The 72,089-nt window shown below is 40.0% G+C and overlaps 4 protein-coding genes across 12 annotated transcripts; 1 reads left to right on the top strand and 3 right to left on the bottom strand.

The window, feature by feature from the left end:
* Positions 1 to 17,039: 17,039 nt before the first annotated feature.
* CNX5 (co-factor for nitrate, reductase and xanthine dehydrogenase 5) lies at positions 17,040 to 34,243 on the bottom strand. Of its 2 annotated transcripts, XM_078577397.1 has the most exons (11): positions 33,917 to 34,242; positions 32,980 to 33,072; positions 30,712 to 30,767; positions 25,046 to 25,110; positions 24,801 to 24,875; positions 24,624 to 24,702; positions 20,676 to 20,714; positions 20,043 to 20,151; positions 18,790 to 18,908; positions 18,139 to 18,258; positions 17,040 to 17,551 (listed from the first exon to the last, which is right to left on the bottom strand). In XM_078577397.1, exons 1-11 carry the CDS (start codon positions 34,212 to 34,214, stop codon positions 17,171 to 17,173), a joined length of 1,434 nt encoding a protein of 477 aa, XP_078433523.1. In that variant the 5' UTR covers positions 34,215 to 34,242; the 3' UTR covers positions 17,040 to 17,170. The 2 variants fall into 2 exon arrangements, with proteins under 2 accessions (XP_078433523.1, XP_078433524.1); XM_078577398.1 differs by lacking the exon at positions 32,980 to 33,072 and having other exon boundaries at positions 33,917 to 34,243.
* Positions 34,244 to 37,416: 3,173 nt separating this feature from the next.
* On the bottom strand, positions 37,417 to 43,684 carry LOC144704840 (Pentatricopeptide repeat (PPR) superfamily protein). Of its 8 annotated transcripts, none has more exons than XM_078577394.1 (5): positions 39,737 to 43,684; positions 38,750 to 38,812; positions 38,541 to 38,654; positions 38,412 to 38,458; positions 37,417 to 38,299 (listed from the first exon to the last, which is right to left on the bottom strand). In XM_078577394.1, exon 1 carries the CDS (start codon positions 43,537 to 43,539, stop codon positions 39,874 to 39,876), a length of 3,666 nt encoding a protein of 1,221 aa, XP_078433520.1. In that variant the 5' UTR covers positions 43,540 to 43,684; the 3' UTR covers positions 37,417 to 38,299; positions 38,412 to 38,458; positions 38,541 to 38,654; positions 38,750 to 38,812; positions 39,737 to 39,873. The 8 variants fall into 8 exon arrangements, with proteins under 8 accessions (XP_078433520.1, XP_078433518.1, XP_078433522.1 ...); XM_078577392.1 differs by having other exon boundaries at positions 38,541 to 38,649; XM_078577396.1 differs by having other exon boundaries at positions 38,541 to 38,633.
* Positions 43,685 to 45,844: 2,160 nt separating this feature from the next.
* Positions 45,845 to 51,249, bottom strand: LOC144704146 (RNA-binding KH domain-containing protein). Its single transcript, XM_078576421.1, has 8 exons — positions 51,095 to 51,249; positions 48,948 to 49,564; positions 48,119 to 48,529; positions 47,580 to 47,837; positions 47,251 to 47,499; positions 47,111 to 47,172; positions 46,939 to 46,987; positions 45,845 to 46,775 (listed from the first exon to the last, which is right to left on the bottom strand). Exons 2-7 carry the CDS (start codon positions 49,524 to 49,526, stop codon positions 46,948 to 46,950), a joined length of 1,599 nt encoding a protein of 532 aa, XP_078432547.1. The 5' UTR covers positions 49,527 to 49,564; positions 51,095 to 51,249; the 3' UTR covers positions 45,845 to 46,775; positions 46,939 to 46,947.
* A 12,453-nt stretch (positions 51,250 to 63,702) lies between these two features.
* Positions 63,703 to 64,905, top strand: LOC144704503 (uncharacterized). The gene is made up of 4 exons (XM_078576947.1): positions 63,703 to 63,889; positions 63,935 to 64,013; positions 64,285 to 64,457; positions 64,598 to 64,905. The coding sequence occupies exons 1-4, from the start codon at positions 63,703 to 63,705 to the stop codon at positions 64,903 to 64,905; spliced, it is 747 nt and encodes a 248-aa protein (XP_078433073.1).
* The last annotated feature ends 7,184 nt before the right edge of the window (positions 64,906 to 72,089 follow it).

The raw sequence follows: 72,089 nt of genomic DNA, 5'->3' as shown, positions 1-72,089 counted from the left end.
GTAATCTGCATCAATCAAATATATTTTTAATCATAGAAAAATCATTGAAACATTTAAAGTAGATGTGAGGTCGTCTCCATAGGGAACTGTGCTTTAGAAGTGAATCAGATACTTGAGTTAGGGTTAGTTAGAATAAGATGATAATAAAAAATTAGTTATAAGTTGAGTAAGAAAAGTGATAATAATAATAATAATGAAGATAGTGAATGTGTGGAAGATAAGTAATTGGTAAGCAGGAATAAGTTGGAGGAGTTAGAAATGATGAACATAAAGTATTAATTATACTCTTTTATAGAATAAATATTTTTATGCATATTAGAATAAGTAGGATAATGAAATGGATTTATAGTTTTTTAATAACGGAGTATATTAAAATAGGAAATTGAAGATATATTTTTTTAGATTTTCAGTATAAGGTAGTGCTAATAAGATAAAGAGATTAATATTGATACTATTATTAATAGAAGATGATTTAGTGAGGGATAGATTTATTAATGAGGGACATTAAGATTTATGTAGAGTAGTGAATAAGGAGCTTTATTTTAGTGAGATATAATATTCAGGAGGACAAGAATTAGGATAACGAGAGAACTGTTATTTACTTATATGTAGATTAACGAGGTAGAGAGAGAGGTACATATGATAAAAGTTTAAGATTCTGAGAGATAGATGAGATAGTATGTGTCATATATTTTAAAAGAGTTTGAGTAGTTAGATAGACAATGATCATACGAGAAAAAATGAGAGAAAGACAGTTATTCAAATATATGTATTTAGAGTATTAGACAAATGGGGATAGCTTATAATAATATAATCTGACATATATAATTTCACGTATTTAATAAGTATTGTTTTGGAATATGAAATTGGGATCAAAGAGTGAATTCAGTGTGCCTAGAAGTTGTTTTTAAAATGTCCCAAGGAGGTCGATGTATTAAGATGAGATTATAACTTCCATTTCAGCATGAATTTAGCTAATATCTTGGATGCAAACTATAATCGGATGTAAAGAATCTACCCAAGAGTGTCAGAATGTAACCAGAGGTACCCTGATTTGGGCAGCAGAGGTTGGGGGCATCATCACCCTGCTCGTGTGCTCCTAGCACAATCGGCAGCTCCATAGGTGCCTTCCTTAGCTTTCCAAACCTCACTTGAGCTGAAACCTTCTCCACTTTGACTGGACAAGCTCATAAAGGGTGTCTTGCTATTGCACTAGTTCTCAATTCCAAGATATGAGATTAGAGGTCATAGACCCCTTTTTCAAGCTCCGTGATGAGATCCAATGGTTGTGGAAGGCATGCACCGTCCAAGTATATCCTCCCAGGTTGTTGGATTGCGTGTGGCAGCCCCCCTCTGCCAGAAATCACGGCCCTATTGAAGGGAAACAGCCAAGGGCAGAGATGGATGGATCTGGCATTGGCCGTCAAAGTTTGTTCATAGAGGATCCAAAAACTACATTTAAATTGCACATGTGTACCTCCATAAGTGAATGGTACACCCATGGCCACGTTAGCAGCCATTTCAGCAGCTCCATGAGCCCATTTCCCCTTTTTATTTGTCAATTGTGTGCCCCACTTTTTTGTTTAGCAGCCACTGTGATGTAACACAATGAATACTGGGATCGGACGGCTAGTATTACAACACAAGAGTGAACGGGTGCGCACAATGATGCAAGAATAATGTGATGCAATCTTTTAAATTCAATGACAAGTACGAGAAAAAACTGTTCAATTCTTACAATCAATTAAGTTGACAAAGTTTGATTGGATCACAATCGGACTTCTCAACGTCCCTTTTGACCAATTAGTTGCCTCGGAAATGAGGAGTAAAGTTACTTACCCAATGGCATCCAATCCTTCGCAGTAATTGACTAGCGACTTACCAAGAAGAAAATCCTATCTCTCACAAATGATAGCTATCTTCTAATCAACAACAATACTCTCAGAGGCAACGATAAAGCACTTCAACAATACTATAGAAAGTAAACGAACTGCGAACGTAGGGGAAGAGGTAGAACCTGAGGGTGAAGCCCATCGTTCGGAGAGTCGACAATTGTGGCAGCAATGGCGGCGGCGGCAATGAGGGAACTCACAAGATCAGGCCAAGAAGTTGCTTTCTTGGCACGTTATTGGACTCAAACAACCCAAGAATGGGTTTCTTGAAGAACGGCTTCAAGAATGTCTAAGGGGGGGTCAGCGACGGTTCCTCCACGGAGATTCGATGTGGCTTGGACATGCAGCGGACGTACTCCACGATCTAGTCTAGGAAAGTGATAAAATCTCCCAAGGGAAGGAAAGGTGGGAGCCAAAAATGAAGAAACCTTTCAAATTCAAATTCAACTCTAAAGTGTCCTCTTGGGCATGCCGGCCTTTATATAGGGTCGAAGGCATGCCCAATCGACCATAACGGGAAGGAACCGTCTCTTGATGAGCGGCCTTCCCAAAACAATGAAATGATAAATTGTTCAAAAGGACGAGGCCCAGAACACAGATAGGCCTGTCCATATTCAAAAATAAATTACATTCAAAATAAACGAAAAAATAGAAGATGCTTGTTGATGTGTCATTAAGCAGAATACTTAAACGACGGGTCGCGGGCATCGTCTCGAGCTGCTCGATGAGGTTGCTGACATATTTCCGTGTCGGTGGCGAGATGGTCCCCCATCACACAGCCAATCAAATATCTGGAAAAAATAAAGAAAATAATAAAGATATTAGGTAGAAGTTTGACCTCTCAATCTTCCCGTAGAAGATCGAATGGTCTAATGCACATAAATTGGCCAAAAATGATACAGGCTTCAAGCTGGGTTGGCTTTAAGCCCGATCATGATTTATCTCTAGTTTAACAGGTCGTGATCCATCTTGCCTCATGTCGGCCTGGCCTGGCCCAGCCCGGCCCGACGCATAAAAAATAACTTTTGGCTATCAGTTATCCCATATCAGAAGCTTTCAAAATTAGAGCTTCTATATAAATATCGAGTGGGTATCGATATAGAATGAATAACAACTTCCCCTTCCGCTTGCATTTGCGAGAAAATATGTCCTGACATTTGGGCCTAATGTGGGTCTTATGTGGGCCATGTTGATGATTAGGCATGTTTCAGTACTGCTTGCACTCAGTGCTCGCCAATAGATAGTGGGCTAGAGCACTCTATGCTCATCAGCCTGCAGTTGTGGGCACCACTGTACCTAGTAACTCGTTCAGCCCCTGGCCGACAGAGCCCTCCTTTTTTACTATTATATATATATATATATTATTCTCTTTCATTCTTTATTAGTTCTTTAAATTTGACTTCTGCCTTGCAAAATACAAAATAACATACTACATATAAGAATTAAACTCATTCAACTTAATAATTAAAAAAACACACTTTTGTATGACAATAATTAGCTTGTAAAACTATAGTAAAAATGTGCTCTTTTAACCAAATTCTCCATTTAATGCATGGAATGAGAATCCATATAAAATTAAGATAATATCAATAAATGGTGCAAAAAAGGCCTTAAGATGTGTATGTTTTCGTAATCAGTTTGGGTTCATCAAATACCCCCCTACTTAGACACTACTAGTTCCCTAGAAATGATGCATAAACAAGCCATAATGTTTTCTCATGATGTAAGTTGACTTTGAAATCAAGTTTTCTTTAAGTGGGTTAGATCCCCTTGAGGGTGACGGATATGCTGGAGGATTTTCTGACAACAGATGAGTCTGCCTGCTCACTTGGGTTACTCAAGACTCGAGTCCTCTACGGACTTCTCTCTGAACTAATAAAAATCCCAATCCTGCACTTTCTTTTGGTACTATCAAACACCTATTGATCTGACCATCTGTCTGCTCTTACATTTTATTTTATATGTATAAATATGAAAGGGCCCTATAACCAAGTGGTTTGGGCTTAGGCAGGCTAACAGAAACTCACAATAAGGGCTTCCAAACACTGGGATTAAAACTTAAAGACACTATTAAGAGAAAGCCTAATATGTATCCAAATAAGTGATTCCACCCTATCCTCTATTCAAATGTACATAAAGTAAAATCATAGATACCTTCACAGCTTACCTTACATTTAAGTAGATATTCTAAATGCACCAAATTCATTCTCCATTTTAGTCTTATTCAAAGATATGCAAACTAATATCAAGTTTTTATCTATAAAAGATAATGTAACATAATTAATAATTAATTTCAGATATAAACCAAAAATATATAATTTCACACAGCTCTATAAAGTTTATCAAAAAAATAATTTATGTACCTTCTTAACCCCACTAATTTACCAAACATAAACTCGATAATCTATTATTATCTAAATAATAATAACAAAATATTTATTCAAATGGTTCACAAAAAATATTTTCATGATCAAATATACATTAAAATAATTGTTTTAGTATTAAAAATATACTTTTGCATAACTTTTATTTATGGTAGAAAAAATATAAAAATTAAGGATAACATGTACTATTCAGAACATTTATGGCATGACAGAAGTTGAGTTTAAAAACATATTCATTCATCTCATAGAAAGGACTGAAACTGTGTTGGGCCAGATATTATGTATGATAGAAAATTATGGCATGCAAGCCAATAACACATACTCATTAGTATCACATGTGTATTTTGTAATGAAGCTCATGTATATGTGCATGGATGACTAAACTATGGTGAAGATCATACTATTGTGATCATATATCCTTAAGCATATATCCCAAACAGTCATATCATGGAACTACATATGGCTGGAAAGTCAATCACATATTTGATATATCATTCAATATTCACTATTGATATAATCCATGAATATGACTTATGATGAGATCATACAATAGTGTTCACTGATAAAACATATAATAATGAAGTCCACAAATGCATTATCTATGACTTATGATGAGATCACAAAATGCACATCACTAGTCTTTAAACATGTCTTCTAAATATTCATATTCAATAAGCATATTGAAGTATCCATCTTTGATGTTAAGAGCAGATAACTCAAGGAAGATGATGTGATCAAGAAGTATTGTCTGATGATTTCATGATGCATCAGTATAAGCTAGGATGAGGAATTATGGTTTCAAAGTTAACCATATCCCTTATCATCCTTAGAGAATTAAGTGGAGGAAGAATTCTATGTACACAGTAACTCACGATGATAATGTTCCATGCGAGAGCCAATATATTCTTTTTTATCTTCTCAAGCACAAGGTGTAGCTTAGCATTCCAAGTGCTGAAAACTAAATTTTCTCATTAGGTTTCAATCACTAATTGAATATTTAAAATATATGTTGACTAAAATAATTAAATGTTTGGCCAATAAATGTTAGCAGACCATTGGAATCATTAACTAGGTTGACTTGTTCGCCTATACGGTTACACACAATTCGTCTTCGAGACATAGGAAAATAAATGTTAGGGGTTTTATGAAAAACATACAGTAAGTATAAATAGTTGAAAAACCCTAATAACATTACCCAGGACCGAATTTCTCTAGTTCCCATCCTTCTCTTTTCTCTTCTTCAGTGTCCTCCCCTTGCAATGTGATCAGAATCACAAAATATTGATGGTCAAATCAATAACAAGGCACATTGAGATGGAGGATATTTAATAAGGGATACATCTGGAGGTTGGCAAATTGAACAACTCAACATAACTCACTTAAGGAACCCACAAATCATAGATTAAATCAGTGCAAAGGTGATTTGATCATCAAATTTAAAAGATCTTTAACGATTTCATTTTATCTTTTTTGTGTGAATCATTACTGCTTTATGTCAATCACAGCCTTAGAATCCAAAATCTTACTTATAGGATATTCAAAAATGAGATCAAAATGGCCAGATATAATAGAATTATCTACTCATTCTCTACTGGTAATGATTGTTGGTCCCAAAACCCTTTTTTGTACAGGTATTGAAAGATAATTTCAATCATGGTTTTATACCCCACTTTCAAACATACTTATTCAAGTAAAACTTATGTTAAGTTTTTCTATATCTAATACCCCAAAGATATCTTATCTCAGTGAAGTTGCGTTTCAAATATGACCTAGGAGTCTCTATTCATCGAATTCCCAATGATTTCAACTTAAATACTACAACAACTAACCAAATGTAATTGTATGTTCAAAGCGGAATTTTCTACTATGGGTATAAGAGGAAAAATACTCAAGGAACAAAATCTAACAAAGTCTTTCGACAAAGTAGTAGAATACCATAAATGATTTTTAATGATATTCCCATGCATCAGGACTAATTAGGACAGCATTCTAGGGGTTGATAGTCCACCATGCCTTCACTCATTGAAGGAATTCTACGCAATGGTTGATTAATACCTTTATACCTTAAGAACACATGATGTAAATTTTCACCTTAAATATTGGTGTGTTTCTTGTTTTTACTTATCCTCAAGAAACCTCTCCTCTAGTGTGACTCAAATGGTGAGAAGCTCCTCATAGATCTCTGGCCAAACAGATACAGAAAACAACGAGTAGATCCAACATTTTGAGGACCTTGCAGATATGTATATACCCTAGTCATCTGATATCTGATATAACTCATTTGAGCAACCAAATGGTAACAGAATCAGCTCTACAAAAAGTGATTCAATAATCAATGTATTTTGTTTTCAGTTCAAAAGATGTTATTTGATTAATATTTCTTCATTTGTCTGAATACAGTTGATGCACTTGTGCCTCATTGGATTAAAATGAAGTCTACAAACCATCTCTATATGGATTAAATGCTCTTATTAGTCTCCATAACTTTTGTTTGCTTCGTGTTGACCCCTCTTTGCGGTGATGTTCCATTAAACCAAAATTGTAAGGTCTGGGAATCAATTAGAGGATTGAAATGAGGTATTCCATCCAAGAATCAATGACCCAAGATATTTTGGGTCATATTGTCTGACCAAGAACCTCCATCCCAACTTTATAACATGGAACAAAGAGTCTTACTTGAAATATTTGGGTTCTTGGGCCTCCATCTGGCTAAGACACAACCATTCCTTGCATCATAAGAGTTATAATGGAATCATAATGGCATCAATATAACATGAAATGAATCACATGTGCACAGATGACATCCATGATTTCATGGATCCTCGATTGAGACGAGTTGAGTTTCTCATATGTGCAGCCTCTATAAATATCCATGCGGTCTGTAAGGCATGTCAAATATCCTCTTTCACTTTGATGAGCTCTGTTCACAATCCGTCGTCATCATTGTGGAGTCCCCTAAGAATTCTAGCCTAGGTAAATTTCCTTCACGACCTTTCCCTAGTTATACTTAGTGGGTATTTTTCATAAAACCCCAAACTTTAAGTATAGCATTAGACGTCCAAAAGATCATTTGTATGTGACCCTCCAGGTCCATGTATCAGTCCAAAAGATCATTCAATGTCCAAAAGGTTATTGGACTCCATCAGCCCAATAACCTTTATTAGCCTTACAAATTAATTATTTATATCATCATGTAGATTAATTAATTTGGATTAATTTAACCCAATAGATAAGTTGAGTTTCCAACCATGGGGGCAAAGCTTCACCTTGTGCTCTAGAAGATACAAAAGAGTGTGTATCAATTCATTCATGGAACATGTTTGTCATTGGTTATTGTGCATGTATAGCCTCATCCTGTTGACACTCCTAAGATGACTTAGGGTGTGTTCAATTGTCAAACCTGAATATGTCATCCAAGTTAATAGTGATGTGTTTGGAAATCTTCGGAGAACTATCCTCTGATATTTCATTACCCTAGTCAAGGAATTTGTCGCAACATCTTCTTTGAGCTGTCTCCCGTTATACCAAGAGTGGACGACCCCATCTTGACAAATTAATTATCTTTATAAACTTTTTAATGCACCAGAACTAAGAGTATTTTTAGAATCCCATGATTAGAGACACTTAGGTCATATTCAAAGTACAATTTTCTATCCACAATATGTCTTTGGTGAATTAGGTCTGAGGACCACTCAAAAAACCATGATCTGAATCAACATGATTGATATTTTAATATAATGCCATTCAGGGATTTATATAAATGAATTCAGTCAACTTTTTCCACTAAAGAGCACCTACTGTCTATCCTTAGTGTCTCCACACTAATGGCTACATGACCGGCCATACTCATCATATGAGTGAGGTTAGATAGCATCATTTTATCCAAATACTTTTATGTCCTTCTCAAGTATCCTTCGAATAGAAATATTTGGAACACATGCTTAAAGAATAGTGATCTCTGTCTTATGATCTCATCATAGTTCACTAAATCCGATCATATGTTCATAGATTTCATTATAAGGATCACATGTGCACTATAATGAATATGCTCTATTAATGATTGTGGTATGAGATATGAAATGTGTTATTGGCTTGCTGGCCAAATATATTTCCATCACTAATCACTCCAAAAACCCCAGTAAACCCATTAAACCCCATATATTTCCATTTCAACCCATTAAACCCTTATTTATTACAATGTTCTTGAGTTTACTATAAAAAACTTTCAATGGTGGCCATTGATAAGTTCAAAAATTACATGTTTATATGTCGTTAGTTTAAAAATTTTCTGAACTTAATCAATAAAATTTATTTATCCCTTAGTGTTTAAGTAAGGGGTCGAACCCTAGGGAGGTGATAGGGAAAATTCACTTTTTATCAGCGTAGGGTAGATTCTAATTTTCGTGAAGATGCTATCCTTTTTACCCAAATGAAGATTATGCTTGTAAGATATATTCAACCTTATACTTTTTTAGCTCAAAACATATCAATTAACGAAATTAAGTTTCTAAATTCATCTATCATCAAGCTTTGGATGTATGAATAGTTAACAGTTTTTGGTAAGAATTACTATGTAATCTCAGAATTTCTAACTAATTAGATTTAGTGAAATTGATATGTTTTAGTAAATTCCAATTGAAATTGATAGTGAAATTGATATGATTCAGTCGAAGAAATTTTAGAAAACTCCAATCAATTTAATGGAAACATTTTACAGAATCTGATCATTGTTCTCACGGATTAAGAAGCCTATAAATTGATTTATAGAGTTTTGCAGTTCTATCCAATTCGATGTCGAATTTGCAAAGATGCCCCCCTAGCTCACAGATCGTGACTACAATTTGTTGACTCGGGATGAATTAAGCTGATACAGTGATGAAAATTTTAGCTTAACTCCTTTGTAGAATGCCACGCTAAGGATTTCCTAACAGGGTTAGTCCTAATTCAACAAATTGAACTCAGAGTCTTGGTTTTTTTCGTTTGAAATTTAAAGCTATCATAGATTGGCAAATCGTGAACACGATTTTCCAATTAAGGTAATTGAAGTCAAATTTAGTTGAATTAAAGTTTGAATTCAATTCAGAACTATGTAACTAACTCAATTGATGCTTAATCGATTCGAAAACAACCTAAATTTTGGAATTAATAGAATTCAAGTCGGAAATAAAAAAAATGGGAAACATGAATGAACAACAAAATTGGGAAAATTGAACATGTAATTAATTGTAAAATGCATTCGGAATAAACCTAGAAGTACTAGGAAATGTCAGAGAGTCAATTTGAGCGAACCCCAAGCAACGAACACCCAAAACTTTCCACGAATTTGGCTTGAATTTACTGAAAATTACGGCGACAGATCTGCAAAATTCTTCCCCAAATTGAGCTCCAAATCCTTCCTGGTTAAATCTTGAGTCTTCAAGAGAGCTAGGTGTTCTCTCCTTGAGCTTAAAAATCAAGAGTAGCCTTTCAATTTTCGTTTTCCCCCATTTTATTGCAGCGAATCGGAAGAACTTGTTCTTCCAATTCCATTACTAATTTTGTCTTTTGCGCGTCATACGCAAAGGGTACAATGCGTCACGCATGGTTAATTGCGCCTTTGCATGTCTCCATTTGGTGCCTGACACGTACGGTATTTCATACGTGTGTGTCGCGCACTGAAGACGCGAACACGCCTTTTGATAGGTCATTGCAGTGCAGCATGCGGCGCGTTCTGCACGGACAAGAATTTGCAGTTCGTTTGAATTTTTTAAATGAATTGGCGCACGTACAACTGTGCACACGCTTAACTCACTGCGTCGCATGCAGCGAGTTAAGCTGCATGCAATTGGTCCGCGCAAATTCCACATGTGGTGCGTGACATGCACGATGATGTGTACGTGCATGTCGTGCACCGAAGGCACCATTGCGGCCTCTGATTGGCCTGCAGCTTCCTTGTGCGCGTACTGCGCAAATCACCAAACAATTAGCGCTTAAACTGGCCCAATAGGGGGCCAGTTTCAATAAAAAAACAATTTTAATTCAAAATTAGCTGGAATAAATTGTAAAGAATGGTTATTAATGCAGAAAAAAATGTTTATTACTTCTAAAATAAGTTTTGTTGCTAATTTCATTATATTTATAGAAATAGATCAATTAAAAGCATTTAAATTCTTATAAAAATCATATTAACACCGTTTAAGATGTATAAATTGACCTAATTCTTTGTCCAAAGTATTATTTCACTTGACATTTAAGAAAATTCTTCTTTTAACCTAAAATCATGATAACATGCATTAAACATCAATGTTTTTAAGCATTACAAGCCCAAAAATATGATGAAATTAACAACTTATCAGCTCTTATTTGCATGTTATCAGCCACATTGCCCCTCTCAAGTTGAAATAGGGCTTGAGAACTGGCTTAAGAGGCCTATACAAAGTTGGGTGGGGATCGTAAGCAAATTATTCCTCGATTGTTCCCTTCAATCCATTTCTGCTATGTCTTAGAAAGCACATACCATCCCTTGACTTAAAATAATATTTTATGTTGTTATATTTCTAGATTCATAGTGAATTTTCCCCTCTTCCACTTCTGTTATTTTCTCTACACCTCATATCATTGTACTACCTAATGGAAGATTCTTACCAGGACCCTTGCAAATATATTGGCAATAACTCCAAGTATGAAGGCTACTCCCCTCTGCATGTAGGTGATAGATATTGTATCTGGAGCTTATGCTGATCAATATGTAAGCCTTCATAAATAGGACAATAGCCCGGAGATAGAAAACAAGCTTCCTACTATTTATCAACCGCAATTGGGAGGACCCATGACATTGACAAAGTCCAAGAAAGCCAGTCCTTGTATATTAAGGGAGAGTTTTTGTTATCTCTCAACTCTCCCCAATATGACCCTAAAACCTCCTCTAATTTATCTGATTTTATTTTCGATAAACGTTAAGGTGTCTATCTTTCCAGCAGCGCCATGGTCACAATTAGTAGGTTTTTTTACTGCTGAAAATTACAGTGAAAACAAACCCAATCGTTGATCAATGTCCTCTAACTTATTCACTTCAAAGCCTAATTAGGGACGATTATGACCCAATTCCAATTACATTTTGAACTCAATTTTAAAATTAAGTCAGAAAAGAAGGTCCCAATTGACTGAACTGGAAAACTGTTATGAGTATGACTAAACCTGACCAATGAGTTCTTATGCAAGTGAGCGTTAATTGTATTAAAAGAGGCCCCATTTTTCCTTCCTCATTAAAAGAGGCCACCGTGACAAGGCAAGATGCAGAAAATTGATGTAACAAGATGGACGCCGGGATCGAACGGTTCGTGTTACACCATAGGGAGGGTGAGGGCAGTCATGTCATGCAGTGAAGATGATAATGCGGGCTAAAAGGCAAATGATGATGCGACAATGAAAATGATGAGAAGTATAAACCTGGCGTTAACGCACGCCAAGGACCACTAAGTTACGGCAAGTGTGACTTGGGAATGACACTAGGCTTATGATGACCCGGACGACGGGCTGAGGGCCGACAGTACAAATACGGCTATTGCTGCTAGTGCCTGCACCTTCGGCGCACCAACCAAGGTCGTACTGATAGAAACCTATCTCACTAACGTATTCCTATTTATCACTAACCTAAACTCGACGATGGAGACACGCTCCACAGGTACTGAAATAAATAATTGAACGCGTACAAGGGAATAAGTGCGAGCGTGCCAGTTTCTTTACAGATCTAACATCTGTGTTAGTGATAACGGGGCCGGCATGTGACCGGGCATGAGGCTGGGTGATGATGACTACCGATAGTGGGCTCTAATGAGCGGAAGCGACAGGTGCTGACGAGCGACGGTGGTGGGCACGACGACAGGACCTGGCAATGGGATGCGATAATGGCGGGCGTGGCAGCAGGACCTTGCGGCATGTGCGGCGGTGAAGGCGGCAGGCCAACAGCAGCGGGCGCTGCGGTGGGAGCTACAGTGGGAACGAAAGTGAGGCGCAGCGTCAAAAATGACTAGAAAGTGTTGCGGGGGGCATAGAGGGAGATGCAGCCATGGGCACGGTGGCGAGCGCAGGGATGAGGCGCAGTGGCAGACTCAACGGTTTGTGGCGTGGTGACGCAGTGGCAAGGTCGGTCCTGGCTGGCACCAGCGGTCAACGCTGGCACCAGCTGCCACAGCTGAAGCTACTTCCAAGGCTGTGACTTCGACCGCACTAGAGGTTGTGGCTGTGGCTGGCGACTACGGCCACGGCCGCAGCTGCAGCTAACGACCGCGAGACGTAGTGGTCGCGGGCCAGAGGGTCGGCAACATCGGCGACTGTAGCTCCAGCGAAGGCGGCAGCTATTTTCGGCAAAGGCTTGGGTTTCTGGTTTTCAAATTCACTATGACATTTTTGTAATTATGCGGCAAATCTAAAAAACACTAAATAAACACCTAAGCTTAAAGGAAAAATCTATCAAGTTCACATTTTTTCAAAATTCTTCTTCTCCCTCTTCAATTGGGTGTCCCCCCTCGGGGGTAAATATGGGCCTTCCCCCTTAGAAATAATGGAATTACACATGGGCTCACACACGCACAAACATGTAGGTCTGTACAACGGCCCAAACAAGTGTGAACAAACAAACACAAACACATATGCCGCCAACATACAAGGCCCACTAAGCAAGTAAAAATAAGTGAAAGATAACATCAAACCTCTGGGGCTCGTTGACAAGGCCGAGTACTTTGAATGCCATATCTCATGCATCAGCCCTCTCTCGACAAAGTGGTTGAGACTGGGTCTTCGAACCTAGATGGTCCCCCATCACAAATATATGATATTGGTATGATTTTGGCTACAAATTCAGGGACTGTGTATCTATAATTCACTAAGAAAATGCCTACGTTATTTTTTGTGACATGTCTTGAAACTGATTGTCTAGATTGGTTTTAAGAATGTCAAGGTCCACCAACAGCCACCTAGTGAAAATGTTTGGATAGTCACATGGTAAGATCTATTTCTTATAAATAGATATCAACCTCTCTCAAAGATGTTGTGGGCCGAGAAAGCATTAAAATGTACTCACAATATATTGATTTATGAAGGCATGACATACATGACACAAATAAGATACTATTGGATTTTCCCATTTGTTACAAATCCACTTATGTTATGTGGAAAGTCCCATATAAAAGAATATCTTTCACCATGCCACACATTTTCTGGTCACGCCAATAGTGAATACCATTTCCATCACCCCTCATGAGTAAAAGATTTTAGAAGAATCAGCAAAATATTTGATTTTCTTCTTCATGCAGTATATTATGTTAGTCTTTTTAAAAAGATAGCATTATTACAGGTGATGAAATAGTACATGTATTAGTAGGACACCTGGTAAAGGTTCTGAAAAAATGAATGGGGTCGACTATTGTGAGATTGGATTTTTCTAATAGACGTAATGTGAGTTTCAATTAAGGATGGATCTGAAATGATGCACTCGAAATTTTTTTAAGATATAGATGTTCTCTAGCCAAAACAATAATTTGGAACTAGGTCCACCCTAGGCATGAGAATTATGGATAAGAATTACACAGTAACAATTCACAAAGAGTGCTTCAATATTTTCCTTAATTCCTGAATGATGTTGTTACATAAGACATCCAACATTGAGACACTTGCCAATGGAACACCCTTTGGAAAATTAAATGGAAAAAAAACCCTAGAATTGTTGTGAAATAAGTATAACAAAAATGTGCACCTCTAATACCAGAATAAATGAATGTAGAAGACTAGGAGTGGATAGGGACCTAAATGGACCATATTGGGACGATGAAACCTTGGTGGAAATAAAAGGGTGTAGTTATTTGACGTCATCACTCATTAAGTTGATATTTTCTAAATAATTAATACATGCATATAGTGTATTATAATCATTTGTGCTTCGGACTCTAGGGGCTCTCTGGCCCCAGGGATGGGACTGCAAGCTTGAAAGCCATCAGGGAAAAAATTCCCGGGCCAGAGAACCCCTAGAGTCACCAGCCTTAAAGGGGATGCATCATCTGGTACAGTCAGTCCCTGTGGGTTTGGGACCAAAGAAGTGGACAGCCTCAAGTAATTTCATCCCTCATCTCTGCACCCCCTTTGACCGTTGGTTAGATCCTATCTAGAATGATGCAAGTATATATCACTACTTAAAAGCATATAAAAATGGATTACGAAGGCGTGGTTTATAGATGGAAAAGTAATATCATTAAAAACAACAAAATTGTGTGTTTAAATTATTTATGTTACAACCTTACAACATTAAACGTAATTTTCAATTTTAAATTTAGTATATAAATTATTCAGCTTGATAATTACTAAAAAATAATATATTGCATATGAAACTGATTCAATATAGTGTAAAACACTTCGTAAAATAATATATTTCTATAGCATAAATGCTGTTCTGGGTATATTACAATATCATAAATCAACATAATAATCTAAATCTTATTAGTTACACTTGAGAAGGTTTTTGATTTTATTCAAGATTAGATAAATTTTGTACAAATGCCCAAGTCCATAAAATTAAGCATTTAAATCTTCAGCTATTTTGATGAATAGTCAAAATATAAGAATCCACATATGGTTTGGAAACCATAGTCAATATTCTCAACTAATGTACATTCATGACAATGCATGAACACTTGTAATAGCCTTACATATGACTTCAACAAGAAAATAAGAATGTAATTCTTATTTATGTGAAATTAAATAAGAATTTCAGCTCTTTATCATGAAAAAAAGAGAAACATTAGACCATTTGGTCAAAGTCTCAAAGTGTAAAGGTATGACAGAGATTAATGATATGAATACATACATATTTCTTAATACTGGTTTTTTTATTGAACAGAATTTATTTGATTGACAATTACATGGTGAACACCAACATCTATATCTTGTAAAATAATGCCTGATTTATTAGATTGTTTTAAAGATAAAAAAAATCTATAAATAAATTTCTCTCTTTTTTTAAAATGCATTTTATATACTTCATGCTAGATTTTTGGAATTTTTTTGAAGGCAAATTTAAGCAGAAATCGGTAGTACTTGATTCAACTTTACAATATTTTAAAATATAGTCATGTATATTATTTTATGATATTTTTTAAATGAATGGGAAAAACAGCAATTAGGAATATTGAAAACAAAGTGGTAATACTTCATCGTCCTGTTTCATTTAACTTTATCACTCACTACTTTATTTCTAAAATAACTAGATTTTACAAGATTTTATTCTGAAGATCTATAAATGCTGTTCTTGAGTTTTACTTATGCAGAAATAGCGTTCTTAAAGTAATCAAAATCAACAGACACCAGAATTGTGTCTAGCTTTCATTAAGTCACAGGAGATAAGATATTGTTGTCTATGAAATCACATAATTACAAAACTTCAGAAGATTGTCCTCTAAAGATCGCACAAGGATTTTTGGACTTTAAATTCAAAAAAAGAAGTCCAATCACAAATATGAATCGAAAGGATCTAAAATTGTATCTTTTGTGGAAGTTTGCAGAACTACTAGTACAATATGATTGTGTTTCAAAATCCTACCGTTAATAATCATCTACATAAGAATGGATCATGAAACTATGTACTGTCTTATTGTATTTATTAACTATTTCATGTTTCTTTAAATAAAATTGATGATGTAAGGATGGAATCATGCCTTTTGGTGCATAAAATCGCTGAATACGCCTGAGAGGAGGGGCAAAAAATGATGTAGGTCCAAGTGGAGGTAGATTGATATTTCATGTTTCTTTTTGTGATAGTTATTTGAATATTCTTAATGATAAATTTGAGAAATAGAGAGAGTTTAAAGAAATTATTATAATAATATTAATAATGTATATATAGATATATATGTAATAAAGGTATTTAAACTTTATTCATTTTGATATTTGTCCTATATGAATTACAACAACCATATATAGTTCTAGGCTCTAGCTCCCTCCTAGAAAACTGGTATTTCAATCAGCAATAGTCGTAAACATTTCACTTTTTTGTGTGAAATGTGCCTAAAAGGAAACAAACCCATAAACCATAAATTAGGGTTTATTTTATTGTTTAAGTCCATTGAGTTATACAACAATATTTAGCATTTTGTTACAAACACAGAGCTAGTCAAGGTTGAATCCACGAGGAGCAAGCATTGTTTCTTAAGTTTAGTTTCTATATTTTGGATTTAAATATTGTTTAGAAATAATATCTAATTACTAATTTTAAAAAATTAGAAAATAATTTTCCTAATTATCTATTTCATCAAAGGTCTATAAAATATATTCCAAAATTTTAATGGAAGTTTATAATGAGAAATAAGAATTAAATAAATTAAGATACCTTGGCGGTTTTTTGATGAATGGTTTTTTGATGCAGAGCGGACTGAGAGGAATGGTTTTTTGATGCAGAGCGGGGCAAACGGGGGGGGATGCAAGAAGAAGTTCCAGGATGATCAAAATTGTTAGTGTTCTAGAACTTACCCTTTGATTATCTTCTGATATGTTTACAGCACACAATCACATAAGTAGATCATCAACCAATGAGCATTTTTTCTAAGAACCCTCACAGCATTTTTTCAAAATTGGTGGCTTAGATGAAGTGAATGAGATACATCAGTTTCCAATTATGACTTCTCCCAACGTCAATATTCTAACATTTTACATGAATCCTCAGTTTTGCATTTTTAAGGACATCGTGGCATTATGATTGACCTCGCAAACTACTGTTCAAACATAAATACTCCACAGCTTAAAAAAGAAAATTAGAGTTCTCATAAACCAATAAAAGTTATGGGCTTATATCTGACGCAAGAAAAGTTTAGAAGTTTACATCTTATCTCTGTAGAGCATTAAGATTTCTTCAGCTCATCTACATTGCAACTAATACATAGGAAAGTTGTAGTCTATATCTTTAGCCCATGACTCCAAACCTCCAATAATATCCTTGGCCAAAGAGAATCCATGATGATGTAATAACCGAACAGCTCGTTGGGAGTCATTTCCACGTCTGCAAATGACATAGAGAGAAGGATCTACGCCCTTTTCCTGTTTAATTTGGTCCACAGCTGAATGAATCACTGGCAATTTCACCTCCAAACATGACAGAGGAACGCTGATCGAATTGGCAAGTGCAGTTACTTCAAAGTGGTGAGCTGGTCGAACATCAATCAGGACATGGGCATCACCCCTGTCAACCAGCGCCTTATACTGTGCGGTGTTTATTCGATCTGTTTCCATAAGTAACTTTAGCCCTTCATCTGACTGTACATAAAACATGAAGAAAAGAAATTATCAATGTCAACGCCATGTAAAAAAATTTTGTCCTGATCAACATGTAGGGTTGGTGGATGATCACAAATTCGTCATCTTCATATCATCCTTGTGTGGCTTGGAGAAATGACGATGATGAATTCAACAGATGAATGACGATGATGGCCCTTGGAAACTGGATAACAATGATGAAGATGACGATGATGGCCCTTGGAACCTAAATAACAATGATGTCGACGATGATGACATGGTTAAGTGCTCTGTGTTACCTTGGAAATGATGCATGGTGATGATGACAATGATGATGGTTCTATGTTCTGTCCTCACCAACCATCATTGTCATTGACCCTTAACCCTATCCACATGTTTATGTCAATGACTATGAATGATAGTGTCAACGACAATGACGGCTCTTGGAAATCAGATAACGCAGACAATCATGACTGACACCAAACCCTATCAACATGCTTATGTCATAAACATATAATCAACTGACATTTAAGTTAACCATTGTATGTATGAATGTCTATCATAAGGTCTTTTCCCAAAAGCAGATGCCAAATGCGAAGGGCCATTACCGGAGGAAAGAACAACGCCCGTGTGAAATTCTCATAATCAAAGTACTGAAATACTTCTTTGGTAAATCTTGAATTGTCACCGCAAACCTCACAGTTCAAGGACCTTCCTCTAAGCTTAACCTGGAGAAATTGAAGAGCAAAGAAAGAATACTCAGCCCACGAAAGAGTTTTGTAAATATCCATCATAGTAGGAACATGGTTTCACAACTACAATTTCATGATAAGGAATCCAACTTCTAGAAGGAAATGGACCAAGTTTCCTTCAGAGTAAATCCCTAGAGATAGAGAGGAAATGATTAAATGACATAGTAAAGCAGGCTAGCAAACTTTAGAAGTATATATCTATTTATGCATTAAAACAATTCATTGATCAAACAGCTGAAAGAAGTCCACCTATACATCATCTCTTACAATATTTCCCAAGGATAATAATACAGAAAATGGATGACACACCTCCCCACAATTTTAATGATAGGATGATACTAAAATCCTCAGGCTGATGAAGAAAATGCATGAAATTCTGAACACATACTTTCTGAATCAGAAGTTTAGATGAAGAGCTATTAAAACTATGAGACTAATAACTAATTCAAAAGCTTAAAAAAATAAAACGAACACATACTTTCTGAATAAGAGTACAAAGAAGCTTACAGTCCGAAAATGACCAGACAGGGCATCAAAAAGAAGCATTCTGCTGGACAAAGGTTCACCACACGAAGTTGCCACCTTGATGGCCTCTAGAGCTTGAAGAGAACCAATAATTCCGGGAACTACGGAAACGGTATGCAAAATTTTAGGCGCCTGTTCGCAAGGAATAAAGAATGCAGAAAAGCATATGGGAAATCCTCAGTAAATTCTATCATATTGTGTATGAACTTTATCATATCAGGAAAAAGGAATATCAAACTCTCCAGATGCCATTCAACAGTTTCTGCTGGAAGTCTCAAGAAACCTAACGTCTCTATAAGGGAAAGTTCCAAAAAGTCTCAGGATTTTTTTAAGAGGCATTTCCCTTTCAGAAAGTGATATGGGAGGTACCAATTTCTATATAATTACAACGCCCTTCGCACATGAGCCTCACGATAAAGATGACGTGTTTTTACCAGAATTACTATCGTGACAACAGAACTGTACTGGGAGAATAGCAAAGGATTAACATTTTCAAGAAATACTAAAACCCATGGAGAAAGAAAAAAGCCATCCGACCCGACACATGCAGAGTGTGAAGCACATGACAATCTCTTCAAATAATAGGCAAAAATTAAAAAGCTATATTTATGGCGAAACTGGCAGCAACTCTTTCAGTTGATTTTTGTTTTTTTGTGGGCTGGGGAAAGGATCAGAGAGGCTGATGGTGTAGCACAGTCATGGAGATCAGAGGGGGGAGTCCTTATTGGGGAGGTTCTTATTGGGGAGACATCAGGAAGGGAGAGGATGGTGGTAAAATTGTCTAAGAAGAGAAACGAGGAGAGGATGAGGGAGGAAGACGACAGAAAGATTTCACTGAGAAGAGAAGCAAGGAGAGGACCTGGCAGAACCAAAGTTACCAGGAAGTGGGATATCTGCAGGATGGACATCAAATGGGAGAGGGATTGGCATCATAATGGAGATCCACAGGGAAGAAGACAAGCCCATCTTCAATAATTTGTTGTCTGGATTGCCAAAGTGAGGACAACATCTATTTAGCGGTAACAACTAAATTAAAAAGAAAAGTGACCAAAATACTATTAGTGGGTAAATATCAGAAACGTCCTTAGAGCACCAAATTATCAAAATTCCCCTGGATATGATGGGGTTCATATCACCCGCCATAGGGGAGGGCTACATGTATTTAGGGAAACACTATGCTGAAGACAAAAATGACATAAATTGACGTGACGGGGGTTGGAGATCGTAGCACATACCTACACCAAGAACCCCACTGTCAGAGCATCTCTGGCAAGCAGCAGCTGGTGCAGGTGTAGGGAAAAGACAGCGATAACATGGACCACCATTGTAATGGTAAACTGTAAGCTGCTTGGAAAAAAACATCAGTGCTCATATTCAAGCAGGGTACATATTATGAGAAAAAATTGAACCAATTCTTAATCCTTGAATGAGGACAGTGCCAGGACCAGATAAAGGATCCGTACAACCCAATAACAAACAGGCGCAGAGGGAGATTATGATGGTTACAGAGGGCAAGTGAGTTGGATGTAGACAGATAGATGGAGGTTGAGTTATGTAGAGAGAAATGATAAACAGGGACCAATCACATGTATGACTAACAGAATATAGATAAGGTAGTCGTTTGAGAGGCGGCTCCATCTCCCTAGAGCCTACAGACTCTCCTCAGAGCTTGTTAACTCATGCGTATCCTCCTAGTTCTTTCCTTCACCCTTTTATTTATTAGGGTTTAATCCGTGGACTAATGCTACCAAGTGGCCCATGATAAGATACCCAACTATGGTTCTCACAACATCTCCAGAAAGTTCTATGTTGGACTGAATTTCTAGGGGGATATAGATCTGAGTGTAAGACCAAATTAAAAACCTTACCTGGCCTTCAAGACCAAGCGCAGCACCAGACACCAGTGGCTGAAAGATAAGAAAATGAGATATGTAACAAGAACAAAATCTTTATTATGAAAATATCGCAACACAAAGCTATCAAGATCCATCCGCGATTGTTCAGGAAAAATTAAAATGTTGTAAAAAAATATTCAGTTAAATTTATAATATTCTCAAACAGAAATCAAATTCCTTAAATATGTTTCATCATCATTCAAAGATGAACAGCAAAAGCGAAAGATTGTAAAACATACCACAATTAAACGTATGGAAAAAGAAACATATTTTGTTCATGTGAACAAATAGGAGTTTGAAAAAGCAAAGCCACAAATGTATAAAAGAAGAGTTTGTGGGTCTTTTAAACAAATTATGTTCATGTCAACAGATATTGGTTTTTTGTAAATAAAGATGTTAACTATTGGTACGTGCATCTTACCTTGTCATTGGTTCTGAAGTTAAATGGGACAGAAACAGTATTCTATCATATTGAAACAGTAAGAATGAAAATCATATGCTCTAAATGTACAGAAAATCATATAAAACATAAATACAAAAAAATGCTTTTAATGGCATTATGGCATCATCATGTGCACTCTCTTTTTCAAAAAAAAAAACCATCATGTGCACCCTATTTGACGTACTAGCCGTTATAATTTTACTGGGCAATGTTTACTTTGGCCCAATAAACTTCATATATATTCCTTGACCAAAATGAAATCCTCAAGAGTCTATTTCTCGTTCTGCATCTGTGATTTCTTCTCCAGAATCTGATATTCAACCTAGATATTTCTATCGTAACAAACATTGATACGGATGTACCCAAAAAATATATAGAAGTGGGTAAAACATATTTGCTCTACATGACATGGCGCGTGGTCAATAATATAAAGTAGTCTGTTAATAATGGTGTCAATAGGCAGGGATGCCATTGGACAGTTTCTTGAAGCAGTCTCTGGAGCAACCAGGGCTGACGAGTGGGAAGAGTTCCCGATCTAGAAGGGTTAGATCGATTCAACTAACCTCCGAGGGTGCTCATCCATATCTCATGTATTTGCCTCCTAGGTGTTCCCATTTGCTTGTATTCTCACCAACAGTTACGAATTTGCTATTCTGGAAAATATCTTGGTTTTTTTTTAACTATATCTTTGTTATTGTTGAGATTGAATCCTACTACTTAGGCCGGCATACCAGATACCAGCAAGATACTTTGTGCCACAAAGTTTATTCCTGGGGAGAATTATCGTGGCCTTTTAATGACACTCCGTTTACTCCTGGGGAGGATAATTTCGACGTGTCACTAAAAGGCCACGGTAAGTGGGGTAGCACATGTGATGCTGACTATAAATAAATAGGGATGCCTGCTGGCACCGCTACTGTTTGTTCTTGCGGTGGACGCATTGGCTATATGTACAACCAGTGTATGTGCTCAAGGCTTGTTGAGGGGATTCCAGTCAGCAAGTTTCCCGACTGGCATCCCACTTCTGAAATATGCAGATGACACCTTCTTCATGGAAGGATCAGTGAAGGAAGCCAGAAACCTCTCTACACTGCTGGATCTGTTCACGGAATTTTCGGTTCTGAAGATTAACCGTGCAAAATCTGCATTCGCTGGCTTTGGTTTATCGCAGGAAGAAGTACAGTGCAAAGAAGCTCTAGGGACGCCAATTGGGTTTGCCACTTACACAGGGAAGACTCAGGAGTACAGACTGGAACACAGTGATTGAGAAGGTGGACAGGAGATTAGACAGCTGGCAGAGCCGTGTGCTGTCAAAAGGGGGCCGGCTGTTACTCCTACGATTGGTGCTGTCAGCCATTCCGTTGTTTCACTCGTTGGTCTTTAAGTTGCCTCAGGGAGTTGGCAGGCGCTCGGACGCCAAAATGAGGTTTTTTTCTGGAAAGGACAGGAAGCAGGGAATGGTAGAAGAGCTGCTCGGGTCTCTTGGGAGGAGGTTTGCCAACCGGTGGAGCAAGGGGGGTTGGAGTGGAACACCTGTATGTCATGAACAAGGTATTACTGGAAAAATGGGCTGGTCGGATCATGGGGGCAGGGGAAGATATGGTCATGAAGGTAGTAAGAGACACCTATGGTACAGAGATTAATTGAGAACAACGAATGGTCCCAATCAGAGGAGCGTCTCCTTTCTGGAATGGCATGAGGCTCATCTTCCCATTAGTCCAAAGATTCTTTGATGCCAAGCTAGGGGACGGGTATTTATTCCAATACTGGACGGATGACTGGGTGGCGAGCAGAAAGCTACGGGAGGAGTTTCCGCACTTATTCCATCTGGCAGGGAATACCCAAGCTTCGGTCAGAGATTGTTGGGACGACGCATGGAACTTCGATCAGAGAGTGTTGGGGCGACGCATGGAGATTGTTGGGACGACCAGAGGGTGGATGAATGGCTGAGCATGCAGCAGGCTTTGGCACATAGGCGCCTTTCAAATAGGATACGTGATGACTGGGAGTAGAAAGGCACAGCTTTTCGGTTGGAGAGGCATACAAGAAGCTTTGCGAAAATACTACAGAAGCAGTTTCTACAGCTCGTGCATGCCGCTTGCTTTGGAAAGAAAAGGTTCCAATTAAAGTATGGATTTTTGGATGGCTACTAGTTAGGAGACGGGTTATGACCAGAGCCCTCAGAAAACGTATGCTCCTGGATACATCTTCTGAGTGCCCCATGTGGACACAAAAAGAGGAAAAGTGTTTGCATCTTTTCTTTGAATGTCTGTTTGCCCAGGTGATATGGAGGTCACAGAAGCTCACGGGGGTGGACGTGTCTTCTGACGCGGCATGTTGGGACTCAATCAAGGGGAATGCAGGCAGGGGACAGATGGGATGGGGAAGGGCCCTTGTGGTTATTTGGGCAATATAGCTGCACCGCAATGAAGTGGCGTTCAGGGGAAGGGCAGTCTCGACTGATATCGTGTTACATGATGTTGAGAACCTCATTACATATTGGTTTGGAAGGAGGGCTGATTGGAGAGGACCATCCTGGTCGTGTACTGCACATTCATGTATATCATTAATTCCGGGTTGATCACTGATTTCGGGTGATCGTCCATATTTCATTCAAAAAATAATAATAAAGAGGAAAGAAGACAAAGTGGGACCCATTCACGAAATCAGTAACTTTCTTCGACAGCTGTTGCCGAGGCTGGAACATAGGGGGCACCTGCATCAATTTTGTCTCCATCAATATTATCTACATCTCTCTTCTATTTCAGTATCTTACAATTGAGCACTGCTGTGTCAGGTTTATCGTCTGTATTGCTCCAAAGAACATTGGAATTCTGAGACATAAGTCTTGACATTGTTCGAAATATTACATCAATGTTCACACCTGATACCATAAATGATGTCATCAGAATAGAAAAGAACAGAATAATAGTATGTCCCTCCATTAGATGCAAGATATTATTTAGGATTTACATCATGGTGCTGACACAGCTCCATTAGAAAGTACCTTTAACAGATCTTTCTTTAATCGGATCTCATATGGGTATCAACATACCCTTGAAAATTACTGAATATTTGATCATAACTAGAAAGATAATCAAGATGGAAAAAAACTGGCGCAAGCTGACAGTAATCAAACAAAAACCAACAGCATGGAGCTTCAGAACATCCAGAAGTTTGAACTCAATTGTGCTCCTAAGATGTCATTTTTTTCTTTCCGATTCTTGCAGGAGAGATACAGAGGCACTAAGATTTAGTGGAAATCGAGTACTTTCAAACCCATTACATTAATTCAACAAATGAAACCATGCATGGACTTTTGAGTCAGAAGCCCAGACATTGGTTAAAATGCTGTCTACAATGAAAACACACATTTTTCTTTTAAATTGTTACATTTAAAATCAAAGATTAATATAGTTCAAAAAAATCAGAGATAAATTGCTTCAACGACTCGACTAGTATTTAATGGAGATCCTTACCTTATCAAGTACAACACAGCAATCACTGATCATGTACCTACTAGGCAGGTTATCTGTTGCATCGACAATGATATCATACCTTGTAATGTTGAGGATTAAAACAGTCCACAAACTAATTAATGATGATGAGAAATAATCTCAAAAAATTAAAAAGTCTGGCATGTTCACAGTGGATACTGGCTCAAGATATCAAGAGCATTTGAAGGTAGCAGCGCTTCTCTGTGTTCAACTACCCGTATTGTTGAATTAATCCTGAACCCAAACGCAAATATATCAGCGAAAACAACAGAAAGAATAATAACTTATCAAGGAACTCAGCGTGTGCTTATAAAATCAAACTCATCAAACCACGTACGAAACCTTTATGAACATCAAACATTACAACTTTAAGTAACATGAAATTCAATAGAAAAATAACATACGAACGACATGCTGCTGCAGCCGACTTGACTTTAAGTTCTCCAACATAAGCTTCTGTGTGGATAACCTGAAGAGGCAGAGAAACAAGGCTCAACATAAGGACAAGCTCCGGAAACACTCATACATACCAAAGAAAATCGTTTTTGTATCAAGCAAGACAGTAAACAGGGGTTCTTAACACAATTTGAATGGGCCAAAATAACTCACAGGGAGCTCCTCATGAGGTTGAAGAGCAAGAAATGGCCAGAATTTTGTAAAAACATAGAAGAAAAACAGGTTCAATGGTGACTGAAAAGAACCAATACTGTGCCCAAAGGCAGAAAGCATTGCCAGAAATTGTCAGAGGATATCATGAGTTTTCAAAGCATCTCTCGGGATATTGGCTTCAAGCATGCAGACTTGAGGTTGGCATCATTCAAATTTTATTTCCGAAATCATAGCTTGAAATTAGTTCAATTATTCATCCACAAATGGAATCAGATATTCATAAGGAATCATGACCTAGATCATTTTCAACAGTCCAAGCAATACTTTCAGCTGTATATCTTCCATAACCATTAATGCAAGGCACGCGCAGGGGTCTCTTGAAGGCTGAATGACCAGCTGCGTAAAATTCTTGAATTAAGTATATAAACTTCTGTTTTCACGTTAGATAGTCAAATCATGATAGTGCCTGGCGAGTTATTAATGGTGACTGTTAGATCATGGAAGATATGTGTTAGGATTTAAGCTAACCAATGGGCCCGAGGCCTTTGTGTAAAATGTAATAGATTAACTCTAGGATTATGAATAAAAGACTAACCTAAAATGAAGGGCCCATTAAGGGCCCACTAATTATCCACTAAGGGCCCATTAAGGGCCCATTAGTGGGAGGTCCGAGTAAGGCCAATATTAGGCCCTTTATGAGCCTAATATTTACTGGGTCTGAGATATCTCAGGCCCAGGCTCCAACGGTCAGAAATTCTGACCGTTGGACAGCTATCTCCTTCAACGGTCATATTTTTCAAAAATATGACCGTTAAGGGGATTCTCTCCCTCTAGTTTAAAGGTGTATAAAGGGGCCTGTTGAAGAAAATAATTGATGATGTTTTTTGCCCCAATTTCCTGGCTGTGTCACTCTCTCCCCTCTCTTTTCTCTTCATTATTGACAGTGACCATCTCCTTGCTTGGAGGGGAAGCCTTGTGGTAGAGAAGAAGTGACCTGAAAATTACTGAGAAAGATATTCAAGTGCATTGTACCTCAGCGGGGATTTGATGGAGTTTACGCAGAAAAAATTGTATGGGTCCAATGCGCATTAGTTTGGACCGCTAGTGACTCCTGGTAGATGCAAAGCCAGCCAAGGATTTGCATCCATTACAGTTCCAAGATAAGTTCGCTGCTGCAAAGCTCTAGAAAAAGGTCCTGAGTAACTGACCATTAAAGAGAACAGCACTGTCCCCTCCTGTAATCACAACATAGCTGCTTGACGTAAGTACAGGAATTTGGAGTTCAACGAACCAGAGATGACAAATAAAATTATGCGGCGCCATTATCAACCATGATGGTTCATTCTCTCTTTGCCAACATGCCCATACTTCTGAATCAATAGACTTGGGCGATTAATTTGCCAGCTTTTTCAGTTATTTTTCCTTGACATTCCTATGAACTTCTTTGATGGGATAAGATTGTTCATGAATCCCTCACAACACCATGATATGAAATTTTAGATCCGCCAGTAGCCTGAAGAGAGATGGTTTCCAGACTCAAACTTGACACATAACCTCTGATGCAGACCCAGACAACTAAGCCACACCAACATTAAAAGATAGGGAGGAGGATGATACTGTTGGAGCACAACATCCAGCTTAAAGTGGAAAAGTAGTGCCCTTGTTATCAGCTATAGTTTTAGCACAGTTGGTAATTGCATGAATCTAACCTGGTAGCAGTTGGTATCTCTCAAGTGATTCTACCCACATAGACATCAACAAGATCACTGAAGTGGGCATATAAGCAAGCGATGATGCAGCTCTCAACCCCATGGATTGGCATTGTGTGTTCTCTGATTCTCTCTCTATTGATTTCAATCATAAAATTTTATTTGAAGATTACATAATAGCAGTGACCCTCCTGTTGTTATAAATAGATATGATCATTCAGTACACATAATGCTTCAAGGGCCACCATGCCCTCTGATTGCGACCCTTTGAACCATGTAGAGGCAAGACTTGTCACTGCTTGTGCAACACTGTCCAACGATGTCTCTCTTCTATTGAAGATAACCTTATTCCTATGCAGCCATATTGCCCAGGGCACCACAATAGGTTGACCCCACCCCTCTTGCAAGGCTTGTAGCTAAATTAAATAGGTTGACACCACAATAGGCAAGGCTTGTAGCTAAAGGGTATAGTCAGTCATATGGCATTGACCACACAGGAACCTTTGCACCAGTGGCGAAACTCAACACGGTTCGGATTCTAATTGCACTTGCAGCAAACTCCGGGTGGGATCTGAACCAGTATGATGTCAAGAATGCCTTCTTGCATGGCGACCTAGAGGAAGAAATATACATGCAACCACCTCCAGGATACTACTCTTCTGAGTTGGGCAATAGAGTCTGCCGGCTGAAGAAGACACTTTATGGGTTGAAACAATCACCACGTGCTTGGTTTGGGAAATTTTCACTGGCCATGAGAAATATGGGGTACTCTCAGAGTAACTGGGATCACACCTTGTTTCTTAGACACTCCAAGTCAGGGGGGGTCGTGGCATTGTTGGTCTATGTAGATGACATCATAATTACTGGAAGTGATGGAAAAGCTATTCAGGAATTGAGTAGACAGCTGTCACAGCTATTTGCTATCAAAGCCTTGGGGCACTTGAGATACTTCCTAGGAATTGAAGTATCTTACTCAAGAGAAGGAATATTCATCTCTCAACGCAAATATACACTCGATCTCCTAAAGGATACTGGGATGCTGGAATCCAAGCCTGCCTGTACTCCAGTTGACTCCAACTTGAAGCTAGGGGCATGCGAGGATGACAGTCGAGTCAGCAAGGAACAATATCAAAGATTAGTTGGTAAACTTATCTACTTGAGCCATACCAGACCAGACATAGCCTTCGCCGTTGGAGTATTAAGTCAGTTTATGCATGACCCAAGAGAAACACATTGGCAAGTAGATCATAGAGTGCTAGCCTATCTGAAAGGGACAGCTGGACATGGTTTGTTATTCAGAAGAAACAGTGATTACTCTGTAAAGATCTACACTGATGCCGATTATGCAGGGTCAGTAGTAGACCGGAGATCAACATCCGGGTATTGCTCCTTCATTGGTAAGAATTTGATAACCTGGAGAAGTAAAAAGCAGGATGTTGTCGCCAGATCTAGTGCTGAGGCAGAATTCAGATCGGTTGCCAAAGGGATATGTGAAGTATTGTGGATCAAAGGGATCCTAGAAGACTTAGGTTTCTCTCAAGACTCTCCAATCATCCTGTACTGTGATAGTAAATCCGCAATTGATATTGCACATAATCCAGTACAACATGATCGAACAAAACATGTGGATGTCGACAGACACTTTATTAGAGAGAAAATTGACTCAAGAATCATCCAGATGAAGTATGTTCCATCATCGGATCAGCTAGCTGACATCTTGACAAAAGGCCTTCCCAGCAATAACTTCCAGCAGATGACATCCAAGCTGGGCATTGACAGCATCTATGCACCAGCTTGAGGGGGGGTGTTAGCAGAGGAGCTTACATTTATTTCTTGCAGTTTTATTTCTCTCTTTCTTTGTTATTCTGTAAATGTGGGACCCACATATAAAAGGCCCACTAACTCGCCAATACACTAGCGAATTTACTTGTGGGCCCAGCCCATTTACTTGTAAGTCTCTGGGGTTTAAACTAGAGAAACCCTAAGGAGTAAAGTAACAAGCTTTCTTTCTCTCCCGCCTCCTTCTCTTGCTCTGACTGGCGGCTAGGTCAAATGCCGACTAGCCATGGAGCAAGCTAACAGGTTTTAATCAAGAAAAAGATAGGTATTTTTCTTTCATTTAAAATCGGAGCTACCGGACATCTTGGCTAGCAATCAGAGATCCTCCCGCTGGATGAGTGAAGCTTATTCAGCCTACCTCTTTCCTTTTTCCCTTAAAACATTTCTTCTCTACTTGTAATCTCTTCCTGGACTCTAAATAATATTTCTCATCTCATATTGGGACTCGCAATTGCGAATTTCCTGAAGGTTTTATTGTCAGATCTGTCGTCCTCATCCTTCTGGTACGGGTGGAGTTGAAGGCTTTATCGCACATCCGCCAGCATTAATTGCTTGAGGAGCTCCACTGAGCATAAGATGTAGTCCAATGGAGATCAGGTTGTTTACATAATCAGCCGTCCCCATTTTCTACACAGACATTTCCAGAATGGGCGCCCAAAAATCTTCAGATGCCAAGTCTCGTACACCCGCCCCTGAGATCTATTTTCCACCACTACAGATAATCCCTGAAATTTCAAAGCAATCATTGCATGTTCTCCCTAAAAGGATGTCCTAGATATCGGGTTCACTGGCCCGTAGACCAAGATGATCGCCAACTTAAAGCCATCCATTCTCCTCTTCCGCTGTGCTGCTACAGCGAACTGCCCTGTCCAACAATCTTCTTTAGAAAATGCCTCATTCCAGGTCACCATCTACCCACCAGATCTACCCACCACATTCACAGTGAGGTATCTTGTGAGGAAATCTCCAATTCCATGTCTCACGTTCCACTAACATGGTCACCTGCAACCACACCATGATGGCACCCCATACACCAAGGTATCTAACCACCATACCTCTCCTCTGCTCATCACAGAGGCCATATGCATTCCATTAAATATACTTTATGGGTGGACAGGACCGACCCCTTCTTACCTCCACTCCCGCAGGAATTTTGACTTCTCTGCTACTGTTTTGGACCTGTGTGATGGATTTTTGTTGTTGTTTCATTACTGACTATAACATTTTCCTCAATGGCAACTTTATTTCTTGACAGAGAAAGATGCATTTGGTGGTCTCTCAATCTAGTGCATAATCTATTGAGAGAATCAGGCAGCCATTCATTTTACTACCAATCCAGTGTTTATGCAGCAGCCAAAACACATCAATGCAGGTCGCAACTTCATAGAGGAGAAGGTTCAAGCCCAACTTACGGCCCTAGTTGATATTCCCTCCAGTGATCAACTTGTCAATTCATTTTCCAAGGAACTTCAAGGCTATCCTATTGAGTTTCGATTTAACCTATTATTTAGTCTACATGGGCCTTAACCCATAGATATCCGGTATATATCATATATGAGCATAAACCATAAATAATCCCACTCTATAGTTGTAACTTTTTGCTTTCTAATCTATCCATGTTTAATTTCCTCTTTGAGTCCCAATCATCAGAAAAGATGCATGAAGAGAGTGAAGAATATGTCAAGACTTATGCACAATATGCAACACAATCGATGATTGACCTGAACAAATTGAATACCAACTGAAAACTTATATCGTGAATAAAAATCATAATTAATATTCTCCACAAAATGGAATGACATTGCATCATGGAAGAAGAATTGAAGATGATATACATACATCCTCCCAGATAATCACTGATAAACAGTCTCTTTTTTTTGAAAGATCTGATAAACAGAGTCTTTAAAAGGTACCTGGCGTTGCAAGTTGTTAAGCTCAACATTATCACCATCCACAATGCCTAAGCACCCTACAAAGAGAAGAATTAATAACTAAACTCTCTGAATTTAAATTAAATAGATGAGTAATTCATTGATGACATACAAGTTTCATGAGTAAGAACGAAAGAAACAGAAGGCCCCTTTGTACTTCAAGGAACAAATGATTCCCCAAACTGAGAAATTTCATCAACCGATGTCAACTGATAACTGTCAGTGCCAAATGAGTTAGAGGTGTATCTTCAACTCAAAGCACCATTTACTCTCTCGCACTCAGTCCAGTTCCTCCTTTTCCCGAGGAAATTCCATGCTCCTGCCAAAGGACGTCTCTCCTCCAGTTTCAGAACTATTTACCTATTCAGTTACGAACTGGTGGTTACTTCTTGGCTTCTTTCTATTTATGAGTCAGCACATCTAGTGGCAAGTTGCTGGACGTGCTTTTGAATCCCCGTCTTGAGTTTGTTCTTCTCGCTTCCAACGCTGCCATCTTCTCCAACTCTCTCTTTCATAAAACTCTTCAGGTGTCATATCATTGCAACCCCCCCCCTCAGCTTTTGCCTTTCCCCAAGGTGACAATCTGGAACTGTTCTCTGATAATTGATATGGGTTACCAAAGGAGTTTTCATCCAGGATGCCTTCCCACATAAAACATGTCTCAACTTGACATGCAAGTCTTCATGCTGCGCCTTCTCCTTGATGCAACTTCATCTCTATACATGCGGATAATGCTGATGGATTTGATAGGTGATGATCGCCCAATCCTAGGACTTCTGGAGTTGAGAAACATGGGATACCAGATGCAAAGCACAATTTTCTGTCTACATGCGTCACTTTCAGTAAAATTCAAAGGGTCTGAAGAATCTAGGTGCCAGTTTCTCATTCGTCTGCTTTGCCAATAAATTCATCCTATAAGGTCTCAATCTCAGATAGACCTCACTTCTCAGCGTTTTCCTTCAAAATTGACTGCACCATGGATGCATTTTTATTTCAACCTCGCCAACATCAGATCATGCTAAGAACCAAACTCTGAAGGACCCAGCTCTAAAGCATCTTGAAAGGCCTTGTTTGTTGAGATGAAAGGAATAATGGTGTGTAGGTGAATTCAAGCAAGTAAAGTCATTTTGATCAAGATGTTTGTGCCTCTGAAGAGAAGTGCCTCAGGTAAGTTTCTAGCCCCCTGTTCACCACCTTAGATTGTCAGTTGGTTAGTGGATGATAAGACAAGATCAATTTCAAGATAGTTCCTTGCTGATTAAACACATCTTCCAAAAATGTGCTGGTGAAAATTGTATCTACCAGATGCGATGGATGATTACCATGAAGTCAAACTGCGTCTTTGATCAATTTCCCTGCCATGACTGTCATTGTAGAGGGATGTTTCAAAGGTATAAAGTGGCAGTACCTGCATAAACAAGCCACCACCACCAAAAATACAGTTAAAACGTTGGGAATGAAGAGGACCTTGATCAAATCTGTAGAAACATCTTCCCAAATATCCTCTGGGATAGGAAGACGTTGGAGTAACCAAGCGCGGCTAATGAAGAGACTTCATGTGTGTGACAAGTATGGCATTGATTCGCATATGACTTGATCGAGTCCTTCACTCGTGGAAGTTATAGATCCTGATAATGAGTTAATGAGTACAGAGAAACCCAGTATGGCTGCCTGAAGCTGAATCATGATACTCCTGTAGAATCCCGGGTAGTTCGGTCAAATTAACAGTTGATACAACTTGTCCCTTACAGAGCACTACCCCATGCCAAATGGAGAAGTTTCAGTGGGCGGCGGATCATTCACCAAATCTGATTGTGTTCCCGCAAAATAATTGCACAATGGACGTGGCCATCACCAGCCATTACCCAGCAAATCACTCTTGAGAGGATTCATGTTCTTGGAAACAAATTCAGATATTGTTTTAGTGATCAATTCTTGGTGTTTTTATCTACTTGTATTGAATATCGCTATACACTCAAGGTTACTGCAATTTTAGAAAATTACTATCCAAGTACGGCCATCGCTGGAGAAGGACAGGCTCATAACATATGTCAGGTATCATAAAATACTTCAGACAATCGTGACCCTTTACCTGTATTCTAACAGACGTAGTTATCATCACCCGGTCTCTATATCCCACTCTGTTGACTTAGGTGTTACAGGATTTCTTTGAAGCGTGATTTCATGGCATTGAATGCGTTCAAAGCCAAATATTGAAAGAAAATTTTCTTTCGCAAAGAGGGGAGTTACCAACACCGCATGCAGCAAGATACATAATGATGGGTGAACCCAAGCCTCCTGCTCCAACCACTAAAATTGAGGCTTTTGAGAGGTTGCGCTGACCTGAGCAGAAAAGCAAAATAATCAAAAGGCCTCATAAAATATCAAATCAATTTTTCATCTCAACTAAATGTTAAGATTACTGAATGGATGAATAATAGATTTTTTCTTAAGAAAAAAAAGGAAGATAACCCCAGATCAGTGAAATGGATGAATGATTAAAAAGATGTAGAGATTAAATGACATTTTTTAAACAAAAGTATTATAACAGAACCAATGTCGCATATTTCATGCCTTGTAAAACGTAACGCGCATACAAACAAAAATTATCCTCAGCATGAATCGCAATTAATATGCATCAGTGATCTATCACTGATATTTGCCATTGAAACACATGCCATGTGGAACTAGAAACAAAGATATTCCGGATAATGGAAAGTGTTTTTTTAGATGCCTTCGTGTCTTCCTCCTTGGATTATATTATCCATTACATATCTAACTGTATAAGTTCCTCACGTCGTCCCGTCTATAGGGTCTTTAACATTATCGTTCTAAACAACTGCAAGTGATCATAATAAATAAAAAGGGTGCAAACACAAAGGAACTGAATGAAATACTTTTCTCCAACAGAAGTAATGTCCCGCTTAGAGTAGAGAGTACACACACGACTAAATCCAAGAGTTTCATCCAATGTCAATTTTGACAACGACGCTGACCACTCTACAGATACTAACATTAACGGGAAAAACCCGTAGTAGAGCCAGGAAATGGTCCCTTTAACAGCAGGGGAAGCCACTTCCTTCGAGTAGACAAACCATGAAGGACCCAGGTTCAGTTTCCAATCAATTCAAATCAGAATTGAGTCGGAGGGAAGAAAAGGTAGATCAACCGCAAAAGAAACGCCTACCGCGAACTCCAAAGCTCGGGAGTAGAAGGTGCCGGCTATAGCGGTGCACCATCTGCGGAGTCAGACCGCGCACACAAGCTTCTGGATTGGGGATTTCCCCCTCCTTCGTGCTGCGCTCATCAATCTGCGCCGCGTTCGACGGATTTCCGGCTTCCAACTGCATCCTCAGCGAGGATATGCGGACTTCGAGAGATTCCTTCTCCTTCTCCAACCTCCGAAGCTCCTGCGCAATCGAAGAACTGCCCGAGGGAAGAATCTCTCCCATCTCGCAATCGCACTGCCCATCGCCAAGTTCCATCTTTGCCAAGTTCCCGCGTTCCTTCGCTGATCCTCTCATTTAAATACTTGCCCGGAACGGAGAAGGTGGCCAATTAAACTGATTAAAAAACATTTCTAAATAATAAAATATTCCCAAAAACCAATAATACAATATTTAAAATAAAATTCGTATTCCAAAGAGGAAGGGACGCGTCCTCACGTCCCCTGCCGTCTTTTGTCCCCGGAACGGAGAAGTTGGCCAATTAAATTGATAAAAAAAACTAGTCTAAATAATAAAATATTCCCAAAAACCAATAATACAATATTTAAAATAAAATTCGTATTCCAAAGAGGAAGGGACGCATCCTCACGTCCCGTCCCGTCTTTTGTCCCTAGAACAGAGAAGGTGGCCAATTAAACTGATTAAAAAACATTTCTAAATAATAAAATATTCCCAAAAACCAATAATACAATATTTAAAATAAAATTCGTATTCCAAAGAGGAAGGGACGCGTCCTCACGTCCCGTCCCTTCTTTTGTCCCTAGAACAGAGAAGGTGGCCAATTAAATTGATAAAAAAACTATTCTAAATAATAGAATATTCCCAAAAACCAATGATAAAATATTTAAAATAAAATTCGTATTCCAAAGAGGAAGGGACGCGTCCTCCCCCTCCCGTCTTGTCTTTTGTCCCTAGAACGGAGAAGGTGGCCAATTAAATTGATAAAAACACTATTCTAAATAATAAAATATTCCCAAAAACCAATGATAAAATATTTAAAATAAAATTCGTATTCGAAAGAGGAAAGGACGTGTCCTCACGTCCTGTCCCGTCTTTTGTCCCCTGCTCGTAGGGAACGGCACGTCCGGGACGTGACGCCCGGGACGTGACAGGACAGATGACGGTTCCGTGATGGATGGTGACGTCAAGAAAGTTTCATCACGTCACCGTCCTGTCACATATCCGAGGATTTCAGAAAAATCCGTCACGTTCGTGTCACCATCATGGTTTGCGACATCCCCGTCACATCCCCGTCACCAGTCGACGTCACCGTCACGTGCAACGAGAAAACAACCATGCGGAGGAGAGATAATTGGAGGAGCATATCTCCAATTATCTTTAAACGGCATCCTTTTGTGCGCGCAAATTAATGCAGGGACTTTTCTGCAAAATGCGAAGAAATCAAGTTAGCGACACCACATGGCAAAATCTCAGCCGTTGAAAAGCTTAAATCTAATCAGTTTTAAGCTTCTTTGTTCATTTTTAAAAAATCTGTCATGGCCGTCATTTGCGACGGCCGTCCCGTCAAGTCACTCGTCCGAGCCCATCACCGTGTCACCGCCACGCCCAGTTCATCATCCGTCACTGTCACATTTGTGAAGTGACGGATGACGGCTGCTGTTCCCTACATGCTTGTTAGTTAATACTTATTATTGCACAAAAATGTCAAAAGAATGGGGTTCATTTTGCCTGTTTTCTTTTTATTTTCTCTGATGAGCTTAAAACTATAGAAAGGAATTGTCTTCATTGAAACTATCTTGTGTAGTTTATGTGGAAGTGTTGGTTTAGTTTTTTGTTCCTGGAAATCAGAAAATAAATTTAAAGAGTTGGATTTGTTCCTATTTTAAATGGAGGGGACACATGGTTTTTGATACACCGTGTGTATCAAAGCCCATTTAAATATTTAAATATTTTATTCGCTAAAAATGCCAAGTGAAAATGGGTTCATTTTGCAGCCCTTCTAATTTTCATTGATAGGCCTAAAACTAAATAATGTAATATTTTCATTGTAATTCTATTGTGTAGTTTCTGATGAAAGTGTTAGTGTAATAGTTTGTACCTGGAAATCATAAAATAAATTTAAAAGATAAGATTAATTCCTATTTTACAGGGAGGGGACACATGGTTTTTGATTCCTCACGAACAATCAGTTGGCCTTATATTTGATGATCATTAACAATCACATTGGAGTACAGGGCACATTAATATATCTGCAACAAAAAAGGCATCTTTGAAAACTATTTTAAAAATCTCTCATTGAAAGATGTGATTTAATTTTTACATTCAAATTCATAAGATCCTTAACAAACAATTTTACATCACTTGAATCTGGTGCTTGATCATTCATCACCGACCTGATTTACAGGCTTTCAAGGAGTGTAGCTAGCAAGACCTCCCAGATTATGAATCTAAGTGCATGATGAAACATGTGAGACCCGACTTTTAGGTTGGTAAATCAGATCAGATCGGATGGATCATCTCATAATTTCTATCTGTTGGAAGGGCCTTACCGTTTTGGATATATCAGATATACTGATTGACGAGGGCTCAAATAATCAATGACTGATTGGAAGAACTTGTGTTTAGAACTTAGTAAAGACATATCATCTTGCAACTCATGTTTAGAGACATATCATCTTAATCTGTTATTAGGCGTACAATAGGTGAAATGGGCAGTGTTGGATTCAAGCGCTTACCAACAGTGCTAAAAGATGTAATTGATAGCAAAGGCACTACTTTTCCTCTTTAATCAGGATTTTGTGCTCTAATACTCACACACAACACCTGCCACTCGCATGTTTATGGCCCAATCAAGCAATGTGTTGCTTCTGGGATTTGGACCTGCCACCTGGCTCTGATACCATATTGGATTCAAGTGCATAACAACTGTGATAAAAGCTATAGCTGATTGCAAGGGTACTACTTTTCATCTTCAATCAAGATGGTGTGCTTAAACATGTAGAAATAAAAATCAAAACAAAAAGGAAATGTCATCTCTAAGTCATCTAGGGCTGGTGCTTCTTACAATGGGTGGCCGTGAACTAAACTTCAGAAAGTGTCTCCCTTTCTGTTATTTTTCCATCATACAACTTAATGTAGTTTCTAATGAACTATATTTGAACTCTATTGAACACATAATTTACCACAGTCAAACTTATCAAGCTTACCGCTTGGGCTTAATAGAGATCATTCAGAATGGATAAATTAAACATTAAAGGGGTCGTCAAAGTGTATTTTAAATTGATAGACAGTCTACATTGTATTCTTAAAACTCCTCATACTTGGTAATGCAGTCTTACTCAACTATATGGCTTGACGGAATAGTCATGGGAGGCCCAGAATAAGAGATGATTTTCAGAAAACATAAAGCCTTGGTTTCCATTAAACAGCAAAAACATATACACACATGTCACTATTGAGTGGGGGTTATTCCTAGACCAATAATGACTTGCAACACTAATGCACACATAGAACGGTAATATTGACCTCAATCACATGATCCACCTTAACAGCAAGTATTGACTTATTAAATCTCTCCCAATTTTTGGACATTAAAAAAAAAAAAATCCAAAGTGGCAGCAGCAGGACCAAGCAACTCCAACAATCCAACCACAACCAAGCAACATGCAGAGCATTTCATAATGAGGGAGGATTTCCTTGACCTCCCCACCACATTTCCACGATCTTCAATTGCACTCCCGGCATCATCACCTACCACTACATCCTAGACCACTGTCTTCACTGTCCCACTGCCGTACCCAACTGTGCTATTGCTGGCAGTGTTTCCATGAAGCGAGCTACAGTTCATATAAATGATCTGAAACCAAAGTATCATATGTCGATATTGGTAGAGGTTTTATTCACACTTCCTTCATCATCCTGGAATACATTGTTGAAATTGGATTACTGAAATCAGATGGCTGACTTGCTCGCAGATTGGGTATACTGGCGGTGGAGCAGAGATTATTGCGGTGGCCTTCTCTATTGGCCCGTTGATCTCTGGCAAGGACACACTCTTGCTGGAGTCGGTTTTGACTTTTCTGCTGATCCTTCTTTGTGCAATGAACGTTGCGCTGCCAGGCGAATTGATGAGAATCGTCGGAGGAGGAGTCTTGTTGAGATCGCTTCTCCCAATGAGCAGCGATGGCATCCAACTTCTGATTCGTAGTCACCATCTTGATTGACACAATCGCAAAGATCTGATAGGTGGGAATCTAACTCCTGGATCGCTTTACTTGCAACATCCGTTTTTGCACCCTTTCACATCCTGGACCAATGTCGAGACATTCTTCGACAGATGTTGATTGAAGCGCCAAGCTCTGATATAGTTTCTTGGTATGTATCTGTTATCGATCACCGATTGTCAATGGAAATTGCATTCTTTATATACAATGAATGAGAGGTTAAAGAACTGATCGAACAAGAAAGAGAGAGAAGGGAGAGATAATGATGAACCATTGTTGATGTCCCCAGGGCACGTAGCCCATGAGCCAACTGGGCTACTGTAGAAGGAGATAGACAGGAGAGGTTAGAGTGGAAGATGAGAAGGAATGGAAAAGGAAACAACTTGGAGTAAATGCTCACAGTATGATTTGTTGTCCCAATTAGTTTTGCTTTCCTATATTTATGCTCTTCGAGTGTTGATGGTCTGAGCCCCTTTGGGCAGGTAGAAGGGCCCTGACATGGTGCCGGGCTAAACTTTGGCATGACAACAGTCCAGTATCATATTATCAAGTATATAGATAAGCTGTGCATCCGTTATATCTCATACCATGTGTAATCAAGAATCATACCTTGAAGTGGACATCATGAACTGAACTCCACAATGAGTGTATCTCTAAGAAAATGTCTCTGGGCTTCCACAAAGAAAAACAATTATGAATCAGCAAGTCGTTATTTTATGCTGCTATCAATCACTTGACAATGCTCACCGTCAGCCTATTGTACGGCAGATTTTTTTTGATAGATGAAGTAAATATTCTTATATATTTTATGAGAATTTCATCCACCGATATCATTACACTTATGTGAGAGTCATCAGTTAGCAGCTTATGGTGAACGTTAAATCTAGAAATATATGTTTGAAAAACTTTTTCCTCCGTCATTGAGGACACCTAATTAATATAATCTGATGCAATGGCAACATAAAATGAAAAATTTGATCATCGACATAGTCAGACTTGGAATTGGCATTTGGGAAGCCATTGCAAGAAAACGACCAGGATATCATCCCCAGTAAAATTTCTAACGCTATTATCTAAAAAGTATTTAAGAGCTGTCCAGCCCAAGGCTTGCATGAAAGAAAGCTAGCTGACAAAAGCCAAAGATAGGATTTAGAAAAACAAAAACCGGAGACAAACTACTCATATTATAAACATTAAAAAATACTACAAAAATGGATGCCCAATTCTATATTGTCGGAAAACAAGAGTGACAGTACAGATAATGGTGAGAACCCTGGTGTTCGTTTCTGGAGATGAGAGATAGTCTGGGAGAAAGTGAGAGAGGGGAAGGGGGATGAACAATCAGGAGAAGAGAGGGATTGATCCAGAGGGAGGCCATATAAAGATTCAATGAGCCAATCACAAGGAAGCAGGGGATTGTCAACCGATCAAAATGTGTGGGTCTAAGGACCTGGATACCGGGGGAGATGTAGGTAAAGCTTGATTCCTAAAAGGAGGGCTACCACCATTTAAATGGGAAATTCAAGAAGAGAAAGATCAAAATGCCCCTAGTGGGGTGAATGACAGAAAAACCCTAACAAGATATGGAGATTTTACCAGATAAATATGGGGAGAACTCGGAGGCCAAAATTGCAATCCGCCTAGATGCCAAAAGGCAAAGCCAACGACAATGCATCAGAGGACGAAATCGAATATTATGGTAAGACAGCTTTTTTGTCGCAGAGCTCTTTGGATCAAAAGCCTGTCTGGAGAAGAAGACGAGACAAGAAACCCCTTCCATCTTTGTTTTCCCCCTTGTTATCCTTAATACTACTGTTTAGATTAGTAATGACAGACCAATGCGCCTCAAACTCTGGAGAAACTCCACATTGCTGCATTTTGTGCAGAATTTTCAGTGCCTTGTCCAAATTTTTATTACGGTGATGGATATCAAGGACTTGTTGAAACATGGCACGTGATGGAACTTGGCCAGATTCTACCATCAGATCCAAAAGCTTCTCAGCATCCAAAGTTCTTCTTTGACCACAAAGCTCTCGAACTATTATCTCAGATAAGCACTTGTTGGGCTGCATTCTGAGCCCTAACATCTCTGCATGTATGTCAAGAGCTTCCTCAAAAGCACCTTGGGAGAGCAACCCCTTAAGAACAAGACAATAGCTCCTTTCACTTGGAAAACCGCCATCTATTTTTAACATCAAATTAAGAAGTTTGAATGCTGCATCCACCCGTCCAAGCCTGCATAAGCATGAGACTAACGAATCATAACATGCATGAGTCACAGATGTCTGATCCTTGTCCTGTAATTTCTTTAAAAGTGATTCCGCCTCAATGAGTCTGCTTGAGAGGAAAAGGCTCCTTATTAATATTGCTAGTGCTGCAGACCCAGTTTCCATTGCTTTGCTGAGTGTGAGGGCGTTTTCAACCTTTCCATGCCGGCAAAAGTAGTCTACAGATATTCTGAGATTACGTCTGCAGGGAGACATCCCCTTGGAGATCATGGTGTTGATGGAGTCAAGAAATCTTTTGTCATCTCCACACCTGTGAGAACCATAGGCAATAAAGTTCCAGGAAACTTCATCAGGATCACAGCACCTCTCTTTCATTTCAGCCAAAACAAGATCCACGAAGGATTTCTTCGCATTCTTAAAAAGATGAAATATCAAAATATTATATATTATCAAAGGTGAAATTTCTCTTTCTCTTAGCATCTGATCCTTGAGATTCAATGCAAAATGAAAACGGCCATTATAACAGCTGAGGGATACCAGACTACGGTACGCCGATAATCCCAACTGAGCATTCATTTTGATCACAAGACAGAACAGCGCGTACGAGCATCTCGAGTCATGTGTGGAGCAATGATGTAGAAGCATCATGTTTAAGATGCTCCTCACAGGCAAAAACGACTCTCCACTGAGCTTGTAGATTTGATGATGACTACCAGACTGGCATTTCTCTATCCAATGCAGACCGTCCAATAATGCAACTTTGAAGAGAGAAGAATAAGAAGAAGAAGAAGATACTGCCTTCCTGCTGAAAACAGACCTTTGGGCACTACTGAATCCAAGCAGAAGGCAGTCAATGATTTCCCACATGCAAGCATAGAGAGAAACACTCACATACTTCTCAGGCATGAGATGGATAACATGGAAAACTTTTTTAAACTTCCTCTCTCCATAGAATCCTGCTATTAAGTGTTCATAGCAAGAGCGTTCCAAGACAAGAGGGGCCAGCTCCTCAACAAAGGCAAAACCAGCTGCTGTAAACCCCGTGCCACAAAGCTCCTTGACAAAAGTGCAGCATAAAGTTGTCATTGACTGAGGACTGTTCAGAGGCACGATCTCAAAGAAATTCAAAGTTTTCTCATACATTTTCTCCCTAACTAGGAACCGAAGGGCGTAACCGAGGTCACCACGCAGGGAATTCAAGAGCTTGTGAAACGTATCCGGGTCAATGTCCTTTCTGCAAGCAGACATGACAGTCACAAAAGACTTTGTTGTTACGGGTAGTCCTCTTTGAAGCAACACATTCAGAGTCATCCTTGCACTTGCTACCACCCCATTCTCTAAGAAAGCTACCATTAAACGATTGAGTGATTTGTAATCCAAGAGCTCGCAAAGATCAGGTACCTCATGAAGCAAACTCAAGGCTCCCTCAACCTTGCAGGGCTTTGAATTAGCCAGAGCCTGCAAAAGTACAGAGTAAGTAGATTTAGAAATGATTTCTCCCATATAAGTAGCTTCCTCGTGAATCTTCAGAGCAGCTTCCACTCCCCCTTGTTTGCCACACTCCTCCATTATCCGTCGATCAAAGTTTGGGGCAATGGAATCGTCCAAGATCTCGTTCAACCTCGTCTGGAGCAACTTACGATCCGTGCTAAGGAACAAGCCATTACCCAGAGAATCAAAGAATTCAACCTCAGATGAGCACAACCCGTTGTCTCGCTTGACATTCACTTGCAGGTCACCAAGCCCAAGCGCATAAAAAACTCTAGAAACCGGATCCAAAGGCGAAGAAACAAGAAACCCAAGATCAGCCATCTGACCAAGAACAAGCTCAGCCTCTAGAAATCTCCTTTTCATGCAAAGCCCAGCCAACACGACCTTAAAGGTCGAAATTCCAGTCTCTATCTTCTTCTCCTTCATCTCAGCAAGAACAGGAATCAAACACTCCCACATCCCTTGCTTTCCCAGTGCGCCAAGCAAGGCGTTGTAGGAGTGGGGATCTGGGTTTAAAGTTCTAGAGTAAATCTCAGAGATGAAGTGGAAAGCGTCTCTCAATTTTCCTTCTCTGCAACTCCACCGGACAAAGATTCCCAGGGTTTGTTCATCCGCCTCGAAGATTCCTAGAGTTTCCAAATTCTGCATAAACGACCATGCTTCATCCACCCCTCGAGCTCTGCAAATGGTAGAAAGTATGCGATGGCAGACGTGGGTTCGTGGCCTTTGGTTCCATTTCTTCAAGAATTTCAGCAGATCTTCAAAATCCCGCTTCCTGCTATACCCATCTGCAATTAAGTCTATTGATCTTTGTGGGCAGCGGATTCCCAAGTTCTTCACTCTCTTGAGCAGATTAACAGCCTCCAAGACATTGTCGCGGGAGCACAAACCCTGGATTATGAACTCAAGAACGTGATTCTCATCGCTCGATAAGAGCCCCAAGTTCACCATATCTGCGTAAATTGTTTGCACAAAACCCTCTTCCTCCATCTGCCACAGTCGATTGAGAAGCGCTTTGTAGCAAGAATCATTCAACAGGATCTTGGGATGAGATTTCGCTCGTTGGTATAACGCAAGCGAGGTGTTCAAGTTCCCCTTCTCGATATTGGAATTGATGATCTCGCTGAAGAGGTCGTTCATGCCTGGGGTGTGATTTCCGTTCGCTTGCATTTCCAGAAGGGATTGGGCTTGATCCAGTCTTTGAGATCGAATTAGCATTGAAATCATCATTTCAAAGGTTTTCGGGAGATGGGTGAAATGTTTGTCCTGGTTGCGAGCCCAGAAGAAGAGTTTCAGCAGAAAATCCACCTCCCTGGCGCCTAATTCCGATCCGAAACCCTCGATTATGGCGAGTACGTCCTCTGCATTGAGCGATGAAGATCTCCAAAAGCGGCGAACAGTTTCCGGAGACAATAAGATGGATGTCTTGACAAGTTCCAAGAGAGAACAAGCGATATCCGGATCAACCACATCTCTCTTAGGGGGAAGAAGAGAGCATTTCGACATGGCTGTTCTACAGGCCGCCGCGAGCAACTGATTTCCTCCATCTTCTTGCCCCCCCCAAGATCGATCGCCGGATAGCACAGAAAAGGGATTACCTCGCCTGAAGAACAATGGAAGAACTCCGAAATCGACCTTGGCGGCTACAGAAATGGAGGCAAATCGACGGCGGAACCGCATCAATGGCTCGAACTGTGGTTAATCAACAAATCTTCATAGAAAAACCAGTGGCTGCGTGAAGATTTTGCGCAAGGGATCCAAGATCGAATGTTTTCAAAGAGTCTAGGATTTGAATTTTGAAGACGAATTCAAAGTAATTCCCAAGGACAACCTCCAGTATCTTATGAACAGTTTTCACAAAATGGCAGCTTTTTATTTATAAATTACTAAATGAATATTCCGACAATATTATTTTATGAGAAACAAAGAGGCCCAAGTCAACCGATAAACAATAAGTTTGTAAAATACTTTCTCTGAAGCTTGAATCTCGGAAAATAGACATCCTGCTTTAGATAAAGTTGTTTAAATTATAAGCTTAAAATTATTTAAATTTCTTGTTAGCAATGGCTGGGATGCACCAGAATTTCATTTCTGAAAAGAAAATTATGGCATTTAACTGAAAATGCCTTGGTTTTTATGATTATTCAAAAATGGCATTGACCAATGCTATATGGGTAAACTTCAGAGAGCTGTTCTTTAAATTATGAAGATACATACACCCTCAATAAGGAGCTAAACGTTTTGGTGAACCGTCTTTCATTAGACCAGTCAAATGACTAGGTTAACTACCAGATGTACTAACCAGGATTGACCAAACCAAATTATTTATATATTTTACACATAAAATATTAAATAAAGATTAGCTTTTGGTGGATAAAGTAAGTACATCATGTCATACAATGCATGAATTTGTTGGGAATCTTTTGGAATCCCTTTTTAGGTTAAAGTGAAGCTATTTACTCAGTTCATAAGGCTTTACAAGGATATTTATGTAGTTCAATAAATAGAAAATACTGTGCTTGTGTCATCTCATTTTTTTCTAATTTATGCGTAAAAAACAATATTTCACTATTAAACAATTAGAGCTCTAACCTAAACTAGGGGAAATCAATCTAACAATCAGAAATGGTCTTGAAAGCCGGCTGGATCTTCATCACCCTTGTGATATTGTTGCAACATGTCAATTTTCTATAGTCGAGAGTGACCAACTGATAGAAGGAAGAGACATACAACCTCTCCCCCCCCCACTCTTCATGTTTTTCACTTATGGAGATGTTTATTATCCTCTCTTTTGGCACAGGGAAGTAGCCAATAGCAATGTCTGAAATATTTGCCCTTGTAGAAACATCCACACATTTCAACAAATAAGAAATAAAATATCTTGAAATTAACTTAGTCTGTCTTCGACTAATCTGCAATTTAAAAGCCATTGAAGCACAGGAATAAATGGGAAAAAGGATGACAAGAAGAGTGAAATAATACTTTGGAGCCACCATCATGATTATCTCTAACTACTAACAACAAGCAGGATTAATTGAGTGGATCAAGAAAACAAGACAAGAAGACTGAGAATGGAAGAAAACAAAAACCAGAATATGATAACAAAGGAGGACCAAAGACAAACAATATATTACCTATAGCTGAATCTCATTCTACGTGACGCATAGTATATTTTTATAAATAAAAAACATTTTATTTTAGTTTATTTAGGGTAAACTCATGCAGCATGAAAGAAAACGAGGTAATATAAACTACTGTGATACCTTATCACAAGTATATTAGTTCCATTTTCATTTGAGAAAGTAACATCTTGTATGTGGACGATATATTTTGAACTGGAGACATACAAATATAATTAGTAATGAATTGTGATTTGTAGAAAGCGTGAAGGGAGAGAGATGGACAATAGTATCCTTTTGAGTGACAAGGACTTATGGATGAAGTTAAATTTGAATGACAAATATTAGATACATGTAGTGTAAACTAAAATAAAATATCTGGCTAAGAATATTCAGATTGAAGAAATTTAAATCATATATTAATTCGTTTGGAAGATTAAGATATCAGTCATATTTTGGGTTGAACGAAGCCAACTAATTCCTACCAAAGTTCGAAAATTAAGGAACATTTATTGCAAGGATAGGGGGATAGCATCTTAGCAATCGATCAGACTAGAGCAATAGGTGGAATGAATATAGGTGTCATGTGTACATCTGATTAGAATTAAATTTTTTATTTTTTTAATTCTAGGTTTAATATCTTATATAAATGATAAATCAGCAGATAACACAAGAAAATGCATCTGAATGATCTACATCGAAATGTTGCAACTAATAGATAATCGGCAGACACAAACCAGACAGGAATAAATCTCATGAGCAGATTTAGATAAAAAACTTATCATGGGACTGTCTTACTTTCAGAAAACCATGTCACGGCATAACACTTAGCTGAAAATTTAAAATATTTTTCGGGAGAACAAGGGTCGCGCCGGGCAATTAGCTGCCCCAGAACAATAATCTCAAATATCCACAACGTATAGGTAAATAGATTAAATTACAAAACTTGCTTCTCCATGCCCAACTCCAGTTAAACCCGGCAAAACTTAAATATCTAAACCCTGCAAAACTCCAACTCCATGTACATGCCACCGTAGATATCCTGCGGTTAGATGCAGAAACATCTGCCACTTCTTGTGACCAAGGCAAAATTAATAGAATTTGATATCAGAAAGGGTAGAATATATATGGTTATTATTCTACCCTTTCTTCTACCGCCAATAAAAAAGCCAGGCATCGATTGCAACACATCACACTCATCAAAATAATACAATGAGCACTTACCAAAGTATTGCCAGCGCCTTTAACAAGCTTCAATAGGATTGCCACATACGTATGAAACACTTCTCATTGCCAGTTATGAAAACACAATTTGAGTAACGCACGAGATGGAACTCTTTTTTTTTTGTTTCAAGGGATGCTACCTACTAAAAGATGTATGCAAGACGGCCCTTTACGTAAGGCGAAAATCAAATGATAAAATGGAAAATAAAGATTTTGAGAAAGACGTAGGATAAAACAGAGTCGATAAGTGGCACAAATTCTACGGACTGTCGCGTAAATAAAGATAAGGCGAACTAATTAACTGAAAGGGCAAAAAGGTACAAGTTCAGAACAAGAGTTTGGATGGCAGCATGGGCCTTTAGTGATTAAACTCAGCCAGGGGAGTGATATCAGCAGAAGAAGGGAGAGGGATAAGACAAAGATGATAGTCTTAGGAAGACATGCTCCTAAATTATAGGATTCCCAATTTGGCCATCGGTCTCATAAAGCTGGGCATCTGATCTTCTGGTTTAAGGCTTCACTCAGGCTTCATCATAGAGGCTTTGGGCGGGCTCCAGGCTTCATAGATCTCAGCTGTTTTTTTTAGGCAGGGAAAGGCAAAAGGTGAAAAGAAACCGGTGTATTAGATCATCAAAACAAAGGGTAGGCTTGTAAGGCTTAAGACTAGAAGCTGTCGTTCGAGTTCTACGAGTGATACAAAATGGGTAGAGCTGAGGACTTGAGGCAAATAGTCTACCTGGATTTCCTAATACCCATGATGTTTTCCGTGGGAAAGGCCATTTAACCTGGTGAGAATAATTATAGATCAAGTAACTTGCAGAGACATGGCGAAATTCAATATTCATTCGCGTCAAAGAAGACCGTAAAATGCTCTTATTAAAAATAAATTTTATTTTAAAATTCCTTACCCACTGCTACCAGAACGCCCGGAAGAGTAACCGCTATAAGCACTGTAATTGCTTCCACCCGGCTAAAACAGTAGAAATAGGAAACTTTCACAAATGGGTTATTTCCACAAATGGAAAAAATTGCAAACGAAGAGCCTTACCTGAGAAGAACCATAACCAGAATACCCTTCAGGACCCATATCAGTTGAATAAGACGAGTATCCTCGTCCATAACCCCTGCTATCTCTGCCTCCATATTTCATCATTTCTGCCGCATCACCTCCAAATGAGATGTAAGGAACTGGCGGAAGATGAGTAGATACAGTGGCTTCTCTCTCAAAAAAATTGGCCTTTAGCCGTGTGGTTAACTGTATGAGAGCACTTCGGGTGACATCATGGTCTCCGCTGATCTGAATAAAAGTAAAATGCTTTTTTTTGTAAGAAATCCAAGTTTCATTAATATATCTGGTAGAGTCCAAAGGTTCCTCACCTGAACCATCTCTTCATCATCCGAAGCAACCTTTGGGAGATTTTCTTTCGAAAGTATACGAATGTTAGCACGTGTTGCCCTTCTCATTTCAGAGATGATGGATCCACCTTTCCCTATCAAGCATCCGATCTTTGAACTTGGCACGAGCAGACGGGTAATGTACGACACTTCACCACTTTCCCTCTCAGTTTTCTCACTGCATCTGGGCTGTAGGCGGACTGCAGCATCAATAGTTGGAGATATTGGGTCCTCGAAGAACTGTAAACAGGAAAAATATTATTATACTGCAGGGTTGAAGGTGTCACTCCCTACAGTAATAGGGAATTTTAGTAAAATTGTAATTGTCTAACTGCCTTCCTAAGGCAGGCAGAATGTTAATGAAACTGAGCAATTCCACTGATTTTCCAGGGTTTATTCCCTCGCTCACAGGGCAGTGCCCTGCTTCCTCTCTCTCTTTGTTTACCCAAAGCCAAAACATCCATGAACAGGAAACACATATTAACAAGTAACAGAATCAATCGAGGTTATGGAAATCGGACCTCTCTTGAAGAAATTGAAATGATGCAATCATCCTCCGCAGTGGAGCTGTCCACCTTAATAGAGGCTCCAGATTCTTGCCTGATTTGTTTGATGACAGTACCACCTTTCCCAATAACCCCTCCAATGAGGGCTGACGGGCAAACCAACCGAAGAAAGAACTCCCTTGAAGAACTTTCATCCCGTGGAGGAGGATAGAAGGATGGCCAGTCAGCTCCGGCATCTGCTCTGTACCCTCCATATGAAGTCATAATTGGCCCCATTACCGGCCCACCAGCAGACATACCAAACTGACTCATTGAAGGGAGTGCACCGGGAGAAATGAGAAGGTGCTGAGAACGGGAAGGGTTGTCGCGGAGACAATTTGAGACTTGAAACAAAGCCCTCCTCACAAAACGAGCTTCTCCAGATATCTACAAACAATCATACCAATGTTTCAAAAGTAAAGCCTATACAAACATACGACGCAAGAAGGTTTGCGCACAACTCGTCGTCACTGACAATGGATGTTGATGTTGACATAACATCCAAGATTTGAAGATGACAGCATCATCTTCAACCTTTAAATGTCAACATCAACCTCAACCGTCCACATGTCAACATCTTTCCGTTATTATCATCAGCAATTATGCTGGTTGATGTAGAAAGGTTAAGGATCCCATTGCTTTAAGTCACAAGAGTTTTTTCGAGAACTCAACGATTACCACCCCAAAAAAAATCAAAGTCTGCATCATCATCATCATCATCAACGTCCACAAAGGTCGACAATGGAGACCAATGATGGACAGTTGACGGGTGCCAAACCCTCGACACAAGTAAACAAACATGTACCTGTAAGAGTTCATCGCCAGAAAGGGCACAAGGCGGGAGCTCGTTCTTCAGGACACGGACCTGAGCCCCAGTTTCACTGCGAATAGCCTGAATTATTTGGCCGCCTTTGCCAATTATGCATCCGATTTGATCTGATGGGACGAGTAGACGACCAGTAACGATTGGAGCATCCATATCACGGTCTCCACCTATCGGACCCTCTTCCGCCGCAAGCCTCTCGTGCACCCTGAAGAGCGCATCTTGGGCAGGGGAAATATCATCACCGGTGTCGTCAAAGGTGTTCGTTTTTCTACACGTGCTGAATATGGTAATAACTCTGTATTCACATCCTGGGATCGTATCTCCGATCCTGATCTTCGCATGGGTCTCTGATCTCAACTGTTTCACGATGTCACCCCCTCTACCGATGATGGTACCTATCTTTCCACTAGGACATAAGTATCGATAAACAGCATCATCAGGTCCAGGTGCATACGATTCTCTATCATCCCCTGAATTTCTACGCTTATTACTGCCATTATCATCATAATCCATCTGACTGTGCGGACGTTTCCCATAGTTGCTCCTTTGCCCTGCCATTAATTGTAGTTTGCTTCAAAATAAAGCCCACTTGGTACCTGGAGTATGAGACGCGTTTCACAAACGTAACAGAGTAAGGAAGCAATCAAGAGAAAAGCCATAACGAGATCATTATAAATGAATTAACTGATAAAGACGTTCCGACATCAGGACTATAACATTTGAGCAGTGAAAGACAGTGTATATCCTCTGAAGAATGTACTCATACACACGGTTGCTCAATACTCGAAAATGATAAAAAGTCATAAAAATGGGAAGAATGTGGGTAGAAGTGTATGGCACCGAACTTAAAACGTGTGAAATAGCTAAATTTGATGGCCTGGATCCATTTGTACCAAAATTTGGCAAAGACGGATAGGGAGGGAGGCACAGTTACGACGGCATAAGGAAAATAAAGAACGGGAACTTCCCGGACTAAGAAAAGGGTCCCTGAAGGCAGTAACACGTTTATCAATATAAAATAAAAAATACAGAATACTCAATAGAACAAAAATCAACGCCATCGGTCCTTCGAGTTGATACTTGAAAAAAAAGAGAAGAATCATCATGTTGCATCGTGTTTCACCACTGACGAAAGAGAAGAATTGGTTATTATGGACAATCGTCATGAATAGGCAAAAACATTGACGTTCGAGAATCGCAACCTTGGTAGAAACAGAAGAAAGAGAAGTTCAGAGAACAAGATGATAAATGACCACATTTTCTGAAGGTTTGAAAATAGCACGAACAATAAGTTATGACAAGACATAGGCTCCCAATAACCCGTTTAAAAGTCTAACGACGGTACAAAGACTACAGATAGAGAACAAAGATTTAATCTCCACAGTAAGGAAAAAAGAGTGTTACTGCACAGAAAAACTTTACAACCTAGGGAATAGAAAGAATCATGATTCAGAAAATATTATCACAGGGCCGTGCTTAACCCGAAACATAGAAATTCAGGATAACAAGCGAAGTGCTCGAAGCTATATTTATAAAGAAGATTGCGAATCTTTAAGCGACTAGGATACATGAATCGAAATAAAATATATTATATTTAAAAATTAAGGAACCAATCCAGACAAGCTACGCAAGTCAGGAGAGGGAATGGATAGATACGCGGCAAGAATCATGGTTTGGTACCTAAAAATCAAGAAGCTGGAGGGATAATCCAAAATGAGAAATCCTCGGGACTTGAATGCGACCACTTCTAAAACAGATTTGAAGACTAAAGTACTAGTTCCCAAGCACGCGAATCGTGCATAGATGTCATACCTACGGAGAAACCATAAATCATTCTCCGTTTACAATAAAATTCCAGATCAGTCCAGGGGATCCAATCTGTTGTACGTGAACATGACGAAACGGGCTACTTCGGCAGGGAAAAACGGTAACGACAGTGGTGCTCATCAGAACACCCGCGATGACAGAATGAAAATGCTCTCATGGACGAAATGACCGACGGTAGTTTACTAGATCCGAGCGCCGATTGAAAGAGAACAAAAATCAAAATTCAAAACAAACGCATAACGCAATGAACAACAATTACCGCCGGATCGGAATCCGCTACAGGGGATTCAAATGCGTACCTTCGGAAGAAAAACCTAGCTGAATGTTCTTAGGACGAGGAGATCGTGTGGGAGCTTTTGCCGTTTGTATGGAGATCGAACATCAAAGAAATATCCCCAACGAGGGACTGCATTTATAAGATCAAAGAACCTAGCTAGGGCTCAGAGATTCTTCGTGCTAACTATTTTTTTTCCCAAAAATGCCCTCCTTCAGCAAGCCTAACCGACATGTTGCCCTCTAGCTATAATACATAACAATATACAAAGGCAATTGGGTGTATTGTTCCGGAGCGTCCAGGACGTGGACGATGGACGGGACGGGACGGGACGGGACGGGACGGGACGGGACGGGACGGGACGGGACGAAGGTCGTCCCGTACGACTTCTGGAATCAGTGCAGGGACGTGGACGGGATGATTTTTTCGTCCAAGACCTCTGGACAGGACTATTTTTTATCCGAGTGGGCGAAAACCGTCCCGTCTGCTCGTCTCCGGACGAATTTCCGTCCCGGTTTTGTCCAACCTCGCAGACGGGATGATTTTTTTGTCCTGGGATGAAAAAACCATCCCGCCCGCGTCATTGCATTAGTATAGTTCTGGATAGTCCAGGACATGGACGATGGACAGGACAGGACAAAGATCGTCCAGTTCGACATTCGGAATCAGTGCAAGGACGCGGACGGGATGGTTTTTTTCGTCCAAGACCTCCGGACGGGACGGTTTTTTTGTTCGAGTGGACAAAAACCGTCCTGTCCAGTTGTCTCGGGACTGATTTCCGTCCCGGTTTTCGTCCAACCTAGCAAACGGGACAATTTTTTCGTCCTGGGAAAAAAATCCGTCCTGTCTGCGTTCCTGCACTCTAATTGGGTGGAGTAGAATCCTCTAAATGGGTTGCTTGTATCGGATATTGATTGCTACAGTATTGATATTTGTCACGACATTGAGTATCCGCCTGCATCTAGAGGTTTGGATGCCGAATTCAATTGTCGGATGCATATATCAGATTCTTCTGATAGCCATTGTTTAGTTTTTCTTACGTTTATATTTTAGGTTTATGCGTTATTAATATAAACTTACTTGGGCAAGAGACTCTCCTTTTTATTTCCCTCTCTCTCTCACACAAACTATCTGACAGTTGAAGTCCTTGAATGCAATCGGTAAACATATGCACTGACCAAAGAGGAAATAGTGAGAGAGATGTATGCAATGACCAGTCAACAAATACTCGGTCAAATATGTACACATGGGCACATACTTTTTGATATGGAACATGTGGCCTAAATCATCTTCCATATCCGGATATCATCTTGATATCCAATATCAGATGTCTGGTTCACTCCGTGAGATGGCAACATCCAATAAATGGTACTCGCGACAGTCTTGAGAATGATCCCGACATCTGATATTGCCATCCAAATCGGTCTTGCTTTTACATGATATGGTTATTAGTGTCTGATATGGGATATGGGATATCATCACTGGTCTCAAAGGAGAAACACAATATGCTTATTCATTAGATCAGTTTGATCTATCTTGCTCCATCATACTTGATTAAACCTGATGGATCATCAAGACTGATCACTCAATTCGAAGAAGATCAATATTAGAGTCCCATATTGGACATCGAGGACTGATGTCAATATCAAGGTGGATGGCAGTTTTGTACAAAAAAGTGAAAAAAATGATTTACGGCTCATCTGATTTTAAACCCTACCATAAATCTTATTTTAGTATTGTGTCAACAGATATGCAATTTGATTTTTGTCTTCTATATCAATATCTCTGTATCTGACATGACATTAAGAGAAAAAATATTTATGCAAGTGTTATAATTATGATTCTAATAATATTTTGTTAGTACCTAGAAATATTTATTAGGATTTTAATAATTTGATGATTCTATATTTAAAATTGAGTTAAAATTTTTCACTCTTTCATTTCTCAAGGTGTCATTCTAGCTTTCGACTTCTGAGCATTTCATTTTGTTAGAGTTATTAGGCCTCTTTCTCTCTCTATCAGCGGGCTCTCTCTATCAGCCCACCTCTCTCTTCTCTCATCTCTCTCTAGATATAACTCTCTCTCCTCTCTCTTCTCGGCTGGTTGCCCTACCTCTCCTCCTCGATCGACATGGTATCAGAGCAGTTGTAACAGCCCATCTCCATCTCAAGCGACAATCTCCTCCTTCAGGCGGCGACTCTCCAGGCGACGCATCATCATCCGAAGCCATCATTTCTCCGAGCAGCGATTTCCAGCTATTCCTTCCAATCAGCGGCAAATTTTTTTCCAGAAAATTCTATTCGAAAATTTCCATTTTCGATTTATTCAGGCGGCCTCCATCCTATCTCGTCAACGGTGCAGCGGCATCTATTTTGGCTACTACCAGCGGGACTCTCCGGTTCTCTCCTTCATGGGTGATTCCACTTCCTCGGTAGACTCTTCTATGGCAGAAGCCTTTGCTCTAGCCAAAAATACACCATCTGGGAAGCCTTCTATCGTCACCGCGCTTACCCGATCAGCCTACTCTTTTGACGATACCAATTATGGTTCGTGGTCTACAGTGTTCATGGAGTTTCTCAACGCCCATCGTCTTCGACATCACCTAACCGACTCTCCGCCGAAGGAATCAGATCCGTCTATGCCGACTGGAGTTCCCTCGAGTCAACCATGTCAACGTGGATGTGTCAAAGCGTCGTGAACAACATCATGGAACCGATCAAGCGGACCTGACTAGCTCGTGCTCTTTGGCAATGTCTTGCCGCGATGTACGCAAACAAAAGCAATGTGAGCAAGACAATTAGCCTATATGAGGACCTGTTCGCCTGCAAACAAGGCTCTCAGTCGCTCCAGGCTTACTATGGTGGATCTTGAGAAAGTGTGCCGCCATCATCTGTTACCCCATCCACCGAGGTATCAGCCCTTGCTGCCGTAGGAGGTCTTCCAAAGCCCTCTAGAAAGGGGATTGTGTTGGGCAAATCCCCAAACTCCTTCCCTCCCTACAAGTATTGCGGGAAGATGTCACATCCTGTTGAGAAGTGTTGGAAGGAGTTCTGGAAGCCTGCATGGGTGTTAGCTGCCACCGGGGGCAAGTTGGTCTCAGCCCCATCGAGTTTATCTACTCCACCTATGAAAGCAGCACCCGCAACAGCCGCCCCCTCTTCCGAGAATTATCAGATCGCGGTTTCTCCAACAAAACTGGCATATCTCCAGGTCTCACGTGTTTCAGCTATGCACACTTTGTCGTCAGCTTCGTCCTGCATGGCCTCTCTTGCCACCAGCCTCGCTTCTTGTGCTGGAGGGAATGCATCCACTCTAGGTACGTCTGCCCTCTTAGCTTCTAATAATATATCTTGGGTTATTGACTCAGGGGATTCGGCCCATATGACGGGTACCCCCTTTGTCCTCACCTCATACCATCCTAATACCTCTATTCCCAATGTGCATATAGCCGATGGTAGTCCCTGTCCAGTCAAAGGTTCCGGTACTACCCAAGCCACCTCCACTCTGCCACTGCATAACGTCCTTTATGTTCCAGGATTCCCCACTAATCTTCTATCTATTAGTGCCATAACCAAAGTTCTTTACTGTGGAGTCTTCTTCTATCCTTATCACTGAAATCTTCCAGAATCTTCGTACGGGACAGAGGATTGGACTGGGCCATGAGAATGGACACGGCATCTATGAGTTCGTGGCAGATTCTCCTTCCACTGGACTTCGTGCTCTCTTCTCACTCTTTGCATCTTCATGTTCTTCACAAACCTCCTTTTTGTGGTATTGCCGACTGGGACATCCTAGTTTCTCAAAACTTAAAGAAGTTTTACCTTGGTTAAATCTGTTTGGTTTCAAATGTGAATTGTGAAAATTGGGGAAACATCATCACTCAACCTACCCCGCGCGCATGAGCGTACCCTCATCTCGCCCATTTGATCTCGTGCACTATGACGTATGGGGCCCTTCGCAGCATGTCTCACCTTCTGGAGGAGGATACTACATTGTTTTTGGGGATGACTATACCCGAGTTAGCTATACCAATATCATCAAGAGCCGGAAAGAAGTTCTCGCCCGCGTAGAGCAGTTCGTCACGGAGGTTGCCACACAATATGATACTACTCTGAAGGTACTTTGCACTGACAATGCTCTCGAATTCACCAAGCATGCTATAGAAGAATTCTGTGCAGAAAAGGAGACTCTCCATTAGACCACATGTCCATACACCTCCCAACAAAATGGAGTTTCTGAACGGAAACATCGACATCTGCTAGATATATGCACACTCCATTGGTTGGTATGAACATGCCTATGTATCTATTGTCTGATACCGTCCTTACTGCTACCTTTTTGGTGAACCATTTACCCTCAGCTGCGCTTAATGGTGCCATTCTGATTCAGAGACTTGCACCCAATTCTGAATTATTTTCTCTACCTCCACGAGTGTTTGGGTGCACGGCCTTTGTCCAAGATCATACGCCAGGCCTGTCGAAGCTTGCCCCTTGTGCACTAAAAGGGGTGTTTGTAGATTATGCTCGGGCTTAGAAAAGATACTGGGTGTAATTTCCCCCCACATGTCATTACACCACTTTTGCATAAGTCACATTTCATGAGGATGTTCCCTTCTTCTCGCCATCTTCCCTAGTTCCTGCACCTCGTTCCGTCACGAGTTCCACTTCTCTGGAACTTGTCTCCATTGTTCCATTATCTCCACCTGAGTTGCTTCTCCCTAACTCATCATCTCCCATGGCTACCATCTCTTCACCTGCTCAGCCTGAGTCCTCCCTACCCGAGACTTCTCTTTCGGACATTCCTGAGCCATCCCCGATCATTCCGTGTCTCGTGCCTATTTTTTCCACTTCCGCTCCCCATCCACCTCCCACTGACCTCGGCCTCCCTATTGCTCTCCGCAAGGGTACTCACCAATGCACATAACACCTGATCGGCAACCATGTGTCCTCTACCCGTCTCTCCTCCCCCTATAATGCCTTTGCCCTTTCTGTTCTATCTGGGTCAATTCCAAAGACATGATGAAGCTTTGCAGGTACCAGAGTGGAAGGCCGCTATGGATGCAGGATATAATGTATTTCTTCAACGAGAGACATGGAGGTTGGTTCCTCGCCCGTCAAATGTCAATGTAGTCTCTTGCAAGTGGGTATACTCCCTCAAGCATAATCCCGATGGCTCTAGTGCTCGCCATAAGGCACGCCTCATGGCTTGGGGGTTGTCTCAAGCCTATGGTCTCGACTACACTAAGACTTTCTCACTCGTGACTAGCCTCAGTTCTATCAATGTCCTCTTCTCTGTCACACTTAATCAGGCATGGATTCTCCATCAACTTGACGTCTCCAATGCTTTTCTTTATGGTGACCTTGCAAAGTGAGTTTATATGGAGCAACCTCTTGGGTATGTTGCTCAGGGGGAGTCTTCAAAGGTGTGTCTCCTAAAGAAGGCTATCTATGGCGTGACGCAAAGTCCTCGTGCTTGGTTTCATAAGTTCTCCAAGCTGTTTTTCGCATATGGCTTCGTCTCCATTGTCTCCGATCCTACGGTGATGCGCAAGCGTACTCCTCGGGGGTGCATTGTGCTTGCAGTTTACGTTGATGATATCATTCTCACTGGCAGTAATGAAGCCAAAATCGTTGCAACCAAGGCTTGTCTGTGTCAGCATTTTGTGACGCGTGACCTCTCTCCACCACGGTACTTCCTTGGCCTTGAAATTTCTTATCGGCAGGATCAGATGGTTTTATGCCAACGGAAGTATGCCTTAGACCTCTTGGAGGAAACATGCATGCTGGGTTGTAAACCCACTGCCTCTCCTATGGAGGTGAATATTGATTGGTGGGACAAGTCGATAGCACTACTAGAGGACGCAAGCCTGTACAGTCGCTTGGTGGGTAAGATGATATATTCGATAGTGACACGCCCTGATATTGCCTATGTGGTGAGTGTATTGAGCCAGTTCATGCAAGCTCCTCGTATGATGCATCTTGATGGTGTGCATCATGTCCTCGTGTACATCAAGTGAGCCCCCAAAAAGGCTTGCTATACCAGAGACAAGGGCATCTTCATGTAGAGGCTTACTCTAATGCAGGCTATGCGGGAGATAAAGCAGATTGAAAGTCTCATGGTGGCTATTCTACATACGTTGGGGACAATCTCGTCACTTGGAGATCACAAAAAAATCTGTGATCTCTCACCCCAGCATTGAGTCAGAGTACAGGGCTATGGCTGATACCACAACAAAGATGCTTTGGTTGAGGTCTCTTCTCATTGACCTCGGTTTCCCCCCTCCATCGCCTATGAAGATGTGCTGTGATAATGAATCTGCCACCTTCATTGCTAGCAATGACACCTTCCACATAAGGACTAAACACATTGAGATTGACTGTCATTTCATCAGGTAGTATGTCATTGATGGTACTATCTGTACTTCTCATGTCGCTTCCGCACATCAACTTGCTGATATATTTACAAAGGCACTTATTGGGATGGCTTATGAGATTATTGAAGGCAAGCTAGGCATGTTTGATCTCCATGCTCCAGCTTGAGAGGGAGTGTTAGAGTTATTGGGCCTCTTTCTCTCTCTATTAGTGGGCTCTCTCTAGCAGCCCATCTCTCCTCTTTTCTCATCTCTCTCTAGATATAACTCTCTCTCCACTCTTCTCTCGGTTGGTTGCCCTACCTCTCCTCCTCGACACATTTCATAAAGCGTCATTCCACCTCTTAGCCTCTAATCCACCATCGGGGGACTAGAGACATAGTGGGAGTGCTTTAGGATGAGGCTGCATAAATGGTATTTATTTGCTCATTCTAGAACACAACTTTGGCACGTTTTACACCACATTTGAGATTTTATTGATACTAATATAAGACGAGGTAGAGTTATAAAAGTATTTATAACTTTATGATTTTAATATATATATTATGTTAGGACTTAGAAATAATTTTTGAAGATTTTAGTAATTTGGTGATATAAATTTCATAAATTTAGGCTAGAAATATTTACCGCTCTCATTTCTAAAGGTGAAATTCTGGCTTCTAGCTTCTGATTCACCACATCTGGTCATCATCCTGTCATTTATTGATAAGCAAGAACGAGCGCCACTTTTGAGTCTATGATCCTCTTACTAGTGACGGATGGTGACGATGATGCTCGAGTGGATACAACAGCGTGTCGTTACAATCATCTCATTCCATAATATGTCCTTGGCATTTTCAATGTCACCTTTGACATTTTACCATCATTTCCAATGTAATACATATCCAAGAGCATCAACTTAAATATCCTGAGAGAATAGAATGTTTATGAGAGGATTTGATGCCAGACGTCCTCGCGGACCTCTTCTGATCAGTACCAATACGTTGATTTGATATCAATATGATGTCGGACATTATTAATGACATCGTCTGATGGGTAAATCCCTAAGAATGCAACTACGTGAATGCGGTGAACCTAGGCAGATATACGCGTAGGGCCCAACTCGTAGGGTTTCGCCAAAAGCCGAGCTCCGCGGTGGTTGACCGGTGACGAAGGTGACTAGGACGTCAAGCAGAATAATTTCGTTGGTGCTCGCACATTACAGACGGGCTCGACCCATATGTAAGAATTCACTTGTCTCATAGTTTTCAAGATATAAACTCTCACCTATCTGATCCGAGCGGTGTGGAGTGCATCGGATAATATACTAAAGAAGATAATATAACAGAGGGGAGAGTCTTATACATAGGACCCCCCTTGAGCACAATATAAACACGTGTTTGGCACGTATTTGACAACATGAAGATGGCAACACTAAAACATGACATGACACCTGACGGACATGAACACGACAAGACGAACACAAACACACAAACATGAGAAAATGACAAATCGAATGAGCAAGTATTGAAAAACTGGAAATGCTTTACCGGGATATTTGAACCCAGGTGTCTTCACTTGCGCCTTCACGTGCCAGTCTGGCTGGATGCAAACTGGCGGGGCTGCCGATGGCGAGTATGGCGGCCTCGAAGACTTCTCTGAAGGGGTGGCCTGGTGATCAAACATCTAAGAGAGATAGATGAGATCTAATATTACATGTTCGTAACATTCACAAGCAGAATGGGAAGACTGGTCCCTTCCTCTGACTTCCACATGAATGCCATGAGGCATTCATGCAGAGCAAATGGGAATGGGGGAATCCAACATTACTACTCATTGGCCGTTTGATGAATTAATACGTATATGATGTATCCATCCTTTGTTACTTTATGATATACGAATATCAAAATATGATATTTGAGATCAGATATCGATGATCCAATATTCAAGATCTGGTACCAACATCCACCACCATCGACATAATGGTGATTATCCCCACTAATATCTGACATCTGCTATAGTGCAAATATATGTCCCGATATCTAGTATTGTCATCAAACACCATTTTTTCTCAGGAACCATATCTACCATTTGTCAAAATCAGATGTCAGGATAATATCAAAGGCTGAACGCTTCATGGCCCATTCAGCAAAAATGTAACATGGTGAGCTGGGAGTACTACATAACAGTACAACTAAATAGAGAATAGAAAAAAAAAACCCACTGAAATGATATTTGTAAAGAAAGCTTGACAAGCCTGATTATTGTCTAGATATCACCATATTCAGAAGAGGGATGATGTTACTTATAGAGATGAAAAAATACAGGAGTGAAATGAATATTGGTAATCCAAAAGCATATGGTGGTATTCCCTTGATGACCTCGAATTGCTCTTGTAACAAAAGATGTAAGCATATTAGCTCTAACATTTAACCTAAAAATTCCTTTAAATATAAATAATTGATATTCATTACTGGTATCGGCGATATCCTCTTCTCAAAGTGGAGATTCCACTGATAATGAGATCAGATATTGATGATGAATATCACTATCCTCCACGATGAAGGTATTAGTAATAGATAGTGGGCCCTTTCTATATTAGCTGGACGCCAGTATGAATTAGCAAATAATTTCAGCGTAAAAAATGTTGGGCACAAACAACACTAAGGATAAGTGATACCTTTAAAATTAAAATATATTTTAATCATGAAAATATTTTTATCAAGATGATGAAATTGCAGTTTCATAATGTAACATAGTGTTAATAATAAATATGATTTTTTCTTGAATCCGATACAATGTACAACATTATGCATCAATTATCCATGAAACATTGAATTAAATGAAATCACCATGAAAGTATAGCTGTGTAAAAAATTATTTATATTTTTATACTTTAATACAAACCAAAATTAACTTCCTTGAGCTCAACTTTTAATCTTCTAAAACTTCTAGACCACATAGATAGGTGGATTTATTAGCACTTATCAAGTAAATTCAGAGAACAGGAGAAACCTAAGACATGGACTGGACCAACGGGGGAGACCCCAACTATAGAAAGAGATTTTCAACACCCAAATCAAGCATCTTAGTAGCCCATGACTTTTGTATGATTTCATGATTTCATTTTATGAGTTTTGTATAATTTTCCATGTGTTACAAATTTTCCAAATCTAGATTAACTAACTAGATGTGAGAAGGATATCATATAATATTGAACCTTCAACCGTTGGGCATTAAATAAAGTTAGATTTGGATCATTTCATAGATATTTAATAACATGTTTTAGTATGTCAGCTAAATGAAATCTTGAGATTTCAGGACCAGAATTGTGCATTCTTTTGCAGGAACCATTACATCAATAGATTCAATTTGAGATCAACTGCATAGCGGAGTATCAAATTGAAAAGAGATCTAAAAAATGAAAGCATAGATAAAACAAAAATATTTTTTCTTCCAGATATTAAATCTGTGATTTATATGTTATTTGAAGGAGTCTCTTCAAGCCATTCAGATGTTTGACATATAGGCATATCCACATGATCTTGAAAGGGCAGGATTATCCTCTTCTTTTCTTCTAGTTGGAATCTGATTTACTTAAGATTTAGTCTCATTGGAAGTGATGGCCAAGAAGAGGAAGACAAGAAAGTGGAGAACACTAATAAATGACTTTCAGGGGCATCAAATGAGGGCGTCCCCTCTATTTTCAATATTTTAGATTTTTCATAAAAACATACCTGAGAAATTTTAATAGAAGTCCCCCGTAAAGTTGAAAATTTAGCAAAGGACTGCAGACATATAGTATATCTACCAATGTCTAAAGACTTTGTGTGTGTGACTCTCAAGGCCCATGTATTATTCTACTGAATAACACTAACGAGCCAAAATGTTTTATTAGAAAAACCTTCTTAATTATATATCAATACTTGATTTAAAACTAATTGGTTGAGTTCTCAGGGCATGGGGTGCCAAGCTATAGCTCATGCTTTAGAAGATATAACTGATTATGTCAACTCTCTCATGTAACCTTTACCATCATAGCTTACTATTTAAATATTATCTTTCATCTTCAAGGTAATATTTAAATAGTAAGAAATGATGGCATCGGTGTGTAGGCTGCGGCTCCGTGCAACATTGGCGAGCGCACATCCACTTTGGCAACGGTGCCCACGCCATGGTAAACAGGGGCTGCAGCATCTGGCGGCGTTGGGATGCCATGATGGCAGCACGGACTGGAAACATCACGCCAACCATAGTAGAGGACAGCAACTTGCAGGATCAGTGTGCGGCAACTCCCGTAGTGCAACTCGGATATGTATCCCAGGCCGAGTGAGAGCAGGGACAATCGTTAAGTTGGTAGTGCGAGCGCGCGGGTGGTCAACAGGAGTCAACCGAGTGATTCCTGGGCGTGTGTGAACACAGCTATTGCGTTTGCGCGGTAATGGAAGCACCCTACACGCGGCGCAATACTGTCACGATGCAACAGGGCACGTGAAAAACACCGAAGGCGTTGCACAGCCATGCCCGTAAGGGGATTCTTGCACCGGTGGGGACACATGCAGGCCAGTCAAGAGGGGGACAGGAAGCATCAAACATCCGACAACAAAGAATCTCCTCGGCTTCTTCCCCTCTGTTCCTTTCTGCTTTCCTCCCTTCTCTTCCTTTTCTTCCTCTTTTCTCCTTTTTCTCCTCTCGGTGAGACCAAGTGAATGAGATTTCCTTCAAAAAATAAAACCTGGTCTAAGTTCGGCTAGGGCACCATGGTGCCCCTTTATATAGGGGCACGATGGCCCTTACTAAGGGTAGGGGTGCCCTTAGTAAGGGCACAAGTGCCCTTACTGGGGGGGGGATTATACATAGGACCCCCTTTTCAACAAAATAAAAAAGGACATATGTTTGAAGTGTACATTGATGATATGGGACGACACAACACGCCACGATACGAACATGTATGTGACGCAACAAATACCAACACGACGCAAACGAAAACACAAACACAACTAAATGAAGAAGGTGAAAAGAAACCAAAACATGAGAAAGATACTGACATGATTTCACTTGGGATACTCAAACTTGGGTGTCTTCACTAATGCCTTGGCATGTCGATTGGCTAGACATGACCCAACGGATGTCGACGATGATGATGGCAGGTCCGATGACGTCTAGAATGGAGTAATGTGGCACACTCCATCACATGTCCCTCTGTCTTTATGGTGTGATGCCATCCTCACTGTCACATATCTTCAAAATCATCTTCCCTCTTCAGCACTCAATGGCGACATCCTACTTCATCGTCTTCATCCCAACTCCACTCTTTTCCTTTACCTCTGCGAGTGTTTGGATGTGTTGCCTTCGTCTAAGATCACTCACCCTATTTGTCTAAATTTGCCCCTCGTGCAAAAAGGGAATCTTCATCAGCTACTCCGGATGCAAAAAGGGTATCAGATTCTCTCCCCACATGCTGACTTCCATTATTTCAGCGGATGTGACATTCCATGAGGAGGAGTCTCCCTTCTTTTCTCCAGAAATGGCTCCTCCTCGTGTTCCCGTAACAAATCCAGCGGGCTTCTCTCCTCTGTTTGATATTACAAATACCCCCCCCCCTTCTCTTCTCATCTGTCCATATTCTACTTCATTGGCTTCCTCTCCTTCATCCTCGGCTAAGCCCCCTTCAACGACGCCAAATGCAGATACGCTGACCTTTGATGGTGACTCGATCACGGCCTCTCCAGCCCTAGTACCTGCCTCTTCATCCTCAGATCCATCTCCATTCGTTGATGACCTTCACCTCCCCATTGCCTTGCGCAAAGGTATGCGTACATGCATTCATCACCCCATCTCTAATTTCCTTGGATATGATTGCCTTTCCCCCTCCTTTCACACCTTTGCCCTATGTGTGGCCTCTGAGTTATTACCAAGGATGTATGATGAAGCCGCATAGGTACCTACGTGAAAGCCGCAATGGATCTTGAAGTCCATGCACTCGTTTCTCGAGGCACATGGACCTTAGTCCCTCACCCTTGAGATGCCAATACTGTCACTTCAAAGTGGGCGTTCACGGTGAAACACAATCCTGACGGTCCATTTCCAGATACAAAGCTCGATTGGTCACTCACGGCTTCACATAAGTCTATGGGATTGACTACACATAGACATTCTCTCTAGTCGTATGTCTAAATTCCATTTGTGTGATCCTCTCTTTGGCGGTTAATCATGCATGGAGTATGCATTAGCTGGATGTATCTAATGCTTTCCCATATGGTGATTTGGAGGAACATGTGTTCATGGAGCAAACTGCAGGGTATGTTGCTCTGGGGGAGTCATCCAAAGTGTCTCATCTACGGAAAGTTATTTATTGTCTGAAGCAGAGTCCTCAGGCGTGGTTCGCCAACTTCGGTGGTCTTCTCAAAACCTTTGGTTTCACTCCGTGTCAGGTCGATCTCACTATGCTCACCAAACGCACACTTACAGGTATTATCATCAGTGTCGTCTATGAGGATGATATGCTAATTACAGGTAGTGACACCGTGGGCATTCAGACCACCAAGGCCTATCTCCAACAACACCTTAGTCTTCGTGACTTGGGAACTCCTCGGTACTTTCTTGGCATTGAGTTCACTCATCAGGGCGATAAACTCTCACTCTCCTAACGCAAGTATGCTCTGGATATACTTCAAGAGATGAGACTTCTGGGGTGCAAGCCTATATCCTTTCTCATAGAAGCCCATCCCTCATTCTAGGACACCTCTTTACCACTCCTACCTCATGCTGACTAGCATCGACGACTTGTTGGAAAGCTCATCTATCTGACAGTGACATGTCCTAACATTGGGTATGTGATTATTGTTCTTAGCCAGTTAATGCAGGAACCACGTCAAGTTTATTGGGCAGAAGCTTTACGAGTACTTGCTCACATCAATAGTGCACCTGGGCGAAGGCTTCTTTATTGAAGACATCATCACCTTCGCATCGAAGCTTATTCAGATGTATCATATGCAGCTGACCCAGGGGATAAAAAATCCACGATTGGCTATTACAGGTACGTTGGCGATAATCTGATTACATGGTGCTTTAGGAAGAAAAAGGTGGTATCCAGTAAGGAGTCCGAGTATCACGCCATGGCCTCCATAGTGTGAGAGATGGTACGGCTAAAGTTTCTGTTACAAAAGCTTGGCGTAGCGGCTCCGAAACCTATGCCGATGCACTATGACAACCAAGCTGCAATCTTCATCGCTAAAAAAGAAGTGTTCCATGAGCAAACCAAGCATATTGAGGGGGACTGCCATTATATTCGTGACAAAGTAATGGCAGTGATCATATTGACTCCATTTGTCGCATCATCCCAACAGCTCGTGGATGTCTTCACCAAGAGCTTGTTGGGCATCTCCAAGGACGGGATCAGCACCAAGCTAGGCATGTTCGATTTATATGCTCCATTTGTTCAAGTTAAACAAGCCTTAGTTTGGATCTATGTAAGTGGGCTCTAGCCCACATTCATCTCTCTCTCTCTCTCTCCTCTCTCTATTACTATTCTTCCCTCAACGTGAATGTGATCACATCATGACGTAATTTTCTACGGTAACCATGTAGATGATAATAAATTAAAAGATCTCAGATTGCTGAACCATAGGTCATAGAATCCTAATATCATATATTTTCTTTGATAAGTTAAAGAGAAAAATGAATACCTTATGAGAATTATTTCGTCTAACGTCAACTGAATTATTGAATAAAATCATTCAAAATATTATTTAGTATAACCACACAATTTTAAATTAATTTTATAACTACAAATAACTTTCAAAATACAATTTCTAAATATGTCATACTAAGATGATTGATTCTATCTACAAGAGCCCACATAATGATACATGAAGGTTTTGACGTGATTACACAACTTTGAATTTCATTTGGTAGTTATCAAGCCATGCCGTACTGTAGTATGAAATCAATAAAATTAGATGTGAAATTAAAACTCAGAAAGATGCAATACCTGAGAATTAAGGTATTTATAATTAGTAAAACATTTGGTAAGCCATAAAAGATACCCAGTATGGTAGCTTGATTCTTATATGCATGATGGTTGATTTTAAATTCATTTATTTATTACATTTATTTCTTATACGGACTGATATCGCTGTGTCTTTTCTCACATTACACCCAACAAGTAAATATTATGAAAAAATAATAATTTAAAGGAATAACAATATAAAGTGGTGTTATTACTTGGTCGGTGGTATAAAAATCTGACCATTGTAGAATAATCCCAACTAATAACATATTAATTCATTCAATGAGAAAAATATAAGCATTATCGATATGACGACAAATACCAGAATACTATATCAAAGTTAAAACAGAGTAGGAGACAATAAATTAAAATATCAAATACTTGAATTAGTAAATTTTTTTATTGAGGTATGGAAAGATAGCTATCGAATTACTTTGTTCACTCGCATTCCACAGAGTGAGCACAATCTTGAATGGCATGGATGGAGTGAGGTGCATATCGTTCAATTTTGGTGTGAACTTCGGATGAGAGAGCGTAGTGGAAAACCAATTTGATAACATCTTCAGTTAATATTGGCAGGTAATTCACCAACTTTTCAAATTCCCAAATGAGTTCATCCACCGTCCTTCTTGTTGCAACTGGTCAGATGCTTGTTCTTGCTCAAGTTCAAAACGACCCAGAAACTGACTCTGAAAATTTGCCCATGTAGGGAGCGTGGTACGATGATCTCTATAGTGGAACCACTCTGCTGTTCACCCCCCAAACATTGTGTAATCACTTGGAGGCACTCTTCATCTTCCGTCGCGTACCAATGAAAATGCTGTTCCACAGGGTACGCGGTCGCCTATGATGTGAATCTGGGAGTGGATGCTGGTGCCCCCGCTTGGGTTTCACGCTGTAGTCGCTGTCATCAAAGTCCTCAGGTGTGTAGTTGGCTTCATGTGGATGGTGTTCCCTGGGGAAACACTCTCCCATAGCCTGGTGCAGCCAACCATGAGTGGGGGGTCTCTGTTACTCAACAAAACCATTTTCTGTCCCCCCAATCGGGGCGTTTGCTTCCAATGAGGAGAAAACATTATCTGCCAGGAGTGCCGAGAAGGGGCGGCTAATGGTCCATCAGGAGGGATGAGAAAAGTCTGCCCTCCTTCACTTGGCTTTTGCTCAACTCTGCCCATAGGGTGTGAGCTGGATGAGGTCAGTCCCGCAACATTCAACGATGGATGTTTTGTGCTGGGATCCCGTGAGGGATTCGGTGCTGGGAATAGCCGTGCGTGTTGCTTCAATATCTCTTCTTGGGCGGTGAACTGTGCTTCAAGCAAACTCATTCGGTCTGGCGTTACCTCCTGTGTAGGGACAAGCAAGATTGTTCCAAGAAGATTTGTGGCGGACAACGAGCGCTCGGCGTCTGCGGCTACCACTGCCTCAATCTTTGCAGCCCTCGGTGTCATCTCGTGTTGATTGTTTGAGGATGCCTTGCTCTGATACTAGTGTTGCGCTCCTCTATCCCCAAACCATATTTATATCCATGAAGAAACTCCCTCAAGACAAAAGAGATAGGAGGGTTCAACGAATATTAGGGTTTTTCGTGACACGGGTGAGAACAAAAAGGGACAAGAGGGTGATGGGGAGAGGAGCATCTTCCAAATAATGGATAATAGCTCGCCTGAGTGGTGCCCCATTGGGTAAGCCCCTAAATACGTGAAGGGAGAAGCAGATTAGGTCACGAACAAGGGCGAAAGATGAGAAGAGTCAAAGGGAGACCAGGGAAATGATGTACCCACAATTTACTTCCTGCATCCTTTACTCTCTGCTGGGCTACTTGTACCCATATCCTGACAGTTCCTTTGATACATTCCAATGCAAACAATATCAGAACCATTCACCCATTTCAATCGTTTGACAACCAAGTCACAATTTATAGCTTATCACGGCTATTTTTCTCATTTTCTAGAAAAACAAGTCAAAATAATATATGAAAGCTGTTGGGTTCTAGAGACCTTGACATGGATGAACAAATGAAAACGATATGCAGCGGAAGACTTGAACGAATCAAACGACAACAACAAAAACATTAAACAAAGTACCTTTCCACGGATCGCATTCGTGATTTTTTGGATCCCGGAGTGAGCCGATTCGAGCTGCTCACGTGTGCAGCCTCTAGATGTATCCACGCGGTCCTCGACACGTCGGATATCATCCTTCTCATTGACAAGCCTCATTCTTTCTCTATCGACGTTGTTACGTCGTCCCGATCACATCGGGGAGGGAGAGGGGGTGTTGGGAGATGGGAGAAGAAGGGAAAAGGGCCTTGAACAATTCTGGCCTGGGTGAATTTCGTTCATGGCCTTCCCCTATTTATACTGTGGTTATTTTTATAAAACCCTCAAAATTAAGTATATCTTTCGACGTCCAAAAGACCATTCACGTGTGACCGTCTAGGGCCATGTATCAGTCTAGTTAATGACTCTAGCGGCTCAATAACCTTTATTGGCCTTCAAAATTAATTAACTATATCATCATATTAATTAATTAATGTCAGATCAATTTAACCCAATCGATAGGTCGACTCTCTAGCACGTGGGGTGCTAAACTACACCTCGTGTCCTAGAAGATACAAAGGAGTGTGTATCGACTCACTCATGGAACTAGTTCCTCATCAGTTACCGTGTATGTATAGTCCCTCATCCACTTGATGGTCTATGGATGACTTCAGGTACGGTCAATTGTCAAACCCTAATCGGACATTTGAGCTAGTATTAATGCATTCGTAAATCATCAGAGAGCTATTCTCTGATATTTCACTACCTTGGCCAAGGACTTTGTTGCATTGTCTTCCTTGAGCTGTCACCTCTTATACCGAGGGTGGGCGATCCCATCTTGACCACTCAATCACCTTTGTGAACTTTTTGATGCACCCAAACTAAGAACGTTTAGAATCCCATGATTAGGGACTCGTAGGTCATTGTCAAAGCACAACTATCCATCCATAAGACATCTTTGGTGTCTCAGGTCTAAGGACCACTTACACAACCGTGACATGAATCAACCTGATTGACAATGTGGTATAATACCATTCAGGGATTCGTACGGATCAATTCAGTGAACTCTTTCTGTTAAAGAGCACCCATTGTCTTTCCTTAGTGTCTCCACACTAATGGCTACGAGACTGACCCTAATCATCATATGAGTGAGGCTAGATAGTGCTATTCTATCTGGATACTTCAATGTCCTTCTCACGTATCCTTTGAATAGGAATGTTTAGAACACATTGTGAAAGACTAGTGATCTCTATATTACGATCTCATCATAATTCACTAAGTCCGATCATGTATTCATGGACTTCATTATACGCATCACATGTGCACTATAATTAATATGTTCTATTAATGAACATGAAACGAGATGTGGAATGTGTGATTGGCTTGCCAGCCACATATATTTTCATCAAAAGCAAAGTTTTCATTGTGGTGTTTTTTCAGCCTGATTCTAACTGTGCTTGTAAAAATATCCTAGATAGAGAAAGTTGATGTGGGGAGATGCGCAACTTAACTTTTCTGGGGTTTCATTGCACAATTAACCTTGATGTGGGGATGCTCAAAACAAGTAGGATTCCTCAACCGTTTAGCCAAACTTCTCTTATACATCTTTTGAAGTTTGGATCTGTCATAATTCATTAAAAAAATGTATGAGAGAGATATGTATTTACATGTCAATAAATACTAGAGCGACAGATAGAACCTGAATTTAACATGTGTGGGTGAGAGATAAGTCCAACTCACAACATTCAACCATTTAAAGAAGGCCTTGATAGTGTTATGTGGATTCCTCGAGCCGATCACTTAGACAAATTCTCATGAATTAAAACTGTTCAAGAGATAATTCAATCTCAATTAGAAATCCCAAGAAAAAATGGTTACCTTCGATTTTACATTTTTGTAGCCGGTCAGGAAGAGGATTGTCTATACGGTCTTAGATATGACCACGACTCCCGATCATGTTGAAGCCGGCCAAAGATAGATCTTGAAAATAAAATAAGTATACACAAATTTAAATAATTTAATATAAGCTTGGAAAAAAAACTATGTTGAGCACCTTGGTCTTCTCATACTTCGTCTGGACTACATGGGCGATTGCGTGTTCTTCGTGCCTTTCGACGTAATGAAGATTCTGGAAGCACTTCTCATAGGCCTGCCCATCATGAAAACCACTTCATAATTTGATACTTCAGCATAATGCAAACTATTCTTTTTTTACTTACATAATGGGCGATATGGTTTTTGAAACAATGCATATAGGAATATGTTAAAGAAACTAGGCGTTAGACTAGCAGTTAGGAGTTTTGTACTGGGCCACTTGTGTTTCAGCCCAATATTATGTATAAATAAATTCTGTGCCCTAAACGGTGACTGCCTGGGCGTTTATTTTTTCATTCTCGATTTCTATCTTCTTGTCTGAACTTCTCCACCATCTGGTTCTCGACCTAGGGTTTTCTACTTCTGTCATGGTATTAGAGCTACGGTGAAGACGAGCAAGACTACCACGCTGAGCTGGATGGCTCCATCTTCGCGTCTCTGAGAGAAGATCGAACGGGGACCTCTAGCTATTTCCCTCTCTTGGGAAGTCTCTCCTGACTAACTGGGAGTACAGGGTTGACGGGATCTCCACAAGCTTCTCCTTCAAATGTCTCACTGCTAAAACTATCATGTGCACTTGCTCCATCTTTATTCTCTAATTGTGGTGCTACTTCTACTGTTGCTGATCTGATGGCTAAGGAGGAATACCTATCTTCTTCTGGGGTAGATCTGGGTGTATCCCATGCTCCCATAGGGGACAAATCGTACACCCAGCTCAATGAAATTTGTTCACTGTTCATATCTTGTACCAGTGGGAGAAATATATCAATCGCACACTCCGAGCAAGAGGTCAACATCACCACTTGACTGATGACCCACCTCAGGAAACAGATCCAAAGTATTTAAAGTGGAGATGTGAGGAGGACATTCTCTTCTCCTGGATTTTAGATTCCATGATCTCTGAGTTAGTGATTCCTACACAGATTATGTCACAGTTAAGGAAATTTGGGATCCTACTCAACAACACGCTATGCGAGATGACGAATCATTTATAGCTGATCTTGTAGATCGTTCAATGATGCTACTCCAGGAAAACCAGACTGCTTTAGAATATGCTAATGAGCTTCAATATGTGTTGATTTCTATTGCCCACCTAGCTAATTTTGTAGATCGTCAATATGTGTTGCGTGATAGGATTTATTGATACCTAAAGGGACTTAGGTCCAAATTTGAACCTGTTCACGCACAACCATCCAATCGTGAACACAAGCTGAACTTTCAAGAAACAGTCCTACAGATTCGTAAAGAAGAGCACCGTTTTGGACAAGGCACAGATCGCAACATGACTAGACCTCAACTTCGAAGCTCAGCTTGTAGCACAAAACAGTCATATCCTAGCAATGTATCACAACAACCTACCTCTACTACAAAATTACTAGCAAATGTTGATCCATCAACACAGAAAAAAACCAATCTAAGGGATCATGTGGGGATGATAAAGATAATTTGTGGTGCAGCCACTATCGACGACCTAAACACACTAAAGAGACTTGCTGGAAACTTCATGGTCGTCCTCACTAAAGAGACTTGGTGGACCCACTAAGTACCCTCACCAATGTCTTGCCTGTACCACAGCTTTCTGTTAATTAATCTCTGTTCAACGATTAGCCCAAAAATCCTCTTATCACACAAAAATGCATTTTTGTGTGATAAGGTCAAGGGCCTGAAGCATGGGCTAGCTAGAATCAAGGGTGGTTTATACCACTTGCACTCCTCCAAACAGGACAATACATGCTTGGAACCTGTTGCAGGGAAGGCTCCTACATCAAACTCCATATCATTATCCTCTAAGGAAAACCAAGTCTGGTTGCTACATCGACAATTGGGTCACCCATTATTTCATCTCCTACGAACTTTCTTTCCAGAACTTTGTCACAGATTATGCATGGATCTTTTTGTGTGTGATGTATGTCAAATTGCTAAACACAAAAGATCCACTTATCCTTTAACTGAGTCTTCTGCTTCTATGGTGTTTGAATTGATACATTGTGACGTGTGGGGACCAGCCCCTTTCACTGACCTTCATGGATTTTGATGGTTTATGGTTCTAACTGACGATGTTAGTTGTTTCTGCTGGATTCACTTAATGAAACAAAAATCAAATGTCTTTCTTATTATTAAAGGATTTTTTGCTATGATACAACGCCAATATGGCACTGTCATTAAGTGATTCTGAACAGACAATGGTCGAGAATTCGTGAACCTTGAGATTTATACCTTGTTTAAAAACCAAGGCATTATTCATGAAACATCATGTCCACATACACCCCAACAGAATGGAAGGGCAGAGCGCAAACTAGGACATATCTTGGAGAAAACTCAGGCTCTACTTATTCAGAGTAGTAGTGCTCACACACTATGGAGAGAAGCAGCTATGTTATCTACTTAATAAATTGTCTTCCCACTCCTTCCTTAAAGGGAAAAACCACTCTTGACATAGTAAAAATTTCCTATCCAATGGCTAAGCTACATAACGATTTGGAACTTCAAATATTTGGATGTGAATGTTATGTACATTTACATCCCC

The sequence above is a fragment of the Wolffia australiana genome, chromosome 6 (genome assembly GCF_029677425.1).
Source record: "Wolffia australiana isolate 7733 chromosome 6, ASM2967742v1".
Classification (NCBI taxonomy): Eukaryota; Viridiplantae; Streptophyta; class Magnoliopsida; order Alismatales; family Araceae; genus Wolffia; species Wolffia australiana.
This window is presented reverse-complemented; position numbering and strand designations above follow the sequence as displayed.

Bases quoted from the DNA above. Each gene is read 5' to 3' on its own strand.
- LOC144704840 (XM_078577390.1), bottom strand. From the start codon at position 43,539: ATGCGGTTCCGCCGTCGATTTGCCTCCATTTCTGTAGCCGCCAAGGTC.
- LOC144704146 (XM_078576421.1), bottom strand. From the start codon at position 49,526: ATGGCAGGGCAAAGGAGCAACTATGGGAAACGTCCGCACAGTCAGATG. The intron at 47,500-47,579 runs GTGAGGAACCTT...ACTTTTATTCAG, and splicing joins ATGATGAAGAGATGGTTCAG to ATCAGCGGAGACCATGATGT. The intron at 47,173-47,250 runs GTAAGGCTCTTC...CTACTGTTTTAG, and splicing joins CTGGTTATGGTTCTTCTCAG to CCGGGTGGAAGCAATTACAG.
- LOC144704503 (XM_078576947.1), top strand. From the start codon at position 63,703: ATGGAGCAAACTGCAGGGTATGTTGCTCTGGGGGAGTCATCCAAAGTG. The intron at 64,014-64,284 runs GTACTTTCTTGG...CAGTTAATGCAG, and splicing joins CGTGACTTGGGAACTCCTCG to GAACCACGTCAAGTTTATTG. The intron at 64,458-64,597 runs GTACGTTGGCGA...AGCTTGGCGTAG, and splicing joins TCCACGATTGGCTATTACAG to CGGCTCCGAAACCTATGCCG.
- CNX5 (XM_078577397.1), bottom strand. From the start codon at position 34,214: ATGGAACTTGGCGATGGGCAGTGCGATTGCGAGATGGGAGAGATTCTT. The intron at 25,111-30,711 runs GTACCTTTTAAA...CTGCCTCTTCAG, and splicing joins TTAACAACTTGCAACGCCAG to GTTATCCACACAGAAGCTTA. The intron at 20,152-20,675 runs GTAAGGTTTTTA...TTTTCCAAGCAG, and splicing joins CGCTTGGTCTTGAAGGCCAG to CTTACAGTTTACCATTACAA.